This window comes from Clytia hemisphaerica, unplaced genomic scaffold (genome assembly GCF_902728285.1).
Source record: "Clytia hemisphaerica strain Z4C2 unplaced genomic scaffold, Clytia hemisphaerica genome assembly, whole genome shotgun sequence".
In the NCBI taxonomy this organism is placed as follows: Eukaryota; Metazoa; Cnidaria; class Hydrozoa; order Leptothecata; family Clytiidae; genus Clytia; species Clytia hemisphaerica.
Window position 1 is genome coordinate 428886 of NW_027103421.1, and position 72089 is coordinate 500974.

At 35.7% G+C, this 72089-nt stretch overlaps 5 protein-coding genes across 5 annotated transcripts in view; 2 read left to right on the forward strand and 3 right to left on the reverse strand.

Moving 5' to 3' along the window:
• The first annotated feature begins 2273 nt into the window (after positions 1-2273).
• On the forward strand, positions 2274-39150 carry LOC136797795 (uncharacterized). Its single transcript, XM_067054380.1, has 18 exons — positions 2274-2461; positions 3334-3405; positions 4288-4411; positions 4795-4871; positions 5839-5960; positions 7555-7711; positions 8522-8688; positions 14417-14490; positions 18879-19001; positions 20312-20421; positions 21620-21759; positions 22478-22590; positions 33164-33409; positions 33584-34100; positions 35025-35220; positions 35711-36211; positions 36890-37565; positions 38993-39150. The coding sequence occupies exons 1-18, from the start codon at positions 2345-2347 to the stop codon at positions 39148-39150; spliced, it is 3690 nt and encodes a 1229-aa protein (XP_066910481.1). The 5' UTR covers positions 2274-2344.
• A 1012-nt stretch (positions 39151-40162) lies between these two features.
• On the forward strand, positions 40163-44069 carry LOC136797775 (uncharacterized). Its single transcript, XM_067054362.1, has 4 exons — positions 40163-40295; positions 40837-41023; positions 42200-42353; positions 43961-44069. Exons 1-4 carry the CDS (start codon positions 40208-40210, stop codon positions 44051-44053), a joined length of 522 nt encoding a protein of 173 aa, XP_066910463.1. The 5' UTR covers positions 40163-40207; the 3' UTR covers positions 44054-44069.
• Positions 44070-52128: 8059 nt separating this feature from the next.
• Positions 52129-63185, reverse strand: LOC136797834 (general transcription factor 3C polypeptide 3-like). Its single transcript, XM_067054416.1, has 7 exons — positions 63080-63185; positions 62705-62760; positions 57385-57763; positions 55397-55521; positions 54779-54866; positions 53312-53385; positions 52129-52246 (listed from the first exon to the last, which is right to left on the reverse strand). Exons 1-7 carry the CDS (start codon positions 63162-63164, stop codon positions 52130-52132), a joined length of 924 nt encoding a protein of 307 aa, XP_066910517.1. The 5' UTR covers positions 63165-63185; the 3' UTR covers position 52129.
• Positions 63186-63555: 370 nt separating this feature from the next.
• The window catches only part of LOC136797796 (general transcription factor 3C polypeptide 3-like), a 22260-nt gene continuing 13726 nt past the window's right edge, over positions 63556-72089 (reverse strand). Inside the window, exons 12-16 of the mRNA XM_067054381.1 lie at positions 71756-71910; positions 67121-67205; positions 64747-64808; positions 64100-64277; positions 63556-63662 (exon numbers count right to left, since the gene is read on the reverse strand). Of these exons, the coding sequence (XP_066910482.1) occupies positions 63556-63662; positions 64100-64277; positions 64747-64808; positions 67121-67205; positions 71756-71910 (587 nt within the window). The remainder of the gene's footprint in view (positions 63663-64099; positions 64278-64746; positions 64809-67120; positions 67206-71755; positions 71911-72089) is intronic.
• On the reverse strand, positions 68651-69375 carry LOC136797837 (clytin-like). Its single transcript, XM_067054418.1, has one exon. It carries the CDS (start codon positions 69358-69360, stop codon positions 68758-68760), a length of 603 nt encoding a protein of 200 aa, XP_066910519.1. The 5' UTR covers positions 69361-69375; the 3' UTR covers positions 68651-68757.

The window sequence follows — 72089 nt, forward strand, 5'->3', positions numbered from 1 at the left end:
TGAGTGGATTTTACTTTTGTTTTCAAGTGGTTTCATTTTCAATTTCAAGGCAACATCTGAGCAACGGGGTGCTCCCATAGTTACAAGGGTATGTGCAAAAAACAAAATATAGAAAATTTTCCAAATCCCCCATTTCGATTTTAATGCAAAGAAAAATGAAACTTTTCTTTGTTTCACTTTTTTGCACCAATTCTTCAAAATTAGAATATTCAAGATTTTTCTTCTTTTTCTTCTTTTTGATTTATTTCATTTGACGTCAAATTTTTTTCTGGCTGGTTGTGCTCGTCGAAATGCATCAAAATGGCGAAAACTAAAGAAATACCAAAAAAAACCGAAATTCAACAAAATAATGGATTCTGCACCCCTGACAACTGCTTCATGAATGAGATTGTGAAGGACAATGATGTGCTACAATGTAGAAGATGCGAAAGGTTTGTCCATTATGCATGCACGGAGCTACCTGCCTATCAGATACAGCTGTGTCTCCAATACAAAAGCCGGCGCTTCGAATGTGCCAAATGTGTTACAGTCACGCCAATTCTTCTGGAAAAGATCAAAACAAGTACAGAAAGAGTGCGTAAAGACAAGGCAACAAATACTGATAAGGTTAATAATGGAGAGCAACAAGGAGATAAATCTACAAACGCCCGATTGGACAGGCTGGAGAAGAAAATCGAGAAACTTTTAGATAAGGAAGAAGTCGCTAAAGATAAAAAACAAAGGACATACGCAGAAACTACCAAAGAAGAACTGAAGAAGCAAGAGGTAACTATGAAACAACAGACATATGCTAGCATTACAGAGTTAAAGAAACAAGAGGTAACGATCAAGAACTTCATCAAAGAAGAGAAAGAAGAAGTACGATGGCTGAACCTGACAAAGTGCAATATCATTGTTCACAACATTGATGAACTCAAACATGAAACCCTTGAAGAACAGCGAACAAGTGATAAAGATTACGTCGAAGAATTTGTGAGCAACCAAATGGGACTAAAGGTAAACATCGTCAGCGCAGAAAGAATAGGAGCTCGAAAGGACGAGATGTTCAGGACGAAACGTTGGCGACCCTTAAAAGTTGTGTTAAGGAATGAGGAAGAGAAACGTCAGATTCTAGCATCAGTCCACAAGCTAAAGAAAATTGTAACTGATTTACGAGTAACCGATGATTTTTCTAAAAAAGAACGCGAAACCATCAAAGAATGGCATAGGAACGCAAAAGAGAAGACAAAGTTACAAAAGGATGGCAGTCAAATAAAGGTTAGAGGAAGTCCTCGGACTAGACTCTATTTCAAGAAGATCTGCTGTGACTTACGCGTTACTGAAAATGAAATATTGTAAAGACGACTGATTTAGAGGCCAACTGTGCGCCTACAAAATGTTAAAATATGATTATTTCATAGAGGTCGATAGACCTGCGAAATATATTACTATAAATAAATAAATTCTATGATTTTTTATGGCACTTTGTTGACAATCTAACTCTCGCTTCAAATTCCCGCTTTCTTCAGTAAATTGAAAATGAGAAAAAACCTAAGCCTTAGGATCACGAAATGAAAAAAATATATGAAGGGTGAGATTTTACAGCCGTCTGTCCTGCAAGGCACTGAGAGACCAAGGGTGCCAAAAAGAAGTGGTGTTTGAAATGCGGCAACCTCATTGGTGGACATTTGATAAACAGCTGCAAAGGAGCACCGGGAAGCAATCCGTAGAAGAGACCACTTTCGTTTTTGTTGCAGATTTCGATATAAACTTCTCTCACATTACTTGTCAATGTGTTGTGTCAACTTGTCAACATTGTATTGTTGTAAAAGGATAGATTCAAAGAGGGAAGTCTAGCCTAGTTTCTAATCCTGATATAGGATATAAAGCTTAGACTGACAATATAGCCCTAACTCTTCATATATAATTTGAGGGAAAGACATATATTTGAACTTTGCGCCCAATGCTACAAGCTTGCACATAAGCTAAAGTCAGTTGATCGGTTACAACAATCTTTGATTCATGCACCTACTCACTCACACACCCACTCAACCAACACACCCACTTCACCCGTACAATTTAGAAGTCTCTGTTAAATAAATCATATATCATTGATTGAATCAACTTTGAAAAACTTTCCTTGGCACATCACAAACAAAATATATGTACGATATATTTTTTGCTTCTTATGCTGTGTTTTGAAGTTTAATGATAATAAATGGTTATCCTTATGTTAAAATTACTCTCACTCAATTTCTTATTTCTTTATTTCAACTGAAAATTGACAATAGAAAAAATAAATAGAAATATTAAAATCATAGATAATTGAAATCAAACACTAATTTCATTGAAATCAAGTGGCAAGATGACACCTGGAATAGATAACATACCTTCATTGAGCCCTTACTCAACTTTTGCTTCCAAATTTACTCAATCGTTTCAACAATTTGTGAAAGATATAGCAGATTCGAAGTCTAAAACGGTACATTGCTTTTTTTTTTGTTTATGTTTATGATAATATCTACAATCACCACCGTAATATTTGGCACAAAAGGGGAATTCGCTCAAACTTTTAAAACCACTAGTGAATTTAAGTGCTTTAAAGAAAGGTTGGAAAAAAAGAGTATTAGCAGGAGACTTTTAAGACTTTGGACCTTAGGATCTCAGGATCTAAATGCTCAATAAAGTTCCATCAAGGCTGAGGATATAGCCTGGAAGCCACTCTGCCCCTCCCAAATCGAAAAATCCAATGAGAACAAAGTGAAATATTGTCAATATATATCAAGGGTGATTGTAGCTATATTATTTCTTGTTTTTTTTATATTACTTAATTCTTTTTGGAATTATACTTATTTTTCAATGCACCTTTCCTGTAATTTGCAAAACAGATGCGGGCCCATTATTTTGCTGCTCTCCACCGTTTGGCCTCTGGAGGTAAACAAACCCGTTTTTGCCTGCATTTTCCTTAGGGAAAGTTGGTTTTTTGAGCTTTTCTTAAGTTCTGTCTATCAAAATCCCCTCATGATATTATACTACCCTGAAATTTTTTTTTCCAAAAGGAGATATCAAAAGTTAGAAGCTGTAAATCCACTTTCGCTAACCCCTTTTGGCCAAAAATGCGTTTGTTTACCTCCCAAACAATTTTATACACAATGGTGGAGCGCACATTTTCCTGGGCCATTTCTGAGAAGTTTGAATTACAGGAAAGGTGTATTCTCCCATTTAAATTCAAAAACTCCTGTTTCGAAATTCATAGTCCCCTATGAGTTTAGCCTCAATTCCTTTTCATTGAAATTTCATTAAAATAATATACTACAAAAAATTCCATCAGTTTTGTTTTCTTTTCTCTTTTAGGAGGAAGATCGTATCATAAGCTTAGAAGTGGAAAGATTGAAAATTGCCATTCTAAAGCCGGTCAATTCAGAGGTGAGTTTTGATTACAATCATTTGAATCAAACTCTTCAGTGATTGCCTTTCCATTATTAAAACTTGAGTATTTGGATGGATCACAGGCAAGAAACAACAAAAATTTATTTATTTATTGATAAATTTTCTCCCTACTCTATGGTAGAGCATCTTCAGATCTAACATAACTCATAAAAAAACCTATCATATAACATCTAGCATCTTCAGACATTTGATTAAAAATTATTTTTATTCCCTAGATAAAAAATTAATTAAGTTACTCTTATGAACAATAAAATCATTAATAAAGACAATAAAATGATTATAAAAGATTTTCCCATATGTTGGATAAAAGTTTAATTTCTTCTTTTTTATTTAGTAAATTAGTTTTGTGTTCCTTAATTGCAAGTGCCTCTTTGAATTTACTCATTTTGAAATTCCTTTCTCTAAAAAGTACTTTTACATCATCAAACTCTGCCTCGTGATTTTTGTTGTTTCTTGCCTGTGACCCATCCAAATACTCAAGTTTTAACATTTGAATCAGCTTTCTCTTTTATTGCTGTTGTGTTTATTGCATCTAAGTTACCTTACAATTTTCTTTGAACCTATTTACTCGCTAACTCTTAAATGACGATGCAAAATTCTTTATAAGAATAAAGTATACAAGAACATTAGGAACAAAGAATTCTTTTGGAAATTTGTACTTAAGTACTCTTTAAATACTGAAAATAAGAATATTTTTAAGAATATTTAAGGCTTAAGAACATCCGAGCGCTTCCACAATGTTTGATGTTCGTCGTAACAAATTCTTTAATTTTTGAATGAATTGTTTTGTTAGAAACTTAATCAAAATTCATCAACAATTCTTTCATAATCTTCAGAGCTTTGCTTTTTGTTTTGTAGAAACAACGAAAAGAACAATTTGTCAAGCTTATTTATTGTGATATGCTTGGTAAAGATGTATCTTTTGCAAACATGGAGACTGTAAAGAATGCTCAGCAACAAGATTTGATGTACAAAAGAGTCTGTAAGTTTGGAAATTCGGAACTGCCTGGAAACTACAATTCAAGGCACGTCAAGGCACATCAAAGAAAGGTTGATTATGATAAGAGCAAGAACTGGCCAGAAATGTACTCCCAAACAAAAGAAAACTACAATTTCCTTTCGTCTAGGAGTTACCTTTCTGGCCAGTTCTGGTTCTCTTATCATAATCAACTCTTACTTGACGTGACTTAAATCGAAGTTACATCTCCTTCAATGGTTTATCCCAAAGTTTAAGGTCTACCTGATAGAAATGAGGAGCTTTAGAATCTTTTTTATTTAGATTATTAAATAATCTGCTTCTTGTTTATTTTGGTGGTTTGGCATCTCATACATTAAAAGCATTTTTTTCAATCTTTTTATTTTTAGCATATACAGCTTTGGGATTGTTTTTGAATGAAGAGAATGAAACGGAACGTATGATGAACATGAGCTCCATACAAAGAGTACGTCACATTCTTTCAAAAAATAAAGAAAGTTTCAGACCATGTTCAGACGTTACGGTTCCGTTCCGTTCCGTTCCAAACAAGGTGTGAACGTCAAAATTCGAAACGTCAAAAAAGAAGACGTTACAAAGCAAAACAGATCGAAACGGTTACGCTCCACTTTTTTTATCGGAGCGGAACTGCTCCGTTTTCTTGTTCCGAAACAATATGAACATACTCAATCCGTAACGAAAATCAAACCGGAACGAAACAGAACAGAAACGTGTGAACATGGTCTCATTTATAATTCTTGCTATTCATGACGTAATCTTTTTATACGGACACACTGGACAAAAAACAATGAAACTGGTCGAAAACGCCCCGTGTTTTTCGTGTGTTTCTGTGTAAATGATTTTACGTCATGAATGTCAAGAATTCAACAGTTATCCATATTTATTCTCTGAGCAATAATCTATGGTCCAACCCTGATCTGCGACAATAAGTGTTTTCTGTTATCAATAATGGTCACATAATGACTATTCATCATATAATGGTCCTCAAAGTAAATAATATATGATGTTAACAGATATCTTTGCAGAACAAGATAGAAATATTACTAAAGGCTTGGGGACAGGAGAATTTTTTTTCGCGTTGGTGCAATGCAACATGCTCCATCCCACCAAATCCCACCAACCTGAAACGCTTTCTCGTGTCCCACCCCATTTTTCTTTCTACCAGTAAATATGAAATCGACAACACTTTTAATGACATTTGTGTGTCTCTCACTTTTGTCCCAGGGACAAAATCAGCGTATCTTTCGGGTATTTCCCTCACTTTTTGTCCAATGAAACATTAAAAGAAACCATGGGACACGAACTTTTTCTCTTGTGTTGGTGGGATGGAGCATGTTGCATTGCACCAACGCGAAATCGTGTCCCCAAGCCTTAAGTAATATTTCCATTTAGTATCTGTTTTACTTTTTATTTAGGATTTGCAAAGTTCTAATGTTTTGAATATCTGCTTTGGACTGTTTGCTGCATCCAAACTAGTTTACAGTGATATGATGCAAGCTGTTCTTCCATTACTGCAAAATCTTTTGAAAGATAAAAGGTAATTACTTTGGGACGATATTGAGTTTTTACAAGCTCTTATTTGATTTGATTGGTCGTTAACCCGTAATAAAACAATTTTGTTACTTTTTCTAAAGAACGCGTCATTTTTGGACCTACCTTTGTTCGTCCGTCCGTCCGTCCGTCTGTTACCAGCTTTTCTCGAGATTGGCTCATTAGTTTTTTCTGATTTTTGGCACAATGATGCAAAATAGTAATGCCCAAAATATGACGGAGCCCGATTTTCGAAAATATGCCGGAAAAACCGTTTTTTTGGCATTTTCTCGAGATTTCATCATTAGTTTTTTCAGATTTTTTGCACAAAGATGCGTATTAGCAATGCCCAAAACATGGCCGAGTCCAATTTTTGAGAAAAATTCTTTTCCGGCCGAAAATGCCGGAAATATGCCGGAAATCGCCGCTTTTGCAGATTTTCATCGGACTTTTTCCTTATAATTGGTTGTTTTTTCATTTAAAAATGAGCAATGCCCACCATCAAGCATGATTCAATTGTCAATAAAACTGATTTTTGAGACCAGAACTTTCTATTTATTTTTTCCCTTCAACCCTCCCCTCTCCAGGGGGGGGGGGGGTCGGTAAAATCTCAGACATATATATGAGTAGTAAAAGGATTTTTACGAATTTTTACATACCACCACCCAGACTCTTGGAAGAGGTATTTTACTACCCTGGTAGTAAAAGTTTTTGAGACAATTTGTCATAAAGACCACCTATTTTTGGTTGTTTTTCGGACTGATTTTACAAAAAGAGCTAAAAAATATTATTTCTGTGACACATTTTTCACTTTGTGCAAAAATTAATGTTTTGCCCTTAGAATTAAAGTCTTTTTTTATATTGACAAAAAATCTCGTTTTGTTTGCAGCAAACAACTTTCCAACAGAAAATTTTTCCAAGTTATAAAAATTTTCAGATTTTTTCAGAAAAGTTATTCAAAAAATTAAAAGAATCACAAAAATAGCTTAAAGTTTGCGAATTTTACCAGTTTTAACTACCCAGGTAGTAAAATTTTCAACATTTAACACATAGATACCACCCACTTTAGTATTTAACTACCCTGGGTAGTAAAAAGTTTTTTCGAATTTTCGTCACACCACCACCGTAGTAAACGTCATTATGTCTGAGACTTTACTACCTTATTGTTATTATTATTCATTAAATTCAAATCTTATTGATGTTAATAATAAATTATTATTAACATCAATAAGATTTGAATTTGGGCTTTCGAAATATTTTAAAAATGCATTCGTTGGACAATAAGATTAATATCCGGTCATTGCAATTCAAAGTGTCACATTAGCTTTAGACTTTTTCATACTTGTTTTTGTTGAAAAAATATAATGCAAAGTATCTACCGTAAGTTGAGTCTAAAGTCGACATCCCTCTTTTGATTTCGACACGTCTGGATCGCTGATTGAAACTATTTTATAATATAGCGATCAAAAAGGAAAAAAAAATCCTTTGTATAACGATGATCCCGGCCTTTTTATTATTCCTATCTCTAAAGAAGTGTATCTAAATTAGAAGAGGGGTGTCGACTTTAGACCAACTTACGGTACCTTCTTTTTCTTTTCTAGGGATGTAGTGCGCAAAAAAACTTTAATGGTTTTTTACAGATTTTGGAAATTGAATCCTGACGCGTTCGATTTTGTGTCGACGTTTAATCAATATCTGTTTGATACTGATCCGTCAGTTATGCAAAGTAGTTTGATCGCTTATTATGATCTCATTCAGGTAATTCCCTTTTTCTTGTTATGTGAAAAAATTTCTTGAAAACCTTGAAAAGGCATGATTGTGACAGTATAGTTTTGTCGTTGCTAAAGCTCCAAAAGATTTTCTCGCTCGCATCGCTCGCAATCATTTTTCTGGACCAAATGCTGGTAATAGCCTCTCTTGCACCTCGTCAAGAACGGTGATGTTCGTACTATTTAAATCAATTTAAGTTGTGAAAAACTTTGAAAATACCCAATAAATGGTCCAAAAAATCTTGAAAAATGACTATAAAATATTGCCAAAAAAAACCTTGAAAATGGTGAAAAAAATTCCGTAGACACCCTGCGGTGGTGTTGTAAACGCATACAAAATTAAGTTTTGTTTGTTTTTCATCTTTCAAACGGGTTTTTTAATAAAAGTAAGTGTATCGTTATTAACCCATCAAAATGCTCTATAATTCTATAACTTCAAACAATCAAATTAAAAAAAAAACTAACAAAAAAAGTCAATTTCGACTTTTGGTGAGTTAAAACACAGGTCGACATGGGTTCAAGCGCCCCGAGGTCGCCAAACCTACCGGTAGAAGACCCGAAAAGATGGATAAGTAATCTTATCTATTCTTCAGATATTTCAACCCTATTATTATTATAGGCTCAAAAGGGCGAGAAACAGGTTATTTCAAAGAGAAAAGCCTCGTTGGAAAGTCGGTCCCTTCAGTTAACAATGCCTCATAAACCTTACTACATAACCCAAACAATTTTTTGTTCCCCTTGCATGTTCCAGTTACGGAGACTGCCGAACTAAATTTTCGATTTTTACTTATTGTTTTAGTGTGATCCTTTCAAATACAAGAAATTGACATCAACCTTTGTCAACATTTTGAAACAAATCTTGGATCATCGCTTACCAGAGGAGTTTAATTACAAAGGGTATGCCGCACCCTGGATGCAGATTCTACTACTCAAAATATTAGCTCTACTTGGCACTGATGATTTAGGGTGAGTTATTGGGTTAGTTATTTTGCATGCGACAACATAATTACATTTTTGTGATGTAATTATGACGTCATCACAAAAATTACTGGGAAAAATAACTCGGAAAAAATAACTCGGGAAAAAAAATAACTCGGGAAAAAAATTCGGGAATTCCAGGCCCCAAGTTATTGGCTAATTATTGGGTAGTTTTCCATCATGCATTTCGCGGCTTAGCTCAGATAGAAATGCACCACTGGAGAGTCTTCCACCCTTTTAAAAATTTTAAAGACTTTCCAGTGGTGCATATAATGAAAAGCTCTAAAATTTTGCACACTAATATATGTATTATATTGAATTTAGGAACTTTTGGACGAGAGAGGCTAAAAACATGATAAGCAAAAAAGTTCGAATATGATCAACTTTCTGATCTTTTAATAAAAAATTCAAGAAACAAACAACTCAAGGACTAGCCTGTTAGACAAAAAACGCTTTTTTATCACGAAAGATAAAGAAAAATTTTGGTTTGTGGGAAGGCACTGGCTACTCAAGGAGCGTAAGGGATCCTATTTCAGTTTTTTCAAAACTGCATTACTTTAATGGGATAAAATTTCGCGGGGATTAAATTTCGCGGTTGAGCCTATCCGCGAAATTCAAAAATTTGGGGACTTAATTTCGCGGCTGCCACTATTGTGTGGCAATATTTTCACGATTTTTTATCTTTATACTGTCAAATCGTGCATATTGGTTGTTGAAATATACATTATTTGCGCTTTTTTGATGCAAGTAACCATTCAAAAAGTATTTATTTGACATATTTTGAGTTTTGATTTGAAATATTTTCCCAAATTTCCATTGGAATTTAATTTAGCGGATTTTCGCGGATGACACCCAAATCCGCGAAATCCGCGAAATTTAATCCCCGCGAAAGTTTATCTCACTAAAGTAACTTTACCATACAAACATATCATTTGTTATGCTCAAACGAAGTGTTTTACGGTGTGATCATGGATCTGCGCTGTCCACAGATATCTCATATAAAACACTAGATAGAGTTTTTCCTATCCTATTTGAAGCAAAATAATTCGCTTTCTTGGATGAAATGATGTCACAATTTAGCTTGCGAGATCCTTGAATCTTGAAGTCGGGATCGGGAAGTGACTGTGACTGTGACCTACTGTGGCCTACTGGCGCATTATTTTGCTTTACCTGACGTTGTTTGGGAAATACAGAATAACTCTATCTAGTGTTTTATATAAGATATCCATGGCCCTGTCAGATGGTACAAAATGCCTTTAACTTATGGTGTTCTAGAACGCCATGGTTAAACTTGAATAGATTTAAGAAAAACCTTAAAAAATCGACCATTTTGATGACGTCATAGGTATAAAAACTTAATTTTTTTGTGGTCCTCGACTTCTTGCTGTAGAGTTCCGTTTCACACATTTTTTAAATATTACAGTATTTTGAGTCTTGAAAAAATTTACAGCGAGGCTTAGGAAGCTTAAAAAAAAACAGAAGAACAGGGTCATTTTTTTCAAGTATTATATCCTAAAACATTTCCCTTTTCACCAAATTGAATTTTTACCAAATACACGTTTTTTTTTATTAGAACCCAGTTTATAAGAACATTGAGGCTGAAATTCGTCAAAAATTAAGAATATCGTAAGAACGTGCCCAGCCTCAGTTTGGAAAAAAATGACAAGAATCTACAATTTTTCCTCTTTTTAAGCAGTTTTAACCGAACTTAGTCAAATATTGTCCAAAGCACATAGAAAATAAGCACATCCAGGCTCAGCCAAATTTTAGGTGTTCTAATAAAAAAAAACGTGTACAATTGAAAAAATGCCTACCTATCAGGGTTTTGGTAAAGTAGATTTTTGAGTTCTTCTAAAATACTGTGGACTCTTGATATTTCGAACTTCTATTATTTTGCATCATTCGAAGTTATTCTTAGTTCCCGTAAAAGTGTAACGCCTGGTAATCTCTACAATTCGAATCTCTCCGTAATTCGAGCATATTGGAATTCCCATTTGAGTTCACATTAAGCTTTTTTCATATGCACGTAAAATTTACTTTAGACCTTACGGAAAATCGTTCATAAGGCTGTCTTTTGGGAATTTCTTCGACATTATGGTAGAGTTTTTGTTGATTAAGAGCGTCTTACGTGACTTTTCCTTCCGTTCGAAACTTTTTGAACGTAAGCAAACTCTACTTAGGTCTTAAGTAAAATTTTACGTACATGTGAAAAAAGCTTAAAGCTTTGACTGTATTACGAAGAAGGATTTTTTACTATTTTATTGGTTACTCTTGTGGCTGTGAAAAGGTTTTATTAATGACTGGTCGAAATATTAAGAACTTAAAAGTAACAAACTAGAAATCCAAACAGAAAATAGACAGCGAAAAATGTAAAGTCGAGTTCTCAAGTTCTTGTAAAAACGACAGTAAAAATGATTTTGCTTCCACTAGCACAACACATAAAAATGCTCTCTTACTCTCTCTGTGTCGAACTAGTTTACAAACAAAATAGTTACAAAATATGAACTCAATCTAATTTCCCATGAGGGGCAATTATCTAGACGCAAGGGAATGTGACGCAATGCAAAACAAAGAAGCCTCATGAGACGCAATGAAATGAAAAGACACTTAACCAAAGAACTTATATACACCGGGATTACAAATTAAACATAATTAAAACTAAATGTTCAAGTTCATTAAAGATGGCTTTTCTGCCATCAACAACTCTTTTATTTTTTGTTTTCTGCACATGTTTACAAAATTGAATTATAAAAACTGAGTTTAATTGGGTCGTGGTAGAAACAATACAATTGTGATAAAAATGCTGCGTAAATGTTAAATCTTCGTTACAGTTGAAAAAGCACTGCCAATAACCACATGTGCAACATAATTACCACCTGTCATTCGCTCTCCAGAAACTTTCTTGACAATTGGTTTTTTAATCATTGATGTTCCGGCACCAATCAAAGCGGCGCCACCAAAAACTGCCCCTAAACCACCTGTCAATGCTGTAAGCGCGATACCACCTGCTATGGCACCAGCACCTCCAAGAATTGAAAATCCTGCTTTAGCAAACGTCTTGCCTTCAGATTCTTGGCAAGTACACGTGCAACGATTAGGGGCATCACATTGGTATCTGTAGTCGTAATCCTCATTACATTTTCCATCTATGCATGAATCGCATTTCCCCATCTTTGTTTATATTTTTAATCTTTGCTTGACTTTTCTATATGATAAAATACTATAGTCAATGTAGTTCTTATTGCTTTTTATAGTCTCCCCACTTATCGTTTTGAAAATATATATTTTCAATCACACCCTAACTTCACCAGTAATTAAATATTTCTCGATCCCCCGACAGTACAGGGCTTGTTATGAAATCGGTTTTCACTAAAAAAATCACCCTAAATAAGCAGATATTTGAATCCAAGAATTGAAAATTTTTTCTATTGCCTCTTCCAGTAGGACAAAACATGTTTTGTTCCTCCGCTTACTGCCCACAATACCATAAATAAAGTATTAATTAACTTATAAAAGGATATCAGTTTCTTTGCCATAAAAGGCGAAAAAAGTCTGATCTCATTCAAGAGATATTTAGTACTAGAAATAAGGGCTCTTGAAATGTGTATATGTTTACTTTTTAACCCCTGAGATACTAGTATAGTAAACACTAGTAACTTTCTTTTCCCAGAAAATTAAGGTTCCCACTGCTTTTCCTCGCTCTAATTAGCTGACAGTTAGTGAAGCATTGCTTCTAAAGGTAGGAGAAAAGCGAGGGGGGGTTGGAATAAAAATGTCAAAAAGGAGGCTGATACAGCAGAATCAGGGCAAAAGAGGGAACTTTCAAAAAAAAATTTCCCAAAAATCAATAAGCGGGGGGGTTGGAATAAGAATGTCCTGGGTGGAAAATTTTCGAAAAATTAATTAGCGGCCCCCCCCCCCCCCCCCCGGCTTTAGGCACCCGAGAGTAGATTCTAAAAAGTGAGTCGGTGGGTCGTTCTAAAAAGTGAGTCGGTCTGTCTATAAAGTGAGTCGGTCGGTTTAAAAAGTGAGTCGGTCGGTTTAAAAAGTGAGTCGGTCGGTTTAAAAAGTGAGTCGGCCGGTCTAATAAGTGAGTCGGTCGGTCTAAAAAGTGAGTCGGTCAGTCTAAAAAGTGAGTCGGTCGGTCTAAAAAGTGAGTCGGTCGGTCTAATAAGTGATTCGGTCGGTCTAAAAAGAGAGTCGGTCGGTCTAAAAAGAGAGTCGGTCGGTCTAAAAAGAGAGTCGGTCGGTCTAAAAAGTGAGTCGGTCGGTCTAAAAAGTGAGTCGGTCAAAAAAGTCTAAAAAAGTGAGTCGGTCGCGTTCTACAAAATTGAGGCGGTCGGTTACAACGTCGGCGGTCTACAAAGTCTACAAAGTGAGGCGGTCGATCGGTCTACAAAGTGAGGCGGTTTAATTTTTCAAATATACCTAGCATGATCAAAGTTGATAAAATGTCCTAAGAGAAGAGATTGCATCTCTCATGCCAAACCAAACGAATCATCAAAAAAAGAAGCAACAAAAGAATCATTCAACTGTGAGTTTGTTTACTCACCTGCGTTGGGTTTCGGTCGCTAAAAAATCCCCCTTCCATTTCCAACATGGGTTTCGACCGGTAAAATGGGTTTCGGCCGTTAGGTTGGGCTTCGACCGCTAAGCTGGGTTTCGACCGCTGAAGTTGGGTTTAGACCGCTGACGGAAAAAAATACGCGTCGGCGGCTGGTTTTCAAATAAAACTTGGAGTTACACCTCAAATCATATCCCGGTGTTCTTAACCTGATAACAGTTGTTCATAACGCGCACGGTAAACCTCTGAAGGCGCTTGAAAATTATACATCTGAGGAAAATAGTCCTCTCGCGGAAAATTCTACACCAAGAATCTTGTTGTGCGCCAGAAAATTAAAAACTGATACTGCGCCCTATTCATAAACACAGTCACGCAACTTTGTTGTTATTCCTATTAGTCCTTTTAGACAAACGCGGCCCTTACGATTTCGAGATTGCATATTCGTCAGATTGTTATGTTTTCACCCATTCTTTAGAGCTTCAGCGTGGTGGGCAGAAAAAAATCCCAATCTGATCTCAGGCTAGGTGTTCTAGGATGGCATTTCCAAATTTCATTTCTTTCTATACCCCTACCTCTCTTTTCATCCACACCAATTTATATTTTTATTTTCTCCTTTTTGGACCTACCACGGAGGTCCTTTAAATTAACTGATGTTCGTTCGTTCGTTCGTCTGTTACCAGCTTTCCTCGGGATTGGCTCATTAGTTTTTCTTATTCTTTGCATAGTAATACAAATTGACAATACTCAAAAAGTGACGGAACCCAATTTTTTTTAAGAAAATTTTTGGGCAAAGTGCCTGAAAATGGAGTTTTTTGGACTTTTTGTGAAATTGCTTCATTATTTTTTTCTGATTTTTTTTGCATAAAGACGGAGGACAAGATTTTGTTATCTTTTTCGTTTAAACGTAAAAACTTTTAAGCTTCCCCGACCAAAAAGCCAAAGAGATCTTTTTTGAAATTTCAAAATTTTCATCTGTCGTAAAACGTAAAATACTTTTAAAAAACGTAAAACGTAAAAACTTTTTAAAGCTTCCCTGACCAAAAAGCCAAAGAGGTCTTTTTTGAAATTTCAAAATTTTTATCAGCCGTCCTTACTTCCAAAGGAGGACCAAAATCAGCGTCGATTGCTAATAAAAATTTTTGTTTGTTTCAGAGAAAGCAAAAAGATGTACGAGATCTTAAGGCAATGTCTTGAAACCACTAACACAGATCAAACTATCGGCTGTAGTAAGTCTTATTCAATCTTTTTGATTCAAAATAAGGGATTTTATTGGCGAATCTTATAACGGGAAAAATTCTCCAGAATGAGCAAATTCGTGAAGTTTTTGTTTTCGCAAATCGAGGTTTTCAAGTTATTTCGCGGTAATAACTTTTCGCGAATGGCAAAGTTTTCGTTGATTTTTTTCTCCATATTCTCGCTATTTTTCATTGAACAGAGAGCCAAACTAATCTATCAACTTGAGAAGTATTCAAAAATGCATCATTAATCATTTTTATAGCACTTTAAGCTGTTAAGGAGATGACTTCCTGCAATACAATCATCGTCAAAATACTTTAGAATTTAGTTTCACTTCCACTTTATTTCATTGGATATTTCGATTTAGTGGCTTCTAGGCTATGTCCCAGCCTTATTTGAACAATTTTAAATCCTGAGATCCTAACTTTTGTTAAGTTATAAGTCTCATGTTACAACTCAGGAGTTCAAACTTTACTCCCCAACCGTAAGTAAGCACTTTATAAAAATCACTTGCGGTTTTAAAATGTGGAGGGAGTTTCGCCTTTAGTGCCAAATATTTTGACGCTGATTGTAGCTATGGTACACTTTTGAGGAAAATCTTTTACTTCAAGGCTGGTTTCCACTCTCGTGCGACATGAGCCAAAACTTTTTGACTTTTTTGTAAGCTCATTGGTCGGTTGAAAAATGAAGCAATTCCATTGGTCGAAATTGACGTAACGGATGAAAAAAGTTGAACTTCCTTCGCGCGAAACTTTTTTATGATGTAATCTTTTCTTCAGGCAATAAAAAACTGGCGCCCATTTCGCGCGAAAGTGGAGACCGGCCTTCATTCATAAAAACAAACTTCAATAAAGCCTATTCTCCTAAAGGATGTACGTGTCAACCCTCCAATGTTATCCGATATTCCGATGGCGGATCGGCGGCTGCCCACGCTAAAGCTCTAAAGGGAGTGGGCCAATTTCCCATCGGAGAGGAATGATAGTCGGCCTTTGATCCTTTAATGTGTCGCACCCCAGTCGGGTTCAACAGCCCTTGCCCGTAAACCTAAAAATATTTCGCTTGGACCCGCCAATACCCGAAAACGAGGGCTGGGTTACCAGATCTCCTGCTGCAAAATTCTTGACGCGGTCTCGCAAAATTCCGTAATGTAAACCTTCCAGATGTTGAAAATTTTCCCGACCTTCAGAGCTTTAGCTTGTCGGATGAAAATTTCACCATCTGGATGCCAGATAACCTCCAATGGGCCATTCCATTTTATATCCGTACAGGTGAGTGGACGAACATTTCAAGAAGGTAATCCGAGAAAAAATTCCAGGGGGTGTTTTTTCATTTTTCCCCGGGGGGGGGGGGGGGGGGTTTAAAAAAGTTATTCTGAAAGTTCCAGGGATAAAGGATCTATTTTAGTTCGTCCACCCTCACCTTAAAGTATGAAAGAAATTCTTTCCAAGGGTATTTTTGCAAATTTTGCCACTTTCCAGGGTATATCCACACATTATCAATAATTTTATTTCAACTTGAAAAGGTTCGTCCACCCCCCCCCCCCCTCTGTATGGTTTTTACCCTTTAACTGCCGATGTCGGTATATGCCGACATGGGCACTTTCGATTTCTTTGCCGATGTCGGGATTTGCCGACATGAGCACTTTCCATTTCTTTGCCGCAAAATTTAACACTTCAACAAAGATTTTGTATTAGATGGTTTGAAATGAAAAAAAATGAATAGTTAAAACTTTTTGATGTTGAAAAATAACTATTCTACACTGTTCAACTCAAAATTATAGTTCTTGGCGAATACTTCATATATCCTTCAAAAAATGAAGTGAAAATCGCTACCTTTTGCCCATGTCGGCATACGCCACATTCGGCAAATAGGTCGAGTTGTGAAAAAATGCCCTGGCAAATAGGTCGAGGTGTGAAAAAAAAGATCGGCACTTCAAGACTTAATGGAACAGCCCAATATAACCACAAATATGGTACCACGCTTAGTAACTCCCAATGGGCACAAACGTCTTTTGGACGTCTAATGTACGTTTCTAGGACGTCCAAAGGTCTTAAAACCGTTCATTGAATGTCCATAAGACGTTGCGTTCTGTACCAGAGGAAATGTCACGTATAACGTAGCGTAATTTTGAAATGAATTTTGAAATTTCCGTAGATATTGGCTACGTCTATAGACAACCCTAAAGGGCTACATACACTACACAATATATTGTCAGACAATATATTGATGATATATTGCTGAGTGCCGGCAATATATTGAAAAGATGTCCGCAATATATTGTCAGCTTGATTTGCAATTTTCCAACAATATAGGGGACTGTTTACAGAAAGAAAATTCTTTTTTATAATAGAGCACCTGTTATTTACTTCGTAAATTACGGTCCGAAAACGATATTGCCAAATATTGTTCGTCAATATATTGTGTAGTCTGAGTAGCCCGTAAAGGGCTACACACACTACACAATATATTGTGTTGAACGTTGAAAAAGAATGCGGCTATTATATTTTGATTTTTTTTCACTACATAAAATATTGTCAGGTAATAAATATATGGATAATATATTGATAACATATTAGAGAGTGCCGACAATATATTGGAAATGTGTCTGGGATATTATTATCAGCTCGATTTACAATATTCCAACAACAGAGGGTAACCGCAAAAAAAAAAAACTGAAAATATTTTATGTGAATAAAAGCATCATAGTCTTTAAATTTGTCATTTTCAAGTTATGGAAACTTATTTTAAATCTATAGTCTATATGGGGAATTTTCTTCTTCGATTTGACTGAAGAAAAATAATTCGGACTAGTATTTTTTTTAGATAGATTTTCTTTTCTTTTTAAACATCTTGGAAGTATTTATGAGGTAAAATTTGTATATAATGTGTAGAGTCTTCTCTAATCCGAGTTTTCGCGAGTTCTATTTTCTGATTACAACGGCTTTTCAGCGTAGCGAAGTCCGCGTGGATTTCACGCAAATGCCGGATTGGAAATAAAATTTACCGCCAGATTTTCAAAACTGTGCCACTCGAAAATAAAGGAAATCGCTTGATTCAATCTGTCATCAAAAATACGGCGAACATTTTAAAGGCTTTGCTTTTTCTTGCCTGAGATTTTTTGAGAAAGATTCGCTTCTAGCTCTTCGGGCTTATATTTCATTGGTTTTCGTCGCAAGGCTTCTGGGCTAGATAATAAGTAATGATAATAGATGTTGTGCTTTGGCTAGGTAGAAATTCCTACCCAGGCCACGTGATATTGCAATAGAATTTAAGCGCTTGACCAATAAGAAGCTTCACGGGTTTTCGAAATTTTGAAAACAATAGCAGCAATATTTTTGGTATTTAAATTGCGATATTCACTATTTTTTGCTTAGAAAAGCTTGAAGCACAACATTTAGCCCGTGGGGGCTTAATTAATCTATGGTAGTGCTCTCCGATCGGAGCTGAGTATGAAACTTTAGTTTTTCGACCAGGTTAGTGTAATTCTACCGGGTGTGCCACAAAAAAGTTTCTCTCTTTGAAACTAATTTTCTCAAAATCTAAAATTTTTAAAAGAACCACTCCTATTTCATTGGAAAGAAGAAAGATAGACTTAGATTTTGATGGGTCATTTATTTAATTCGATTCATTAGATCAAAAGTTATGCTCAATTGAATAAAAAAGTTACTTTCAGAAAGTGCTCGAAAACGTCAAAAATCGACCTATCAAATTTTTTACTTTAAATTTGGCAATTGCAATAGCCTTTACATAATTAAGAGCATTTTTCCGTAACAAAACACATAAATTTTGAAACGAAACGAAAGGGTCGAAAGGGTTTAAAATCCTCATCAACATTAATCTAATTTGGTTTTACTGGGAATTTTTTCTTAGATTTTTGGTTCTAGACTGGATAAAGTCTATGTAAGGCTGGATCTACCTCGAAACCCATATTTGATGTATTTTTATGAATTTTACCAGATTATTTGGCCTTTTTTGACGAATTTCCTTCCTTTCATTGAAATTCAACCTTATTTTAAATAACTTCAACCTCCTTTAAATAACAAAAGGTCATTTAGACAGCTAATTATCATTTTTAATGACTGAAACGAAAATACTGATATATCATATAACTATGCTTCTGTTTAATTTGATAGGTCGATTTTTAACGTTTTTGAGCATTTTCTGAAAGTAACTTTTTTATTCAATTGAGTATGACTTTTGATCTAATGAATCGAATTCAATAAATGACACACCAAAATTTAAGTTTATCTTTCTTCTTTCCAATGAAATAGAAATGGTTATTTTAAAACTTTTAGATTTCGAGAAAATTAGTTTTAAAGAGAGAAACTTTTTTGTGGCGCACCCGGTATATTACTTTGATTTCTTTTTATCTCTCTAGGCGTAGTTTATGAATGCTTGCTTACAATATCCACCATTTACACGGATAAAAGTTTGATGGAACGCGCCACCAACAAAGCCAGTGTTTTCATCACATCAGAAGATTACAACATGAAATATCTTGGTATGTTTATAAGTAACCCGGGGGGGGGGCACTCGATTGAAAAACGACCATACATGCGGCCCAAAATTAGGCCTTTGAAATCGGACCCTTACAGTGAAGTTTTTTACCATTTTCAGGCGAAATATGGTCAGGTTTTCGAAAGGTCACACCTTTGGAGTGCAATTTTGCTCAACTTTGCTGATTTCGACTCTTACACTACATTTTGGGAAGCTCGGAAAATACACCCTTAAAGGCCGCACGTATGGTAGATCATCTACCTTGAGTGCCCACCCCCCCCGGATAAGTAACATATGGGTATGCGTGTTTCAAAGCACTTTTAGACTAACCTTCCTTTTCTTCGATGGATTTTGAAGCACGATAAAAATCTTGTCTTTAAGATCTTTCACAAGCTGGCACACAACGTTGTTTCAACGTTTATTTAACGCTCACAACGCTCATATAACGTTAGATGAACGTTAACCCTATATTCATACTAGGCTTTTAGGGGCGGTTGAGACATTGAATAATTTTTTTATGAATAGAAAGTACAGTGGAACCTCTAATTAGCGGACACCATTGGGGAAAGGGGTTAGTGTCCGCTAATTAGAAGTGTCCGCCTTTTAGAAACTTTTGATCTCGGAGCTCCAATTTTGAAAATACAAAATTGGGGTCTAAAGTACTTATCTGCAGACACTAGGCCATAGAAGAACAAGAGAAAGGTTATTAAAACGGTTATTATTGACTAGCAAGAGGTTAAATCGAGGTGGTGGGTACGGACATGAAGTACCAGTGATTTATGATTTCTTTGGCCCCCCACCTAAATTCGTTGAATGGGTCAAGGGAAAACTGGAAATTTGTAGAAATAATTTGAAATAATAAGACTAATAAGTGCTTGAAATAAAAATATCTAAAAAACTTTTTTTCGATTTTGGACGTCTGTGACCCGTTTGATATTCAATGTCCGCTAATTGGAGAGCTAAAATAGGGGTTTTGGCCATTTCGTGCGAAAAAATTTGTCCGCTAATCAGAGGGTCCGCTAATTGAGTGTCCACCTTTTAGAAACTTTTTTATGAGGATTTGACTAGGAAACGGCCGGGGAAAATGAAATTGTCCGCTAATCAGAGGTGTCTGCCTTTTAGAGTGCCCGTTAATTAGAGGTTTTACTGTAGTTTTAAAATCTGCTGGGAGTTAATCACCTTGGTAATAATTTCAAAACCAGGCAAGTGATGTTCGTGACGTAATTTATGAAAACGTCTATTGTGCAAAGGAGAAGAGTCAAAGCAAACAAGTATCATAGCTATCAGACTAAGCTTTCAATCTTTTCCCTCTAGGCATCAAAGCATTGAGTGACTTTATAACAACAGATTTCGATTATGCGGCCAAACATCAGCAAGTCATTATCAATTGCTTACAAGACCATGACGACAGTCTCAAACGAAAGGTTTAACTTGATTTTAATGCATTTGCTTGTTTTTGATAGGTGAATAAAAAATTATTTCCGGCGAATTTTAGATTCTAGACTGGCGAGTTCTTAACAAGCCTAGTGTATTTAGTATCGAACTTGAGGCTGCGAACCGAATTTTTAGACCGGTGACAATACACCTTTTTACGATTAGCTGCTTCGTATAAAAAGTCACCAAAATTTCAAGTATACAACCCATCTCATTGGCTAAAAGCAAAAACATAAACAAAACAATGTGCTTTCAGTGCTCTTACTCTTACTTACATTTTTTTGTTTATGTTTTTGCTTTTAGCCAATAAGATGGTTTGTTTACTCGAACTTTTGGTGACTTTTGGTGACTTTTGGTGACTTTTCATACGAAACGGCTAACCGGAAAAACGTGTATTGTTATTTTTTTCTAGCCTTGGACCGGCAAAATTCGTCGCTTACCGGGCTTAAATAAGCCCCCTGTCAGTCATAATCTTGTAAATAGCACTATCCAAGAAGAATAAACGCTTTTTTCATAGCAACACACTTCATAAGACTATTCATAACGAAATTGGCTAAAAAATTAATAGTATGCCAAGAATATGACCATCATGGAACTAACCCTAAGAATGCCGTTTTAGAGCATTTTCAATTATAAATTGCCAATATTCTTCAGAAAGGCTCAACATTTTCACAAAAATGTCATTTTATGATTTAGACGTATGTATTACATGTTAAATCTAGGTTGAATTTTGGGTCCTGAGCTAGAAATGCTGTACTCTTAGGTTCCAAATAAATGCCCCCCCCCCCCCGCTTGTTAAATTTTCGAAAATTTTCCAACCCCCCCTCCCATGGACCTTATTAGGACCCCCCCCCCCCCCGTTATTAATTTTTAAGAATATTTTCAGCTGCCAAAGAGAAGGCCCGCTATTTTGCTCTAAATAGCCTGAATTTAGCCTATATTTACCTTATTTTGGGTTTTCAGAAGTACAGTTTCCAACCCCCCGGCAATTAGGTCCCCCCTGTATTAAAATCGAAAATTTTCCGACCCCCCCCCCCCCCTCGTTTGTTTGGAACCTAAGAGTAAGAATATCTCAGAACAATTTTCACTAAAAAGTTTAAGAGTATCCATGATGAAATGAAAAACATTCTTATAAAAAAGCATTTACTCTATATTAAATGATAAAGATCTTTGAACCCTTCTTCTTAGACTTTGGAGCTTTTGTATCGAATGGCAAATGTGTCAAATGTTGTAACTATTTGCGAAGAGATGATCAAATATCTACGTTCGACCATGGATGATTATATAAGATCAACCCTGGTCACACAAATTACAACTTTGGCTGACAAGTGAGTAAGCCCCATCCCCCGAAATTTGTACCAGCGTGAGAAAGAATATGGAGGTTTTTGGAAACCTTACATACATACACGTTTTTTTTATAAGAACATTCAAAATTTTTGAAGCCTTGGGATATTCTTAACTTTTTTGAGTTTTAAGCCTAAAAATGTTCTTAACATGTTCTTATTTTCACCATTTTTTGAGTATTTTTGTCCATTTTCCAAAGAAATTCAGTGTTTTAGAGTCTGTAAAGCCTTAAAACGTTCTTAGCTTGTTCTTAATATAATATTTCGGCCATCGAAGCCTTATGTTCTTATATAGTTTGTTCTAATAAAAAAGCGTGTATCCTTATATTCTTAAACTTTCCTTAATTTTCTTCCGATCTTATTGCTAATTTTCAAAAATCGTGAATTACATGTGCATGTATTTATACAGTAGAGTCTCCATAAATCGAACAAGCACTCAAAATTTATCGATTTACGGAAATTTCGAAATATTGAGACTGGGTCTATATAGCATTGTTGACTGAAGGGATCAGTAAGCTTGTACGAATTAAGGGGATATTCGAGTTTATTGGTTTCTTTACGGGTATCAATTCAAAAAGAACTTTGATCAAAGATATAGCTTGGTCCAGGGATATATAAAGGTCAGTGGATCGAACCCACGACCTTGCGCACCGTAGTCCACTGCTCTTCCTTTACACCACGCCTTGCTAAAATTTTCTTTTAGATTTGCACCTGACAACGAATGGTTCATAATGACGATGAACGAAGTATTTGAACTTGGTGGTCATTTAGTACAAGAAGATGTTGCTCACAATATCATGAGATTAATAGGCGAAGGTAAGAAACAATATGGTCAATATTAGTAACTACAGTTGACTCTCTCTAATTCGATCTTTAAGGGACCAGGAATTTTCTTCGAATTAGAGCAAAATTCGAATTACAGAGAGTATTTTATACTACTTTCTAGCAGAGGGGATAAATATTCGAGTTCAAATTACAGTTAAATGTAACAACAGTCAATTTTCATAGCTAAAGAGTTGACACCACTAACAAGGGGTTCTCTCGGCTACGCACATCTCCTCTGATATGTTTTGAAATTTATAATATGCACCATTACAATCTCTTCTGTCATTACATCACGGACCCAACAGCTGATTGGTTGTAAGTGACGTAATATCAGTCAGTACTTCACTTTCAACCAATCAGCTGTTGGATTCCGCGGAAAACATTGCAATGGTGCATGTCATGAATCCTCATTGTGTATAAAATTTTCGACCGAAAGCTATCCCAAATTTGGGGGTAACCTTTCTCGATTTTATTTCTTAAAAAGGTTTAAAAACAATGATTGTATCAACCTCATTGAAATGTTTAATTCAAATTTAATGAAATTATAAGATTCTTCATATAAAACTTACTAATCAGGCTAATCAAGTTTCAAAAACTCAGAATTACAAAGAAGAGGGTAACTCTCGAACGGGAATTTTGTACACGTTACGTATCCCTTATATCAAAACATATCAGAGAGGATTCGTGCAGCCCAGGGGTTTTCGGTTCATATCCCTGTTTTTTTCAGGATTTTAAGGTTTACTAAAGGGCTACTTAGACTACACAATATATTGACGAACAATATTCAACAATATGGTTTGCGGACCGTAATGTACGAAGTAAACAACTGGTAATCAATTATTAAAAGGAATTTTTCTTTCAGTAAACATCCCCCTATACTGTAGGAATATTGCAAATGGAGCTTACAATATATTGCAGACACCTTTTCAATATATTGCCTACACTCCAGCAATATATCATCAATATATTGCCTGACAATATATATTGTGTAGTGTATGTAGCCCTTAAGATTCGCTAATTGAATTAAAGAGTGCTTGATATATATTGGAAGGCGTTGCATACTCACGATTTTCGAAGGGAAATTCAAGAAAACGCTTCGTTAGACAGATTGTATTAAGTAGATTAATTTACAGTTCGCCCCCAGATAATTAATTAATAGCTCATAAATGTTATGTCATGGTCACCTAACTAAGTTTTTGATTTGATTATGTGATCTGACCTGCATCTTTAGCCAAAGCATTCAAAGCTGTGTTGCATTTTGACTAAAAACGAAAGCAAGAACGACTGGACTGATGTTTGATGTTTTTGATTTTTCTTTTTTCTTTTTGGACCTACCTCGGAGGTCCTATAACCCATGTCCGTCCGTTCGTCCGTCTGTCTGTTACCAGCTTTTCTCGAGATTGGCTCATTAGTTTTTTCTGATTTTTGGCACAAAGTTGCAAAATGGTAATGCCCAAAATGTGACGGAGTCCGATTTTCGAAAAATAAAATTTTCTGGCCGAAAATGCCGGAAATATGCCGGAAAAACTGTTTTTTTGGCATTTTCTCGAGTTTTTTTTGATTTTTTGCTCAAAGATGCGTATTAACAATGCCCAAAACATGGCCGAGTCTGATTTTTGAGAAAAATTTTGTTCCGGCCGAAAATGCTGGAAATATGCCGGAAATCGCCGTTTTTCTGGATTTTCATTGGATTTTTTTCTTATAATTGGTTGTTTTTTCATTCGAAAAACATTATTAATAGCAATGCCCACCATCAAGCATGTTTCAATTTTCAAAAAAATTGATTTTTGAAGCCGGAACTATTCAAAAATCGCCAGAACAACCTATTTTCGCCGGTAAGACAGTATTTCTTGAATTTCTCGAGCTGTACTTTATATTTTTTTATGAAATTTTATACACTGATGCAAAATGACAATACCTAAAATGTGACGGAGCCCGATTTTCGAAAAACATTTTTTTCCGGCCGAAAATGCCGGAAAAACTGGTTTTTTGACATTTTCTCGAATTTTCATCCTTAGTTTTTTCTGATTTTTTTGCAGAAAGATGCGTATTCGCAATACTCAAAACATGACCGAGTTTGTTTTTTTGAGAAAAATTCTTTTCCGGCTGAAAATGCCGGAAATATGCCGGTAATCGCCGTTTTTGCAGATTTTCATTTGATTTTTTCCTTATTTCTTTGTTTTTTTTTCACACAAAAACATTATTAATAACAATGCCCACCATCAAGCATGTTTCAATTTTCAAAAAAATTGATTTTTGAAGCCGGAACTATTCAAAAATTACCGGAACAACCTATTTTCGCCGGAAAGACAGTATTTCTTGAATTTCTCGAGCTGTACTTTTATATTTTTTATGAAATTTTACACACTGATGCAAAATGACAATACCTAAAATGTGACGGAGTCCGATTTTCGAAAAACATTTCTTTCCGGCCGAAAATGCCGGAAAAACTGGTTTTTTGACATTTTCTCGAATTTTCATTCTTAGTTTTTTTCTGATTTTTTTGCAGAAAGATGCGTATTCGCAATACTCAAAACATGACTGTTTTTTTGAGAAAAATTCTTTGCCGGTAATCGCCGTTTTTGCAGATTTTCATTTGATTTTTTCCTTATTTCTTTGTTTTTTTTTCACACAAAAACATTATTAATAACAATGCCCACCATCAAGCATGATTCAGTTGTCAATAAAACCGATTTTGCAACCGGAACTTTCTATTTCTATTTTCCCTACTCCCCTTCCCTCTTCCCCATCAACAATCAATGATAAAATTTATGTTTTATGCATTTTCGAAAAACGCTATATCGTCTGACTGATTGTTTTCATTTTTCTCCTTATTGCTATCTAGCTTTCATCATCAGGTAGGTCCATTCAGCATGTTGCTTGTTTTTTTTTATGCGATTGTTTCGTTTAGCCCATCACCGCGCTCAAAAGCTCATTTAATTGATTCCAAATCTAAATGCAAAAGATTCGGATCAGGTTGACATTATAGGGCCCATGGGCGCCAAGCGTATCTTTCACTCTCGCTGAATAGACTTGGCGCCCACGGGCCCTCTAATGTCAACCTGATCCAAAGATTGCCCTTTAGAATAAAAACGTGTTATGTGCGGAGTAATGAGAATCTGCTCGAAGATTAACTTGACACATACAGTGTGTTACTTGTTAAAACAAGTTTACTAAGAGGTATTTTTGTCTCAAAATTCAGGAAGGTCCACCAAAATTCGACGAGTTAAAGAATTCTGACCAATTCGTATAAAGTTGTGTTGTGTAAGCCCATTTTTCGTCTGAGAGTATAAACTTTACTTTGGCACCACTACCGGGTGTCCCAGAAAAAGTCCCCTTATTTGAAGTGAGTTTTCTCGCCTTCTTTGAATTGTTAAAGAATCAATCCATTTGCATTGAAAAGAGGAAGGATTAACTTAAATTATGAGGGGTCATTTTTTAAATTTGGTCAACTAAATATAAAGCTATGGCCTTAATGCTAAAACATTACTTTTCAAAAAGTTAAAAAAAAAGCGAAAAACGAAAAACTACTGCAATGTAGACTGGGGTGTCCTTTCATATACTACTATTATGCAGTAATATAGGTTTATATGATAATGCGAATACTCTTGAATCCAACAGTACCAGACAATTTCAAAAAATACAAGAAAAAACATAACCCGAAGGTACATTTTATAACTCATTAACGTTTTTAATTATCATTTTACTGCTGTACAGATTTTTAGAATAAAAGTAGATTTTTGAAATGTATTTAGTTTATGGTTGAAAATGATGAGATAGAGTCATCGAAATATTCCGCATTATGAATACTTTCTTGTTGTTTTTTATTTAAAAACTAAGAAGGATGCTGATCTTCGGGTTATGTTTTTTCTTGCGAATACTCTTATTACGGGATAGTGTTAATTTTTTTAATCCATCAGTTTCCTACTTTCTACTACGTGTAATACAGTAACATATTTGTTATATGATAATGCGATAACTGTTACGGGATAGTGTTAATTTTTTTAATCCATCAGCTTTCCTACTTTCTACTACGTGTAATACAGTAACATATGTGTTATGTGATAATGCGATAACTGTTACGGGATAATGTTAATTTTTTTAATCCATCAGTTTTCCTACTTTCTACTACGTGTAATACAGTAACAAATTTGTTATGTGATAATGCGATAACTGTTACGGGATAATGTTAATTTTTTTTTAATCCATCAGCTTTCCTACTTTCTACTACGTGTAATACAGTAACATATTTGTTATATGATAATGCGATAACTGTTACGGGATAATGTTACTTCGGTTATAATGTCCATTAGTTTGCTGCTCTTCCGTAAATTTTGCTGTCTAGTATGCCAGACTAACTGTATTAAAGGTTTTAGTTTTACCGTGTTCCTGTTTCATATCGGACACATGTTTTATATCAGGCCCGTGTCTCCTATTGTTATATTGTGTTCGATGCCGTTCTGAAAAAACAAAAAGATGTTTTTCTTTCCTCTTTTTTAACCAATATTGCTCCACAACCGTGTCCATTCAATGTGAAAAATCTTGGTAATTTAAAATTGATGATTAAGCAAAGGATATCAACTTAGTTTTAAGAAAACCTTTAAAAACATGTTTTTTTATAACTGGCTTTCTCGTTGGCTTTCTTGTTCGTTGAAGATGGGGTGTATTCTGCGTTGTCGAAAATCAAACAACCGTTTGATCCAAGTTCGGAATTCCTTGATAAATTTGTAATATAGAAACACATTGATAGCGTTGTTGATATATAATAAGTTGTTTGAAATGAGAAATAGAATTTTAACGGCCAAACTGTTTATTGTTAATCTATTACGAGCTGATTTCTTCTCATTACCTATTAGTAGTGTAGCGTAGACTATGGAGATGAAAATTTTCGGAACAGTCACACAGATTAACATAAAGATAGTTAACCATCTTAGAGTTTGGACTGCACTTTCATTTCGCCTGCGTTGTTGGTTTTGTTGACGTGTGAGATTCGCATTTTCTGTTGCCTGGCGTTGTAAGCATCTCTTTATTTTGTAGTAAAACCATATGTTACCAATGATAGGAGCGATCACCAGACCAATCACAACAATTACATATGATATTGAATTCACAATCAATTCTACATTTCTGTCTTTAATAAATAAATCTGTTGGTAGAACCGCAAAGACGGCCATAGCGTAAAAAGCTGCAATCATCAGATTGATCTTTTTATTAGTGTTATCATCTTGTTGTAAAGGTCTGGTGATTTTCGAATATCGATCATAAGCCATCACTAGTAATATCCCACCGGAAGCTGACATGCTCAAAAATGTAATAAAATAGACAACATTAAAAAGCCATTTTAAGCTATCAGGCATTTGTTCGTTGAAGACATTGAAATTGCAATATTGATATACGTCCCATATTTCACCAAAAAGACATGCGAGAAGATCCGCAACTGCTAATTGTACAATACATAAGTGGTGAGAAGAGATATCTCTAAAGCCTTCTTTAGTGAAGAATTTCAGAATCAGCAAATTCCCAGGAACGCCACAAAAGGCGTTAAGTGTTGAACATACCATGTTGACTGTTACTCTATCCGTAATATCCGCCATTATTGGAATTATCGAAGAAGTTTGTTTACAAATTGCGAGAGAAATGAATTACATACCAGATCGAATTTCTGCGCCATACAAGTTTTAAAGACCACAGACTGAGCTTTTAGTCTGTATATCATCACTACGCACCAGGCTATTCTTAGTTCTTATAGTTCATAACTATCTTGCTAATATTGGTTGAGATATCCATTAGAAATATGATGTGGTTTTGTCTGACTGCGTTTATGGTATACACGAAAAAAGTTGTTTTTCCTTGACAAGATATCTTGGTAATGATTGATTGACACCACTAAACTTTATTATTATACCTTAAAAAAAGCCTCAATAACAGATATCTAATATAGAGTGCTAGAATGAGCTATTCGTTTTCCTTTTAGAGTAAGTGCCTTGAAGGAAAACAATACTTTATCTTAAACTGTGGGTAGTTTTTGTCGTGAATTTCTCCCCACTCAGTGATTTCATAGATTTTTGCTAAACTTACGAAATTTTCATCGAAAAGTGAAAAGACGTGTGTTTTAACAGTTTTGGTCTAGTCAAAAAAACTGTTACAATTTAGGTTCGTAATGTGTTTTTTTTTTCTTTAACCGTTTAAGTGCCGGCCCCGTTTTCATTTTCCCTTTTTTTTAAAGATACATATCTTTAACAACTTCAATCTTTAAACCGTAAGGAGTAAAAAGCTCACTGGATAGCTTAAAATCTGCCTTTTCTGGGAAGGGTTGGGTGAGAAACGGCCGAGGGGAGATGTTAGCTTAGGGGTTTTAAGTTAGTCAGATTTTGTTTTGACAGAATGTGTGTCTCAGTACGCAGCGGTGAAACGCCCATTCAATTCGGTAGAAGATAGAAGATAATAAAAAAATGTGTTGTTTATCAAAATATTATGGTCAAACCCCGTTACGATCCGGAAAAAGTCATGCTACAGTGTATGGCCCCTAAAATTTAGGTTGAATCTAAAATCTTTTTAGAGATCACACCTATTAAAAATAATTAATTAACTTTTTGTAGTGTTCAAAACAGTACAGTACTTCTATTTTCTTTCCCAAAATTTGTTTTTAAAAACTCTTATTGCAACAATATTTTTTAATCGCTCAAAGTTAGATCACCTTTTTTCAATGGCCCCTAAAATGTAGGTTTGAATTTTTGGCGATCTTTCAAAAACTACTAATGGTATCGAGTTGATTTTTACCATTGTTTCAAAGCGTGATTTGGAGGATTATGAGCTTTAAATTGTTTACTTATATTTTCACAGTATGTTCATGGTTGTTAAAATGCAGGTTTGTGGCCCCTAAAATGTACGTTTCGTTAAATCCGCATTATGTATTACAGTGAAGTAAACAACAGAAAAACCTGTTTACATATTCTCGTTATCCGATGAATTTACTGGCTGACTGGCATGAAATTTATCGTTTTACGTTGACAAATTTGAGAGTTTTTTAAACGCAAAGCCAAGATGGAAAATTTCGAAAATGCAGAAATAGAAATTTTTTAGCGGCTGACGTCATTTGGAAACAATTCTTGTCGGATTTAGTGAATCCTGCTGAATCCTGTCAAAATGTTGTAATTAAAACTTTACTTCTTAGAAAGATATCAGACTTTGAAAGAATTTTTCACCTATTTTCTTTATCTTGTAAAATATGAAGTACTCAAAACAGCTTAGGTAAAAATGTTCGTTTAAAGTGTAACTGCAGGCTACAATACTTTGCTAAGCACCAACCTACATTTTAGGGGCCACAGCATTTTAGGGGCCATACACTGTACATGAAATTTGTTCAATTCCTTACTTTTTAGATCGAAACTTAAACGTAAAAGACCATTTTAATTTTCTAATTTAAAAAACGCAGTATTTTGTTTTAATCAGGAAATTTTTGCGCTCCCAACTCAATTGGTTTTAGAAATCTTGATAGATTAATATAACCAATTATTATAAAGGTTGAAAATTTCTGACCAATGACTTTTCGAAATTGGCAATAACGTGTCAAAAGACAAAAGAATATCAGGCCCGGCGGAACAACCGTAAAAGTGCGGAGGCTGAAGGCTCAAAATGAGATGCAATTCGCTAGAAATTTGAGAAAAAAAATCTCATTTGCTCAAAAGTGGGGATGCTGAAGTCTCCCCAGTCTCCACGTTTCCGCCGAGCCTGAATATTACAGACTGAAATTTTGGATAAAGATGCCTCATCTAGAGTGTTATAAATATGTAAGATGTCTGTGGCCCAACAAAAATAATGGTGTTAATGGTTTTTTTTCGATCCAAATCATCGGAAATTAAATATTCCTTTTATAAATGAATTTTATAACTTACTATAAAATTAAGTCAGTAATAAGTTTTCATTTTAAAGACAAAACTTTTTTTTTATAATAGAGAAACTTATGAAATAATCGAAAATCCCTAATCCAAAATAAACTTAAGTGAAAAATATTGATTTATAAATGGTCTTGTTAAAAATAGGCGTGTGAAAATCAAGAATCACCAAAACATGAAATCTTGGGATTGCTTTGCGATCATATTTGAGAGTTTTCTTTTTCTTTGTCAGGAACCCTTCTTATGTTCAAAATAGGGCAAAACCTCGAAAATGAATCTTGCGAAATGCGCTTTTTCCAATTTTTTTTTTCGACTGCGAAAACACGCTTTTTTTTTATAAGAATACACTTTATAAGAATGTCCATGATGAAAATGGCAAAAAAATTAAGAATAATGCTAAGAATATCACCACCATGAAATTTTGCTACTCAAGCTAAGAATGCCTTTTTTATAGTATTTTCAATTATAAATTGTCAATTACCCCTGAGTAAGGCTCTCTCCTTTTACAAAAATGTACTAAATGTTAAATCTAGTCTGAATTAGGATCCTTACCTAAAAATGTTGTAAGAATATTTTAGGATGATTTTCCCATGATGAAATGGATTTACACCATTCTTATATAAAAAAGCGTGAATTAGTTCCAACTAAAATTAGTTCCCTATTCAACTAATAAGGTAGGAATTTTGTCTACTTGTATATTTTTTATAGAATATCAGAAGGCTATATTTTTACTTAAAAATAACGAAAACAAAATAACAATTTGATTCAAACTGAAGACAGTGGAGTTTCCACAACTGGAACATGCACGTGGAATAAAACTCTCGGGTGCCTAATAAACGTACGTTTATTTTTTTCGTGTCAAATTTCCCGCATGTACGCACCTTATTAGGACTTGTACGTTTATTTATTTTAAGGAATTTTCTCGCCTGTACGTTTATCCCCTCCTGTACGTTTATTTATTTTGACCCGATATCGCCCGATTCATATTGGAAAAAATTTGTTATTTTTTGTTCAAGTAAGACGTGTAGAAAGGCCGTTAATTACAATAGAACGTATTGTGGGAGATTTCGAATGTTATACGAGTAAATTCGAACGTTTTGCTATAAATTCGAGTGTTTGATTTGAAAAAATTGGAAAATTGGTAGATTTTTCCCTGTACGTTTATTTTAGCCTGTACGTTTATTTATTTTAGCTCTGATTTTTCGCCTGTACGTTTATTTCAGCCTGTACGTTTATTAATTCAAATGTTATCCTCCCCCTGTACGTTTATTTTGGTCTGTACGTTTATTAGGCACCCGAGAGTAGCCTGATCGAGTTATGGAAATACACGTTTGCTTTTTTTTTATAAGAACATTCAAAAATTTTTGAAGCCTTCAAATGTTTTTAACTTTTCGGGTTTCAAGCCTAAAAATGTTCTTAACATGTTCTTATTTTCAGCATTTTTTTAGTATTTTTGTCCATTTTCCTAAGAAAACAGGTGTTTTAGAGCCCACAAAAGCCTTAAAATGTTCTTAACTTGTTATTAATATTTTGGCAACCGAAGCCTTATGTTCTTATATAGTTTGTTCTTATAAAAAACGTATATCGAGATATAGAGTAAGGTTAACTGAAGAGACAAGAAAAATTGTTCGAGTTAAAGAGGGGTTTGATTTATAGAGGGTCGAATTAAAGAGACTCTACAGTATGATTTTGATACCCCGGGGAGGAGACAATGAAAGTAAAGGACCTACTGTAAGTGTGGCCCTTAGGGTCGAATCAGCAAAGGTGAGAAAATTGCACTCTAAGGGTGTAGAATTTGGAAAATCTGACCCTATTTTGCCTGAAAATGGTCAAAAAATTTCAACCAGATGCACCGTAAGGGTCTGATTTCAAAGGCCTATATTTTGGGCCGCACGTATGGTTGTTTTGAAATCGAGAGCCCCCCCCCCCACCACCCCTGTTTTGATATGAATTTTTTAGAACATTTTAAGAATTTTCTGAATGATAGAATTTAAGAGCCTTTTGGCTTTGACTAGATTTATTGGTTAGGTGTGAATTGAATTGAACAACGGAAATTCATATCAAAGAATAAACTTTTTTTTTAAATAAAAGTAGTGCTAAGATTTTTTGAATTCTTTTTTTTTGTTGGATTCAGAGGGATTCAGAATAGATGAATTCTCAAAAGCTAGCCCATTTTTTATTTGAGATTGCGAAATTGCCTTAAATCGTCGATTTTTAGCTAAAAGTATAATTTGCACTTATCTGTTCAATAAATGAAAACTTTTGTAGCTTCTAAAAGCCGAAACCCCCTCTTTTGATAGCTTTTTGTGGGTTTTCATATTCAATTCATTATTTCTTTGATGAATGTACGAGAAAAAATAATTCAAATATTGAGCCATTTAGGTTTGAAAAAAGTTGAGCATTAATCATCTATTCTATTATCCCTTAACAAGTACGCCGAAAAAAAGCGGCCGCAGCATGAAGGTAGAGCATCTAGCTACGGTGCGCAAGATGCATCTCTGCTTGATGCTCAGCATTTAAAGAGACGGATCAAGGGTAAGTGGAAAAATTCAGGGAAAGGAGTGGCGCCCTCCCCTACCTTCGGGTAGACAGCTAGAGAAAAGGTATCCTTCGGATCGCTCTCGAATGCGGTCGCAGACTTACTTTATTATTCTTTATTTCCTTTATAGGTATTGATGACGTCAATTCATCAGGGGACGACAATGACAGTGATGACGTCATCAGCGAGGCTACACGTGATTTGCGTGATCACGCTCTTATATCTTACGTCACGTTGATGGATAAACCGTGTTTGCCAGATCTGTTGGTCAAATTGGTGTCATGGGTTGTCGGTGAATATATAGAAGAAGATATGGGATATGATTTGAAGTCGATCGTGGAGAAGATGACAAATATGATTTACCGACCGTACCAATGTAAGAAACGTTTTGTTGAACCTCCGGTACGGTCTACATAACGTGTAACAGACTATCTATCGAGATTTAGGGAGTGTAAACCCTTTGTGCGCGCTGTTTTTTTTTGGAAAGTTGAAAATTTTCTTAAATTTTATTTTGAAACTCAAGACTTTAAACATTTTTTTTTCACTTAAGGTAGCGAAACTCAAGCCTGGATCATTACTGGTATCACAAAAATCCTCGCACGAAGTTCACAGCCTAGTTCACTATTTGTCGATATCGATATTTCAAAGCTTGGATCAGAGGCTAGACGCCGCTACTCAGAATTGAAATCTATTTTGAAGCTTTGCAACCCGGTTATGTTGAGTGATGTCCTGCCTTATGATGGTAGCTGTGAGGATATCGAACCAGACGAGACGCTAGGCTTTCTCGATGGTTTTGTACAGCAAGCATTATTGAACGGCGCCCAACCATATTCAAGTGAATTAAGTCAAGCTAGTATTAGACAAGAGGATACTGAACAAGTTCACGTGAAACGTACAGATCTTATTTACGTATACGATGCACCCACAATACCTTCAAAATCTGCCCCCGTGTCATCAGAGAAAAAGAGCGGAGAAGATAGTCTAGAGGATGTGTCTCAATATCAAAAGCATGACCAGTCAGCCATTCTCCATCCTTCTTTGACGCCTCAACAAGGTCAAGTACCAATGTAAGTTTCTACAAATTTTTCGTTATGTTTGAAGTAAGTACATGTTTTTTTTTTAAGCATAACGCTTATAAGCATACGAAGGCTCAGATTTGCAGAATTCCTAAACATAGCATAAGCATATATGTCAGCCTGGAATATTTTTCAAAAGGTTTGGTAGAGGTCAAGTAAAAATAGACATTCCACGGCTAGCTACATTCCACTGCTCCCAAAATTTTTACTAAATTTCTGAAATTTCACTAAAAACTTGGCTTGGGTTGAATCATAAGCATGATTCATAAAAGCATAAGCTCTGTCTGGATGCTTTAAGAACTTAAGCATACACGAGCCTGACCAAGAGGCATTCACTTGCTTATAAAAAAAACATGTAGCCTTTCTCAGTAGGGGCCTTCATGATACTTACTCATGGGAACCGAGTAGATAGAATTTAGTTATACCGTTGACGCTCTCTAATTGTAATTCGATTTTCAACGGGAATTGGATTTTCATTGAATAAGGGAGCGTCGTTTATGATATGTTGACGGGGACTTTATAAATTTCATCGAATAAGGGAGCCTATCGAATAGGAGAACGTCGAATTAGAGAGCGTCAATTGTACTTGGTGGGTACGCATTTGGTAATTTCCCCTGGAAAATATAGGAAAAAGGTTTGATTAATGTTCCATTCAATATGCGGCAAGAAAATATTATCGTTCCTTTTCCTTAGAAAATACAAGGAATCGTTTTAAATATTTCTCATAAAAGTCAAAAATACACTTATTCTCTCAAAAATGACAGCGAGCGAAGCGAGCTTAATTATCCTGACGAAGAGTCGTCTTGGGCGTCGCTAGAACAGTTAGTTGGTCTATAATTTCCTTTTTTTTCGGGGAGGGGGGGTTATTCAGAGGTTAAATTTCAATCTGTTTGTAACTTAATTTCTGTTTTATAGAACCAATCTATCAAGCAACAAGCCTGGGAAATGGCAGAAAGACCGAGGACTAGTTACCAGGTCTTCAGAGTCTGATATGACGTCATCAGTTGGCTCACCGACACCCAGTTTTCGTGATGGTAGTTCAACCCATGAAACAAGGCTGGATGGTGGTCGATCTAGGAATAATAGCAGCTCCTCTTCTAAAACTTCAGAGGTATAAAAATTGTTAAATACTGATCGTCTTCGTTATATTTATGACCTAAATACTTTTATACGAAACCACCACTAGTTTTGTATTTAAACGATAAAACTAGTGCCAAACGCCCGAGCTATTTTGGGTGCTTCCGTATAAAACATTACGTCATGAATACCATGAATTGGTGGTATCTCTGATATTATATTGTGTATATACACGCTTTTTTTTTAATAAGAATATTGTACTTAGGCTGAGGGTGAGCATTCCCCGCTGGCACTCAACGTTGTTTTAACGTTCAAATAACGTTATTTGGACGTTATGAATGTCAAATGGACGTTATTTTGACGTTGTGTGCCGGCCGGGTTATTCTTATTTTTCTATTGTTCTAAACAATAGGCCTATTGTTCTAACTCTGAAATCTCACCCTGATATTCTTATAGAAGTTATTCTTAAAAAAAAGCTCTTTTGATTGCTACCAATAAAACATTCTTACATATTCTCCTTTCAGGATAAATCAAGTGGCACCAGATCCTCCGGAAAACCTGACAAGAAAGAACAGCTGGCGAAAAGTCTTTTCGGTGGTGGTAGCCAATCAACGAAAACGCCCTCTTCTAAACGCCCTACGTCTGGGCGGGGTGGAAAACGAACATCTTCTTCACGCTCTAACAAAAACAGAACGGATGCATCACTTTTAGGAGATTTCCCATCTCAAGGAGATAACACTCCTCAACTCTTGGGAGATAATGATGTATCACAGTCTAATAATGAGAACGACCTGTTATCGCAGTCTTTAGGAGATAACTTCGCTATTGGGAGTGCTCTCTTATCCCAACCTTTGGGAGATATGAATAGCCTGATCTCACCTACAACGAGCCCCACTCCTCCTAATGATTTACTCGATGGATTATCTCTATCACCAATGAATATAACGCAACCATTATCTCCACAATTTAACTCAAACAAAGACGCGGGAGTTGTGGATTTGATGGGTGACATGATGAATTTGGAGGTAAACTTTCTTCCTCTAGCACCCTACTTCTAAGCCCAAATTCATAACCTGTTTTTATGTACTTCTACACGCTTTTTTTTTAAATACACTTTATAAGAATGTCCATTATTAAAATGGCCAAAAAATTAAGAATATGGTAAGAATATCACCATCATGGAATTTAGCAACTGAACCTAAGAATGCCATTTTTTAAGCATTTTCACCTGTAAATTGCCAATAATACCCCAGTAGCGCTCAATATTCTACAGGTGTGTATTACAAAGATTTTCGCCAAAAAGTTAAGAATATCCTAGCCTGTTAGACGAAAACCGCAAAACCGCAATAAAACAAAGAAAAAATTTGGTTTGTGGGAAGGTACTGGCTAAGAATATCCATGATGAAATGAAAAAACACCATTCTTATAAAAAAAAAGCGGGTATTTGACGATTCACTTTTCAAACCGGTTTGAGTTTTTTTGCTGGCACGCAACGTTGTTTCAACCGTCATCTAACGTTATATGGACGTTTTGAACATTAGAAGAACGTTAAAACAACGTTGCGTGTCAGCTGGGTTTTTACATTTCGTCTGTGGTGCTGAACAAACAAATTTCTTTGTCTAACTACTTGATATGTTTTTATTCGAAATAAATCTGATTTTTTTTTTCGGTTTTGACTGTCTTTTTATCACCTTTTTCAGCAGTCGAATTCCACACAACACACGCAAGAATCACTTCTTCTACCATCATCCAACTTATCACCAACGAATCCCCAAGAAAGCACCCTTCTACCACCCTCTTCACCGCCTCTTAAAACACTAACGCCCATAGAGTCAACCCAAGTACCTGACCATTTAAAAAACGTTCGTTCCACGACTGTTAAAGAGTTAGCATCGGATATGTGTTTACGTATCTCGAATCAATTCGTATTCCAAGACGACAAGCTTGCCGTTGCTCTACACGTAACGAACAAAACCGTCAACCCGCTCAAAAATCTCCGAATCGTGATTACGCCACCATCTTGTTTACGCGGGACGGACTCGGAACTTAATTTCCAAATGACGGATACCGACCTTGAACCGAATTCGAATTTTTGTCACGTGATCAATCTTACGCACCAATCACCTTCACCCAAAATGGCGCTCAACGGTCAAGTATCGTATAAGGATTTCACGAATACTGAAAAGAAGGTTTTCATCAATCTAAACATTCCGTGGTCAGCTATACTAAGAAAATTAGACCTACAAATGGCTGCTTTTGAGGAAGGCTGGCGTAACAAGAGTTTACACGACCTTAAACAAAATATACGCGTTAGTATGACTTTGGAACGATTGATGTCATTGTTCGAGCAATGGAATATCAATTTGATCAAAGAAATTGGTAAGATCCCATTGGGCTCTTCCGAAAAAGTTTGGGGGGGGGTGAAAACTTACCTCCCGTATATTGTGACCTTTAACCCCCTGGAGAGACATTCGGTAAAATTACCCCCAAACAGAGCAAGTTTACCCCTCGGATAAGGCAAATTTTACTTTGAATTTTTCCCTACTCCACAGACAATACATCCTCCACCCCACATTTTCTGGAAGAGACCATTCTAAAATCCAAATTGTATCATGCATAGCTTTTCAATACATTGTGAGCCGGTACTCACCAAGCCAATTTATTGTAATACAATATCTTTTGTACAATCATGGTCATAATATTTGAGAAAAAAGGGAAATTCCCACGAAATCTTATAGCCACAGTCGATTTGGAAGTGTTCTAACTTAGGTTGGAAGGGTAGAGTTATAACTCTTTAGGACCTTAGGATCTGAGGATCTAAAAGTTCAAAAATGGTCCAATAAGGCTCTAGTCTGGAGACCATACTCTGTACAAAAATATTTCTATCCTGTTAAAATCCCAACAACTTCACTGAAATACAGAGTATGGAATTATTGACTCGATTCAAATCACTTCAAATCACAAAAGAAAAAACCGTTATTTTTTCAAAACAATTCAAAAGCTCGCGCCACTTCTTGAAACAATAGAGATGTTTGACGTCATACTTTTGTTTATCAAATCATAACAATAAGATATTAGCCAATCAAATTCTGCGATTAATTCTTGCATCTTGTATAATTCCCGGCTACTACTGTCTATACTTTGATATTTTTTTGAAACCACATAGACAGAGAAGTCGGGTCTCCCAGCTAATAAGGCTCATAATTTAAGCTGGAAGTCTATAACCCCGAGCCAAATTGAAATATCCGTTTCAATTTAAGAGATGGCCCAAAATCGACTTTCTCGCCCGAACTCCGAATTTCGAAAAACGAGGAAATAAGCTTAATTCTCAATAGATTGCGACCATGATTGTAGTGTATTTGGCCATTAAGAAAACTGATTTACGTGGGAACTGATGTTAACGTTTTTGGTGTCTAAAGTTACACTCTAGAGAAATTGTGATCTGAAGTTGAGGAAATGAGATGGACCAAATTTTTAGGGAAGTTGGATAAATACTCTCGGGTACCTAATAGCCCCCCCCCCCCCCCCCCCCCCCGCTTTTTAAATTTTTGGAAAATGTTTTTGAAAGTCATAACGTCCATATAACGTCATTTGAACGTCAAAACAACGTTGTGTGCCAGTTGGGAATTCTGTTGTATTAGCCTCCTTTTCAAAAATTTTCCACCCAGGACATTTTTATTCCAACCCCCCCCCCCCCCCCCCCATTTTAGGTACACGAGAGTATGCTTTTACACTTTTTTGGGGGGAAATTTACTTTTCTTCACTTAGTCCTCTTAATATTGTTTCGTTTTTGCTTTTTCTTGTAGCTGGAGAAATTATTGCGTCATCGACCGTTCTAAAGAAAGAGACTGTGTTGTTCCATTTCAACATCAAACAACATGGTAGCGTAGAAGTGAGAATTAAATCAAGCAGTGAAAGACTTAATGATTGCATTTACAAATTTATTCATTCTGAAATTTCATAATCATTCATTATCTTCCAAGGGTGCTAGCACTAGATTGACGAACTACTGAAAGCATGATTCAAATGTTGAAAGGACTGAAGGACTTCAAGGATAAAAAGCCTCAAGAACGGTTTGCATTTGCGTATTTAAACATTCGGAAATTCTGAAATCTTTCTTTTTATATATTTTAATCGATTTAAACGTAAACTACTGAAACTGATTACAAATTAATGATCAATTAGATTAATATTACCTCAATTAGATCAATTTCGGGAGCCTGATAATTCGAAAATGGCAACAATTTAAATTTGAGAAAACGCCAAATTTATTTATCCAATCAAAGTAGAATCTCAAATCCTGGCTATTGACTTATTTGACCCAAGCAATGATTATTGAATTTTATAATTTTGCCAATTGACTGAAATACTAGGTATAGTGATTATGAATTAATTTTATTTTATAGAATTTTTATGAATTTGAAAGTGTTTTATTTCTATCAATTTTCTATTGTGATTTAAGACCAATGCTAGAAAACAATCAAAATGATATTAAAGTAATTATTAAATTTATGCGCTTAATACAATTTTCAAATATGAAACGCCTTTCTATTTCAATGCTTCTTCCAGACTTTTGTTTATAAAAAAGAAACTGTTGCTTACAACTTACTATTACATATTTGCTTCAGCTTTTTAAACACCTTAAAAACATGACACGATTTTCAACTTGTGTAGCAAGCATGCTTCACTGAAAGTTTTTTAAAGTAAGTTTTCAATTGGATAATGTAAAAATATGAAATGTTGATAAAAAATAGTTTTTCTTCTTTGAAATGAAAGGCCTTCTTGGTTTAAACAGTAGTGAAAACAATTGCATAGAATTTGCCCGTTAATTGACCGAATCGAATTTTAATACGAACGGAAATTTTCTTAAAAGATCTTTATAAACATTTCTAAATTCATATTTGTTTTGAGTTTGAAGCGATTTTCAAATTTTGAAAATAAAAAAAAAGATTTTGAGTTACGTTGAAGCATTTTTTTGCTAAAATTTAGGGCATAAAAAAAGTTGTTTTTCGAAAAATAGAATGATGGTTACTTTTAGAATGAATTTCGTTTTGATTTTGTTGGCAACTTTTTTCATTTCTTCGCAGGGTATGGAAATGAAGAACTGCGGTAAGTATTTTCACAACCCTGTGTCACAGACACCCTGTAACCGCCCCAATGAAAAATTTCGACCACGTTGGAAAAATATCCTCCAATTTTAGCCCCTCTAGGAAGTCATTAGACCCTGATTTCATCCCCATTTGAAAATTAAGGGGATAAATTGCACTTTAAAACCATCCCCATTGGATTTTTCGAGTTTAGAAATTTTCATCCCCACCCCATTATTAGTATAAGAAAAATTTCCACCGGGGCTGTGATACAAGGGTGTCTTAACTTTTCTTTGATATTTTTCTTACAAAGAGATATAGTTCTGGTTATCAGACGACTTCTAGCACCTTGCTTGACCCTTGCTTTCATTAAAATTTACCTCCGAATCTTGGGCTGTGAACTGCGAAAAATCTTTTTCTGCGAAATGTTTTTCCCTTTACCCTAGTCATTCATGAGCTTTGTTCCTAAATATTTCTTTTTTGACATTTTTAAGCTATGTTAGGAATATGTTACTGTATCTATAATTCCTTATTGAAAATATCTATCAAATTTTTGTATTTAGACGCTAAAGCTCCAATCCAGTTTTCAGTCACTCAATTCCCAAGTAAACTACCTCTCAAAAACAATGCAACTTTCCACGTATCTGCTGGTATTCAAATCAAAAATTATGTTCTTCCAAAGAAAATCAAAATTAAAGTTGATGTCTCAAAACATATGTTGTTCTGGGTGAAATTACCTTGTATTGGGTGGTAAGTTTAAGTTCAAAAAGCTGTTTGGGGAATTTTGAAATTATTTTTCTTATGCATATGCAATTTTTTAATAAGCAACTCCAATTTTCGGGTCAGCCCTGTGGTTACTTAGCATTCTAGCTCATTTTCTAAAAAATTTGCCTTAACCACTCCTGATATGATACCATATTTATGCTTATTGGGTCAAAGGATATCGTTTGCCATGTTCAGATCATCTAAAAAAGCTTTTACTTTACGAGTCATTTGTTCCTGGATTTGAAACCATTGGATTGCAGTGTAACTTTGTAATGTCAGAAATTTCATCGTCGATGGAAATTTTTATGACATATTGTTTTGAAGTCCCCCCTCTGAGAGAGGGAACACCATCAACCAACAGGGTATTCTCTGGCGTCAATCAGTAACGTAAATAAAGCATGGGACACATGGGGACGCGAGGTTGCCCTCGAACCTTAGCAGCCCGGCTGCTTATAAACGTGCTCCCCGAGATAAGAAAGAGTGGAAAGCATTTTAAAACAAAGGTCAGGTATTGATGTGGACTATGTTAAAGTCTAAGACAAATCATTATCTAAGAAATAAACCTAAAGCCGAAGAAAATTCGCAAACGGGCTTTTTGCCGAAAAGAGTTTACAGCCGGTAGAGTCTTCTTCAAAACTCTGCGGTGGTTTTTTTTCCATATACCGCCGTAACGCCATATTTCCCCGTCTTTACTATCACTGCAACGGGCGATAACATCGTCTAGTATTGAGGGAACAAATTTTTTACTGAAGTCAAAATTAGCGAAAGGCACATGGTATTTCGAATCATCCAGGGAAGGGAACCAACTTTTTCCGGGTAAATGCCGTTTATTTTCCTTAATAAAATTGTGGAGTATAAATCTGAAAAGAAAGGCATTTTGAGGTTAAAAGTACTGTTTATTAGCAAATTGAAATTGCGATAATTTTTGATCAATTTCAATTTTGTTAAATTTGGTGATTTGAGAAATTTGAAACACTAAAATGACGACTAGAATACTAAAAAGTTGCGACTGTGGCACATAATATTCTTTTGTTTAATATGGCGGGAAAGTTACTTGGAAAATGGTCGATTTTTTTATTTGATTTGCTGAATCTTGTCAAATTTCTTAGCTAAAATTAGTCGTCCATTAAAATAACTTTGATTTTTTTGCATTACTTTCAGCGATCAATTACTGTCCTGTGACAAGTTACCACAACTTTGTATGGTGAAAGACTTTTGCACTGATTGCTCTTTGAACGTCAAAAATGTGAAGATTCAAATGCCAGCCGATATTGAACAAAAAATACCAGGATTTCTTCCCAATTTTGCGATTGACGTAAGTAAAACTTTTTTACATATTTTTTTTATACGCAAGTGTATGCCCCTTGGTCCAGGCTCGTGTATGCTTCAGTTCTCAAAGCAATTTGATTATTAGCCCTCTAGAGCCATTTGCGCCCTCCGCTTCGCGTCGGGCCCAAATGACACTATCGGGCGAATAATCAAACTACGCGGGCAGAAAATAACAACAACGACCTCAAACTGAACGCTATTGTTATATTATCAGCAATAGAGAAAAAAAGGCTGTGACTTTCATGTACTCTCGGTCTCGGGTACCTAACAGCCGTCCCCCGCTAATTATTTTTTCGAAAATTTTCCACCCAGGACATTCTTATTCCAATCCCCCTCGCTTATTAATTTTTTGAAAAATATTTTTGAAAGTTCCCTCTTTTGTCCTAATTCTGCTGTACTACATAGCCTCCTTTTCAAAAGTTTTCCACCCAGGAATTTTTATCGCACAACCCTCCCCCCTGCTTATTAAGTTTTGAGTTTTTTCCAACCGAATGCGAATTAAATAGGTTTTGTGCTCGTTAAAAAGATAGTTCCGAGTGGAATATTATCGAAATAGAAAAACTTCTGAAAAGTCAATAAATGAAGATGAAAATCAGCGCTCAGCCAATCAGAAGCTTCGCAGATTTTCGAAAACAATAGTAACACTATTTTTTTACGATATTCTTTTTTTTTTGGCTTGGAAAAGCTTAAAGCGCTCCATGTAGACCTTCGTTCTTTACAGAATTAAGCGTATTAAAAATTACTTGAGCCTACAAAAAATGTTTTTTCCTGATTTTGGCTATTTTTGGCTTTTCAGTATTTCCCTAAATTTTTAAAGCACCCCTCAAGCATTTCTCAGCCTTATTAAGCTTTCGACCTAAGCATCTCTGAGCCTGTTTTCGGATTTTTGTAAGCTTATAATAAAAAAAATATGTATTCGCTGAAATATGGTATACGAAACAAAATTTGTGGTCACTTAAAGCAAATGGACAAATGAACTTTAAGGTTGTCCTTGGTTATACAACATAATGGCGAACTTGGTACTTATTTCTACAATTAATCATGGGGAGACCCTTGATAACTAAATTTTATTGGTTTTCAAATGTCAAAAATAACAATAATCAGTGCTATAACATACTGGCAATTTTGGCTATTTTACCATTTTTCGAAAATTGAAGTCCGAGAAAGAATGTCAATTTCGCTTCGGGCCTTCAACTTGATTTCATCGATTATTTCGATCTGGAAGGGATTTATTGGTTCGTTGGTTTCTATGGCTATATTTCAAGCCCTACTGGACCATTTTTTAACTTTTGGATCCTCAAATTCTAAGGTCCTAAGTCTTAAATCTAGCGTTAAAACTCAGAGTTATAACTCTACCCTTCCAACCTAATTTAGAGCGCTTCCAAATTGTGTAGATATTGATAAATTGGATGAGTAGAAAAAAAATGAACCTCTTTGCAAAATTTCATCACTACACAATATTTTGTCCCGGTTTTGGCGGATTATGGCCTAATTCTGCCTGACTAATAGTCAAACGCCTGATTTTGATAAAAAACGGTGTAAATTTTATCAAAATATTTTAAATTTTATCAAAATATTTTCTTTTTCTTTTAGGGTAAATACTGGTTGAAACTACGAGTTGTCAATGCTGATAATGAGAAAGAAACGATCGCATGTGCTGAAATTATTACAAAATTAGACGCTTAATATAATAAAAAAAAATGGAAAGCAATTGAAAATTGTCCTTTTAGTCATTAGCGAGGTTAAACAAGAAGCTTATCTACGGCGTACGGAATCTATGACGTGAGATTTGGCATATTTCACATAATAAACCCAGGCTCCAAATTACAACGTACAGGTCAAACTTTACGAGATAGAGCTTAGCCTTGAGATTTGGGCACTAGCTTGCGAAAAACTCACGTCGTAGATTCTGTACGTTGTAGATAGTTTCTTGCTTAACCTCGCTATTATCCCTCACAATTCTACGTTTCTCCATTTTTGTTCATAGATTTCTTGATGGCATCTCCTCAATTTTATAAGGAGAATGGTCGATGTAGAATGGCCCTTCCGGAAACCGGATTGTGTTTGATTGTATAAGGATGACTCGATGAGCTCAAGGATATGTATGAGGATGATTTCTTTTGAAAACCTTTGACAGTACAGGTAGAAAAGAAACGGGTCGAAAGTTCTTTGCAAGCGTAGGATTTCTCACCTTTTAAGGATAGGGCAGATACGTGCTATTTCCACTTGTCCGGAAAGATACCGGTTTTCTTAATTGAGTTGTTGATAATGTGAGCAAGAGGCGATGTGATGCTGACCGGTTTGAGGTGTTTGATAGGTATTCCAAGGTAGCCGCTTGAGCAGTTGTTACGGAGACTCAAGAAGATCTTTAAGAATTCTTCGTATGTCGTAGATCGGAATTGAACTTTTTCTGCATCATCAGCAGCATTGAGTTCGGCGATTAGCTCCTCGGCGTTGAATGCAGTGTTATCTTCGTTGCATAGTGATATGAGCGTAGTGTATTGTTTAATACGTGATGATTGTGGTTTCAATATTCTAGGAATTGTCTGCCATACTTCTTTCGAGTTTTTCGATGACAGTGATTTTCGACGTTTTGTTTTTAACGATTTGTTTTTGACTGTTTCTGACCTTTCGGTATTCATCTGATTTGGTGACTTTTCTTTTTCGAAGGTCTTCTAAAGTCTATTCACGATAAGTGTGCACTCTTTTTTCTTTTACCTATAACTTTTGAAGGAATTCTTCAATCTTTATAAATTTGGTATCATTGGAAAGATATTAGTGAGTGGAACAGTTTAAAATAAAAAAATCTTTAAAAACATTCTAAAAATGAAGATGAAAATGAAGAAGTAAAAAATGAAGATCTTGTAGAAAAGTGCTATAACTATCATTTTCACTCAAGTGAATCCTTGATCATCGAACGTCATCACTGTGAAAATAATTCTCAAAAATAATCATTCAATCAAAAGATATCAAACAAAGTTATAAGCTGATTGACGTCTAAAAACGCTGTTTTCTGCAGTTTTTTGCTGTTTTTGGGGTCAATCACTTATTAACTTTGTATCATAACTTTATATTGAATAAATATTTTAATGAAATTTCTTCACAGTGATGATCTCCTAAGATCAAAGAATCTCTCCAGTAAAAATTAAAGTTATAGCACTTTTCTACAAGATCTTCCTTTTTTTCTTCTTCATTTTCATCTTCATTTTTAGAATGTTTTAAAATATTTTTTTGTTTCAAATTGTTCCACTCACTAATATCTTTCCAATGATACCAAATTTATAAAGATTGAAGAATTCCTTCAAAAGTTATAGGTAAAAGAAAAAAGAGTGCACACTTATCGTGAATAGACTTTAAAATGGTTTCTAGATCGGACAATATCAGGATCTTGCCACCACGTGACGGGGGGGGGGGGGGGCGTGTAAGCTTAACTATTTTCTATGGAGCATTCACCTGAAAAAATCGTTAAATCACACTTGTGTGAAAACTAATTTCTTAGGGTGGGGCTCGGTTCGTTTTTCACACAGGTGTGAAATCGTAAATACAGTGGAACCTCTAATATTAGCGGACACTATCGGGGAAAGGGGTTAGTGTCTGCTAATTAGAAGTGTCCGCCTTTTAGAAACTTTTGATCTCGGAGCTCCAATTTTGAAATTAGGCCATCCCAGGGTGTCAAAAATACAAAACTGGGGTCTAAAGTACTTATCTGTAGACACTAGACCATAGAAGAACAAGAGAAAGTTTATTAAAACGCAACAATTTAGTTTTTAACAAATAAAAGAAAATCTAGAAATATAACACCAAAATTGAAAATACAATTCGTTGAATGGGTCAAGGGAAAACTGGAAATTTGTAGAAATAATTTGAATAATAAGACTAATAAGTGCTTGAAAGTGCTTGAAATAAAAATATCTATAAAAATTTTTTTTTCGATTTTGGACGTCTGTGACCCGTTTGATATTCAATGTCCGCTAATTGGAGAGCTAAAATGGGGGTTTTGGCCATTTCGTGCGAAAAAATTTGTCCGCTAATCAGAGGGTCCGCTAATTGAGTGTCCGCCTTTTATAAACTTTTTTATGAGGATTTGACTAGGAAACGGCCGGGGAAAATGAAATTGTCCGCTAATCAGAGGTGTCCGCCTTTTAGAGTGTCCGTTAATTAGAGGTTTTACTGTAACACCCTTTTTGTTTACACCATTTTGAATTGAGTGTTTCTTAGATAGAAGCTTAGTCGATGGAAGCAGCCAAAAAAGGTAATCGGAGTTTTCATTTTTACCTTTTACTTCAATCAACAGACGTGTTCGATCGAGGTGTTGTATTTTCAATGTCGAGTCTCCTTTCATAGGCAAGCTCTTCTCGGATGCAAAAAGCTATCCCTCCTTCCTCCCTTTACGTTGAGGCCATTTTTGGGTATGAAAACATAATTGCCTAGACTATGCTATAGTCTAAGACGAGTTTCATCTAAGAGGAACAAACGTGAAGACGGGAGTTTTTTTCGGGGGTAGCTGTTGTCGTAGCCGTAAACACAGACTTTATATCCACCGCGCAACATGTCACGTTTTATAATATACAAGGTATATTATAAGTCAATAGCAAGACATAGTCGAACGAACTTGACAGAAGTAATGTTAATTTTTATTTTTAAACATGTTTCGATATATTAATATCATCATCAGTAATTATTTAGTGTTCTAAAAATAAATAAAAATTAGGTTATTAAAAGTGCAAGTAAAATGATAAAATGAGACGAAGTATAAGGACAAAATCAAAATAATCAAACTATCAAATTAACAAGGTATATTATATCATATTGTTAACCGGTTACTTTTTCGAAGCGGGCTACATGGCTTTTTGCGCAATGCAATTGGTTCTTTTCGCATGACGACGGGCATGTCCAGAGTTGCCCGTCGTTAGGAAAATTCATTGTGACGTCACTGTTTCAAAGGAAAATGAACAATGCGTTGACATCATTTCTCTTATTTTTTATTTCTGACGTCAGAAATTATAATAATTTTTTATCTCTTTTCGCTGTTTTTTCTGCTTTATTCCGCTATTTTTCCTGGATAAAGCGCTAAAAATCAATCAAAGTTGAAGGAAACGGTTAACAAATACAATAATGACCGGTTTTTTTCGGGCTCTACTGAAAATATTGCCCTCGGTCAACGCAACAACCTCGCAAGCTTGGTAGTTACTTGACCTTGGGCAATATTTCTCAGTACAGCCCTCACTAACCGGTCATTATTGTATTAATAATATATATATAGTGAAGATATGTAATATCTGTCATTTTAGAAAAAGAAAAGTATTGATATATAAATAACTCAAACTGATAAAAACGAAAAAAGTTAAGAATATTTTTGTTAATTGTGTGTATTTACGATTTTTTTGGTATTTTTTATTTTTTAATCATTCCGAAACAGAGGGTAATTTAGCAAAAAGTTAAAGGGAATTTAAATAGTGGTATGTGAAAGAAAAACCTAATCCAAATAAAGATAGAAGAAAAGTAATAGTGGAGAAACAATGAATTGCAAAAAACTTTTTTGATAAACACACTTCCGTAAGTTCATCAAAATACATACAAAATGGGGACAAATACAAAAGCAAACACATCAAATAAATTAAAAAAAAAAAAAAAAAAAAAAAAAAAAGATACATAAACAAAACAAAACCCGAAGTCCCAGACTTGTGACTGGCATAGTGACTTTCCACGTGGAGCGACCGTAGTACAGTGGTAGAGCATCCGGCTACGATTCGCAAGGTTGTGGGTTCAACCCCCAGCCGGGTCATACCAAAGATTCCCAAAATGGTACTTGATGCCTCTCTGCTTGATGCTCAGCAATTAAGAGAAGGATCAAGGGTAAGTGGAGAAATCCAGGGAGAAAGAGTGGCGCCCTCCCCTACCTTCGGGTAGATAGCTATCGAAAGAGGAGCCTTCGGGTCGCCTCCGACTGCGGTCGCAAACTTACTACTTACTACTTCCACGTGTTTAAGGGCCCACACTCAGTCGTCTTCGGAAAACATAGTAGAAAAAGGAACTGACCAGCAGCTTCCAAATAAATAACAGACAACAAACAGACACTACAACAAAATACAGTACAAAAGGGCAGAAAGACACACTGTACCAACTATCCCACGTACACTACAGGTGAAACAAACATTTGTAACAAACACAATCTTACATAAAAATAGAAAAAAATCACACAAAAACTGAAAGAATAGAATCGTAAGTTGGCCGAGAACCCGGTTCGGCGTGCCGCGACGGGAGGACTGCACAGGGCAAAGAAAAGTAGGAAATGAATACCTCCGATGCTATATATACGGACGATAGCATCGTCTAATAATTGTCTATCTTTACCGCGTTTTCTTGTTTCGTGTTTGTTATCCATGTTTTGGTAACAGCGATAATATCAAACTTACCGATCGATAAGTTAGTATTATTGGGTCCTATCCCAGCTGGCACACAACGTTGTTTCAACGTTCATCTAACGTTATATGGACGTTGTGAACGTTAGAAAAACGTTGAAACAACGTTGTGTGCCAGCTGGGATTGGTGACCAATGACCGTTTGATTTGAAAAACTCCTAAGAAAGTATCCGTCTTTTTAAGTTTCTTTCATTGTATTATCTTATGGAAGAATTTCGTCCGGGACATCTAAATCCAGAAAACTTTTTTTAAGACTCGAAGATGTGTATCATTTCATACCTCATTATTTTCTTTCATCATTTAAAGGAAAAGATGCGTTTAGAAGGAGAGGAATTACTCTCGATGTGTTTGTACGAGTTCCAATCCCAACAACCTTTGTGTTAATCTCTTTTGCACGTTGCGCTATTAAATTTGGTGCTTTCTTTGTTTACACTCATTGATTCTTTTTGAATAAGGGTTATTTATTAATTTGAATAAAATGTCTATTCAAGCTACTCATATAATTAATCCTTCCATCCTTTTAACTTTTTGTACAGCATATAGGTATTCTAAACCTTCATGCTTAACAAACGTTGCTATCCATTAAATTGTCTCTTGAACGTACACGCTTTTTTATAAGAAAAAGAATGGTGTAAATCCATTCCATCATAGATATTCTTAACTTTTTTGGGAGATTCATCCTAAAATATTCTTACAGCATTTATTAGGTTAGAACCCTAATTCAGACTAGATTTAACATTTAGTACATACGTCTCAAGCATAAAATGGCATTTTTGTGAAAGGAGTGAGCCTTACTTGGGGGTAATTAACAATTTATAATTGAAAATGCTCTAAAAATGGCATTCTTAGCTGAGTAGAAAAATTCCATGATGGTGATTTTCTTAGCATTATTCTTAATTTTTTTGCCATTTTCATCATAGACATTCTTATAAAGTGTATTCTTATAAAAAAAGCGTTATCCAGCTACGCTATTACATATCCCTGATCTTACTGAAAGATTGGGGAGAGATAGAGAGAAAGGACCCTAGCCTTTTTCTGTCTTCATCGGGCGTTCTTACAGTAAGTACATGTATTTTGATTATTTTAACTCGGAATAGAATTAAACATGCTATGGAATATAAATGAAAGTTCATTATTAGTAAATACATATTATTTAAAATATCAAAGTAATCAGTAATCCACATTAAAAGAGCAGCTAGTAAACAAACAATCGGAGAAGATTTTTTTATCATGGTTATGAAGTGATTGCAGTGTATAATGTCTACACACAGTGATTCAGAAGAGCAAATGGACACTAAAAATGCACTATTGCCCGAAAAAGCATCAGATGTTGAAAAGATGGACTCACGTAATGACAGCTGTAGTAACGGAGAGGAGAGGACATCGGCGGTTAACAAGAAGGACTCTCCAAAGAACAGCTGTAGTCCCGGAGATGAGATAACATCGGAAGTTGACAAGAATGACTCTCCAAAGGACAGCTGTAGTACCAAAGAGGAGATGACATCGGAAGTTTACAAGATTGACTCTCCAAAGGACATCTGTAGTACCAAAGATGAGATAACATCGGAAGTTGACAAGACTGACTCTCCAAAGGACAGCTGTAGTCCCGGAGATGAGATAACATCGGAAGTTGACAAGACTGACTCTCCAAAGGACAGCTGTAGTACCAAGGATGAGATAACATTGGAAGTTGACAAGACTGACTCTCCAAATGACAGCTGTAGTACCAAAAAGGAGAGAACTTATCATTCAGATGATGCAGAACCATGTTTGGATGGAGGAAACAGTGATGTTGAACCTTGCACATCTCAATCTAATAGTGCTGGATCGTCGACAACAACACCAGATGGTGAAACCGAATTGGTTCCAATATTTGAGGATTTGACATTGAACGATACTCCAAGACCTGACCCCTTGTATAGAGTAGTGCGACATGATGAAGACCCTAATATCGGGTTAATAGCAAAAGATCGGAAGGCTAAGAAAACAGTGATATCACATGTCAATTGTGGCAGTCGAAAATATTATGAATCGCAGTACATATCGTTAACTAAATCACCGGGAGTGGCTCAAAAATGGCATGCGACAAGTCCAGGGTCAAAGATAGGCGTTATTGATGTTGACGAGTTCCCACCTGGTACCGAAGTGACCGATCTCACTACAGAAGAAAACAGAGATCGGCACTTGAAAAATTCTAAAAGAATTAAGAATTACGCAAAAAAATCCCAAGAGGTTTTGTTGGTAAATGAATCGGAAAGCATTCCATTCACTTTATTAGAGGAATAATGCACATTGAAACATGAAACGTCCAATGTAGCAACTATGTGTTTGAAACTCGTAAATTCTCGTTAATGTCACAGTTTTTTATCACCTAGCAAAACTTTCTATCATGAAAATTTATACACTTATATACTATACGCATAGACACTTTGTACACTATATTACCGTAAGCTGGCTAAACTTTCTCATACCCGGCAAAATTTTTTTTCGCCAGTTCGTCCGGAATAAAAACATCGGAAGATCCAGAAAATGCGCCAGGAAAATTTCCCTGGGAATGAGAAAGCTTAACAATACTATTTAAATTTTATTTACTTTGTGTGATAGAACAACAGTAATAAAGAGAACGTATCATTTATGATTTATCAAAAAGTAGTGATATTTCCCTCATACAAAAAATCATATAAAAAATATCATACAGAACTGTACCCATGTACTCTTGGGTACTTAATAGCTGGGGGGGGGGGGGGGTTGGAATAAGCAGGGGGGTTGGAAAAATCTCAAAACCTAATAAGCGGGGGGGGGGGGGTGGGGGGTTGCAATAAAAATGTCCTGAGTGGAAAACTTTCGAAAACGAGGCTAATACAGCAGAATTAGGGCAAAAGAGGGAACTTTAAAAATAATTTTCCCAAAAATTAATAAGCGGGGGCACAGATATCTGTAAAGCCCGAAGGGCTAGATTTGCAGCTTTTATCAAAAAGTGAAGCTCATCTTTGGAAGGATTTCCTACCAGAGTCACGTGACTAAAATATGCAATTTCACCGGTTTGAGAGATGTGAAATAGCGTTTGCCGCCTACGTTTTTTGATCTCGCGCTCCGAAAACAATTAAAATCCTAGATCCTATCCATCGGCACGAAATTTAAAAAGTCAAATTTTTGCTTCACTTTTTTTGCTGGAGAAAGCTTAAAGTTGCAAATCTAGCCCTTCGGGCTTAGATATCTGTGAGCGGGGGGAGGGGGTTGAAATAAGAATGTTCTGGGTGGAAAATCTTCGAAAAATTAATTAGCGCCCCCCCCGCCTTTTCGGTACCCGAGAGTATCATGCATCCAATCGAAAAAATCTTTAAATCCAACAATATTTGTATAGAACATTCCTAGCTAAGTCTCTATTTCCGCTGTTTCGATAAATGTTCGATAAATTGTACGCAGCCTCTCGATGAAGATCGATAAATGGATTGTACTGAAAGAAGGGAGAAACAGAAGACTTGAATCGTTATAATCAACAAGGGGTGTTCGAGAATTTCTAATATTTTTAATTTTGTGTCTGGATACATCGAGATCCACTACTTTAGGCGTACACATTTTTGCGAGCAGAAACTTTCGCAATTTTCGTGAATTTTGCTCGCGAAAAATTCTCAAAAAAATTGGAAATCTATAAAACCTCGTACTCGTAATAAATATAAAATTGTCCGCATATTTTTATCTTTTAATGCCTTTTTTAAGTCGAAGAGCAACTGTCTTTATCGGATTTATCGAGAATTCTAATTTTATCCAACGATTCGAGTAAGTTTGTGCTCGAAAAAAATTTTCTTCCTCAAATTTGCTAAAGTAAATGTCGTAGATTTCACGAATTTTCGACCTCGCGAAAGTTTCTGCTCGCGAAAGTTTGAACGTCTAAAGTACATATTTTTACGAAGTTATATCTGTCACTTTTTATACAGGCCGATAGTGTTCGTATTGGTTTCGGAACGTTTTGGAGCATAAGAACGGATCAATTCCGTTCCGATGAAAATATTGGTGCGTAACTGTTTCGATCTGTTTTGCTTTAAAACGTCTTCTCTTTTGACGTTTCGAATTTTGACATTCACACTTGTTACTTTTCAGAACAATAAGGAACCGTAACGTCTGGTTCAAAAAGAAAAAAAAACTTGTCAAGAAAGTTAACTGTAAGAGACCCGGGGGGGAGTAGGGTTGCGAGCTGACGGGGGGTGCCGCCCGACTTTCGAACTTTAGACCCTTACCGGGACTAAAAAGGAGAAAACAAAAGAAAATTTTGGGATATTTACAACCCTTAGCGGGTCAAATTTGACCAATTTTGACCAAATTTCGATTTTTCAGGGGGTAAAAAGTTGAAATTTTCCTATTTTTCCGACCTTTAGTGGGACTGAAATTTGATTAACTGATTTTCCGACCCTTAGCAGGACTATGGAAGTCCAAAAAGGTACCCTTAAGGGCGGCACATACCGTACCCTCCATTTGCCTAAGTACCCCCCCCCCCCGGGTAAGAGACCTCGTTCGTTCGTACCTCATTCTTCTTTTCGTCATGTAAAGGGAAATCCAAAGCTTTGTTGTAATAATGTGTCGCGAAATGTATCAGCCCTGAAACGAAAAAAAAAGTAAATTAGCATTCGGGGCCATCCACATAGTAATGGGCTCTTCCAGAAAATGTCCGTCCATGGAGGGGGGGGGGATAAAGTGTCCGGGGGTAGTGAAAAATCTACAAAATTTGCCTTGTCCGAGGGTAAACCTGTCAATGGGATCAACTGATGTTGTCCGGGGGGTAAGACCTGCTGTCCGGAGGGTCAAAAGTCAAAATGTCCGGGATAAATTTCCAAAAAATGTTATATCCTCCAACGCCCCATATTCAATTTTTTTCTGGAAACCCCAATACTCAAAAATTTTCCAGATTTTTGCCACCCCTCATCCTTGTACGATGAGAACAATACAAATGCCTTCATTCAAACAATAGACATACGCTTTTGCCCAACCTCCTATCCTACATACGTACTATATGGATGTCCCCTTAATTAGATGGAGACCCCTAAATTGTTAATAACAAATTAAAGAAAGGGACAAAAAGTGCTTGTGAAATTTGTATGAAATCCGTTTGTCTTTGCGAAAAGTCTATCGATACTTAACCCCGTAGTCTGGAGTCGTTTATAGTCCGTCTAATACAATGATATGGGTGTTATATGATAGTATGATAACTGTTACGGGATAGTATCAGTTTGTATAATAAGTCGTTTAACATGCAATCTCGGCAACTAGCCCATGAAAGACACTCCTTTAATTTTGTGAGCGAGACATTAGGCTAGGTTACTAGACTAGACCTAAAGCTTGAAAATATCTATAGTACAGAAGAGTTAGTTTACACAATAGAAAGCTCCAGGCTTTTAGGCCTTACTCTTGGTCTATAGCACTGCTATAGGCGGCCACTAAAAACCACCGGGGATGGCTTATTAATAGGTTTAAACACAATAGACAACTTTCACAAAAGATGTTTATCAATAAAGATTTCAAACTAGGTCACAGCGTGGATCTAAACCACACTGAAACAACCGCCTTCCATCACGCATCACGCTCGCGAAAGAGTGCGCGCACATTATTAACGCCTACATGTCATCTCCAGTACATTTTAGATTATTCATTGAAAACAGATTACAATATAGTCATTTTTCATGTCTCGATTATTCAATTCCGAATAAAAGACATTCAGGCAAAAAAAAGAGAAACACCTGGGTAATCTAGTTAAAAAAACCGAAAGTAAATGGTAGACAAAGTAATGAGCCAAGGCAAAACGAGATTAGCGTACCACTATGAAAGAAACCGCCTCCGGCGGTCGATAAAAGAATGTTTAAAACACATCTGATTGGCTTAGGTTTCGAAACACTCTATTGTTTCATTAAAACCTCAGTGCGCATATCCCCGAAGAGAAGAAGTTTTACGCTCGAAACGAAGGAAGATATGACGTAGCCTGAGAAGAGTAGCATACCTGCTGAATGGAAAGCTCTTGCTAAGTTGTAACACGCTTCTTGATTTCCACCGCGTAAATGGAAGTATTGAAATGTGAAGATCAAACCCTAAATTAAAGATGATGGAATCGATAATATATACTCCTTCTGTCAACTATTTCTCTCAGTTTTTATTTTATGATTTTGGGTTCGACTGAACATTGGGTCCACTCGTCTCAATAAGGAATATAATATGCATACTCTGTTCTGCCGAAAAAGTCTACCGTACTACTTTATTTAACGCGTACAAAGGTTACTATGGCAATCATTCAGGATCTTGGATGAAGGCCGGTCAAATCTAATCACAAGTAAGAAACGTAGAAGATTCTATGAAAGAGTGTAATCTCAGAATAACATCCACATTTTTATAAAATTAGGAAGGAATCCATTAAAGTTACTTGTTAGAGAATTGAAAACTTATTAATGAGTGGGTAATTACTGTAACACACAGGTTAAATTTCAGAGAAAGTTGGTACTCACGGTTAACAAACTCCCCTGAGTGAATATAATTGGACGAAGGGACAAGCCCTTCGTATAAGTACATAGTAGTTCTCAATGAAAATATCAGATAGATGAACCCAAAGACTAGCCAAACTTACATGTAAAATACTGGTGTGACGTGTCTTATGGAACTTTTGACAGGAAAGATGTATGAAAGCTGTTCCAAGTAATAGACTGGTCAAAGGATATGTTGGCCATTCGCGAAAAGCTCTTGAAAATTCACCTAAAAAAAGATAAACATAGAAGAAAAATTGACTTAGACACATGTTTAACTACCCTCTTGGAATTTAGGCTGCCTCTAGGCTCGAGGCGTTGCTTGGCTGAAAAGTGTTTCAGGTGACCCCTACAATTTATCAAAAGGAGGGGGGCACAAGCTTGCATATATGAAAAAACATGTAACCTTTTTGTACGGGTAAAATTTAAACAGCAAATTTACTCTCTACGTCCTACATTTTCAAAAAATCGATACAGCTTAAGCTAGGTTAATGAGGATCTAGCCCCCTGGCTAAAATCAGGTAGCAGCGCCTGCTTCGCATTTTAGCCCACAATGGTCAAGGGGCTGGCGCAGTGTTCTAGCTACCGGGTGCACCACAAGTTTCTCTCTTTAAAACTAATTTTCTCGAAATCTAAAAAATTTTAAAAGAACCATTCCTATTTCATTGGAAAGAAGAAAGATAGACTTAAATTTTGATGGGTCACTTATTAAATTCGATTCATTAGATCAAAAGTTATGCTCAATTGAATAAAGAAGTTACTTTCGGAAAGTGCTCAAAAACGTTAAAATTGGCAATTTTAAATTTTGCAATTGCAATAGCCTTTGAACATTAAGAACATTTTTCAGTAACTAAACACGTAAATTTTGAAACTGAAGGGTCGAAAGGGTTTAAAATCTTCATCAAAATCAATTTAATTTTACCGAAATTTTCCTCAGGTTTTTTGTTCTAGACTGGATAAAGTTTATGTAAGGCTGGATCTACCTCGAAACCCATATTTGATGTATTTTTATGAATTTTACCAGAATTTTACCGGGCACCATCGGGGAAAGGGGTTAGTGTCCGCTAATTAGAAGTATCCGCCTTTTAGAAACTTTTAATCTCGGAGCTCCAATTTTGAAATAAGGCCATCTCAGGGTGTCGAAAATACAAAATTGGGGTCTAAAGTACTTATTTGCAGACACTAGGCCATAGAAGAACAAAAGAAAGGTTAAATCGAGGTGGTGGGTACGGACTTGAAGTACCAGTGATTTATGATTTCTTTGGCCCACCTAAATTCGTTGAATGGGTCAAGGGAAAACTGGAAATTTGTAGAAATAATTTGAATAATAAGACTAATAAGGCGAGACCAATTTAATTTGTCGTTCTACGGGCCCGACCGACCCTGTTTTTTCCAAAATTGAAAAAATAATAATATTGAATTTGAAAAGCTGGACGATGGACTTTATAAGTTTTTTGCTAGATACTTCTGACTGAACAAGTTGAAAATTTTAAATTCATTCAAGAACTTAGATGAATTTAGAATATCACAATGGAAACGACACAAAAGTCACTCATTGATGAAAGGGAAAAAGTCTACTGCTTCAAAACGTCACAAAATTTTTATCTTTATCTTCCGACTCCAGATTTTAAGGAATTTGTTTTTGTTACAGCGGCCGACCGATCCACAGTTTTCTTCCCGTAGAACAACAAATTAAATTGGTCTCGCCTAAGTGCTTGAAATAAAAATATCTAAAAAAAATTTTTTCGATTTTGGACGTCTGTGACCCGTTTGATATTCAATGTCCGCTAATTGGAGAGCTAAAATAGGGGTTTTAGCCATTTCGTGCGAAAAAATTTGTCTGCTAATCAGAGGGTCTGCTAATTGAGTGTCCGCCTTTTAGAAACTTTTTTATGAGGATTTGACTAGGAAACGGCCGGGGAAAATGAAATTGTCCGCTAATCAGAGGTGTCCGCCTTTTAGAGTGTCCGTTAATTAGAGGTTTTACTGTACACAATGGTACTTTGACAGCTATTTTCAATACCAGAATAACATATCGCCAAAACAAAAATATATACAAATAAATCAAGATAATTTGCTTTAAGCTCCTTACCAATAGCATATTTATAAGTTCCAGATAAATGTGAGTTAATTCCGTTTTGTATAATCAACGGAACATGATTCGGTCTTTTGAAAAGTAAACGAAGCGAAAACCGATGATGTCTTTTGTCCAGCATTTTATTAACAATTTGCGTGAATAAGTTCCAAATAGAGTTTTTATTAATATTCTCGTTTCGCTCGTGCATCATGATCACGCGGAACATATCGAACGCTTTCGAATAATCGCCAGCCAGAAAATAAGTAGTTGTTAACAGGTAATCCAAGTCTAATCGATACTTCCGACTTTCACTGTATGGTTTGTAGAGTAGTGCTTTTTCTAAGAGGGTTGTTGCTTTTTGGAATTCCTTGATTTTGACGGACACATTTAAGATCTGGAAATGTAATTTAAAGGATATGTTAGATAAAGAAAACAAAACGGGAACAAGAACAAACTTTCGCGGAATTAAATTTCGCGGTTTCTTTTAATAAATCCGCAAAATTTATTCCGCGAAAGACAAATATTTTCAGAATTTAAAAGATTACCTCTAAAATTGGTCTTTTTAGGGCAAAAAATTCTCTCTCAACCGCGAAATTAAATTCCGCGAAACTTCCGAATTTCGAGCTGTGAGCCGCGAAATTAGATTCCACAAAAATTTCTTCCCGCGAAAATTTCTTCCTTTAAGGTATGTATTATTCAGAAAAGTAAGGTTAATCTCGAGTTTAGGGACAAGCTGGAGTTTTTACAAGCTCTTATTTGATTTAGTTGGTCGTTAAGATGTAATAAAAGAATCTTATTACTTTTTCTAAAGAACGCGTCATCTTTATCACTTTAAATGACCAATTAGTGAAGTATCTTGTAAAAACTCCAAGGCATCTCCGAGTTTAATGTATTGTGCTTTGTTCCAGGGATGGGATTATGAATTTTAATTCTTGACGGCTAATACCGTGTCAAGTTTGACGCACAGATCCGACAATTTACCCCGTCACTTTTTAAGCCGACACCATCGGAGGGGGGGGGGGTTCGAATAACTTTTTGACTACCTTTCAGACTGGAGTTGTTTATAATGCGTGTAATATATAGGCGTTATTACTCCCGAAGGGAGCCTATGTTGCTTCACGAGGCCGTGCTGGGGATCGAGCTGGCGAAAAATTGTTCAAGAAAAAAAACGGGACGATGTAACCTAGTGACCGCATCTACTAAAAGATTGCCGAGTGGTGAGCTTTTAAGCTAGCTCGACCGCGCGAACAAATATTTTGCGTTTTTGGCGCTCCAAAGTCATAGCTTGGAATAAAACAACAAAAAGCAACGAAGCAGGGACCAGTTGGTTTCAGAAAGTAGAAGGTATAATCCCATATACTGTTCTGCAACTTTGATAGTAAGTATATAATACTATTTTATCAAAAGTAATGTTTCAGATAGGAAAAGTAATGTTTCAGATAGGATGTATGATTGAAAATTATTTTAAAGAATTTCTTTTTGCTTTGTATCCTTGTTGTATCAGGCATCAGTTTAATACTTTACTGTTACTTTTGGGTAATTATTATCAGAAATTGGAAAAAACTTTGCATACCATCATTAACGAACCTTCTGTTTATCTCCAGGCGATGTCAATTGAATTCAATTGATCCAAATTTTCGCAATAGAACTATCAAATTTTATCAAACAGAATCAAACTATTATAGGTGTTTGGTTACTGAACCTGATCAAAGACGACCCTGTCGAACGAAAGAAATATTTCTATCCACAGACAAACAAATTGCGCTGCCAGATAAGTGAACCACGCGGCTGGATAAGTGAACGTGTTGTCACGAGTTAACGCACGGTCGACTAAGTTTGCATGAAAGCGGACAGAATAGGGATGGTGAAATTGAAGCCCATGTGTGATCGCCCAATTTTTTAAGTACGTCTCGCAGACCATGCGTTCAGTCCGGGGTAAGTCTCAAAAAGTAATGTTAAAATCCTCGGACACGCAACAAGAATATCCCTGGAGTCCAGGGAATCGGCAGGGTCGTTCGATCTGTCGAACATAATTCAACTTTACCAGAATCTTTTAGTTTGGCTTGTGACTGTTCGAATTTGGTTGCGGTAATCTAACACCTATCGTTTGATAATGTTAGATTAGATTGGTACCCGTGAAAAAGGGTAATTTGCATCATTTGAGGGAAACTTTACATTCCCTCCAAACTGCAGACCTTTCTTGGTCTGCACTTTGTCTAAGATAAAATGTAAATTAAGTGTTTTTGACTTTTGAATTTTTACAATTTTATTACCAGAAAGCTCTACTATTTGGAGGCGATACCAGTTTCCATCCAGTGATACCTTTTTCACGGTAATCAAACAGTCTGATTGACATCACCTGGATATTTATTACAAATTATCTATTGACAGTTTCTTCTTTATTCCTATTTCAGCTTTATGGTTTTGCCTTCCAGCCTTTGTTCATTCACAATGACAAATACCATATTAACCATTAAAGTAGTTTTACACGTTGGATGTATATACCGTCAACTGCTTTAAAGCCAGATTGACATTATATGTTTTTACGAGGTCTGAATCGCTGATAGCAGTTGTTCAACCAATCATCAAACTTCATTTTAATATAACATTTTAATGACAAGAGAGTTTTGACTTCAAAATGTTGAACAAGAATTGATCCCCGAATATTGCCCACAATGCTTTTCACGGAAAAAGTTCACGGTGAAATTTTTTCCGCACAAAGCATTGTGGACAATATTCAGGGATCAAATCTGAGTTTTCAAGTTAAGCCGATATCGTCTATTGTCTGGGTTTTTAATGGAGCTGTGCAATGTTTGTGCAATGGGACACCAAAACAGCAACCATTTTAACCGAACCTCCACAGAATCATCGTTTTTGTACTGTCCAAGAAACATGGAAATCTGTTTGTTGTTGAAGAGGATATGACGATAGAGAGAAAAATCTAACCAGAAAGCAAGTATGTCCCATATTATCTCAAGAAATCCCATTTTAGAGCAGTTGATGGTACACAAACTTGACATTAACACTCCTTTTATTGGAGAAATTCCTGAAGGATATTTCATGTTATGTTCCTGTTGTTTGGTTGTATTTTGAATCATTTTGGTTTTGGAATGCTTCTGTACCCACTGTATTCTTTACAAAACAATATTACATTTACGATATAGACAACAACTTAGCTGAAAATTTTATCATTGTCAAAATATAGTCTTGGAAATTATAAATTCATGTTTTGATATGTTTGTTATTTTTGGACCTACCCCGGTGGAGGTCCTATAAATTAACCTTTGTCCGTTCGTTCGTTCGTTCGTTCGTTTGTTATTAGCTTTCCTCATGATTGGCTCGTTAGTTTTTTCTGATTTTTTGCACAAAGATGCATAACTATAAACCCTCGAATGTGACGGAGCCCGATTTTCAAAAAAAATATTTTTTGGGAAAATTATGGCCAAAAAACGGCTAAAAAACGGGTTTTTTGAACTTTGTGAAAAATTAGGTCGTTAATTTTTTCTGTTTTTTTGCATGAAAGTAGGATACCATCGTAGGTAAAAGATGGCTTAAGCAGATTTTTGCAAAAAAATTTTGTTGGCTAAAAAAAAGCATGTTTATCTATAAGAATCACTATTAATAAGCATACATCAATGTTCTTAGTCAAATTACTCAATTTTTTTATGAGATAGATGTTTTTTTTGCTCAGGAGGGCTTACTTTTAAAGAATATGTGTGTTTCGACATGAAATTTTGGTTGCTTGGCGTGTTTTTATAGAAAAACTGGCCAAATTCGATATTTTTTTATAAGCACATTATCAATTACTTAGGTATTAGCTTTTCTCGAGATTGGCTCTTTTATTCTTTACGAATTTTTGCACAAAGATGCATAACTATAAGCCCTCGAATGTGACGGAGCCCGATTTTCAAAAAAAAACTTTTTTGGGCAAATTGGGGCCAAAAAACGGCTAAAAATTGTGTTTTTTGGACTTTGTGAAAAATTGGATCATTAATTTTTTCTGATTTTTTGAAGGAAAGTAAGGTATCATCATAGGTGAAAGATGGTTCAAGCAGATTTTTGCAAAAGAATTTTGTTGGCTAAAAAAACGCATGTTTATCTATAATAAGAATCACTATTAATAATCATACATCAATGTTCTCAGCCAAATTACTCAATTTTTTGGAGATGTTTTTTTGCTCATTAGGGCTTACTTTTAAAGAATATGTGTTTAGATATGAAATTTTGGTTGCTTGGCTTGTTTTTATAGAAAAACTGGCCAAACTCTATATTTCTTTATAAGCACACTATCAATTACTTAGGTATTAGCTTTTCTCGAGATTGGCTCTTTTATTCTTTATGATTTTTTGCACAAAGATGCATAACTATAAACCCTCGAATGTGGCGGAGCTTGATTTTTGGAAAAAGAATTTTGGGGTAAATTTCAGCTAAAAAAACGGCTAAAAAAAGGGTTTTTTGGACTTGTTATTTTCTGACTTTTTGCATGAAAGTAGGTAAAAGATTGCTCAAGCAGAATTTTGTAAAAAAAGAATTTTTCAGCTCAAAAAACGCATATTTATTTATAAGAATCACTATTAATAAGCATACATCAATGTTCTTAAAATTACTGAATTTTTTGATGAGATATGTTTTTTTGTTCTCGAAGTCTTAAATATGAAAGAATATTTCAAGAGCATGAAATTTTGGTTTCTAAACGTGTTTTTTTATAAGAAACAAACGACTAATTTTAATAGTTCGTCACTATTTGTGTTCTGAATGATTGTTTAATGGTCACGATTATGTAGATATCAATTATATATGTGTTAAATGCATAACCAGGTAGGTCCATAAAAGTATCACTTGTTATTTTTGTTATTGTTGTTTCAAAGCAAATGATTTTGAGAAGAAAGTCATTCTAAATATTTCCTGAAGATTATTCCAAGACCCTGCCTATAAAACATGAAAAGCTTTGTAATTCAAGCTTTATAAGGTATCTATTAAAGGGGGCATGTTTAGTGCAAGCTATGGCTGAGAAAAATTGAATACTTTGCAATATCACTGTATTTCTGACAAAAATAAACACAGCATTTCGCCTTTTCTGAATTTCAATCAATCACTGTCATCGGGAGCATCATAGCGAAAGCTACTTGCTAGTATGATAATACAATTATTGTTTGTATAAACTAAAATTGTTCCCTCCATTGCTTTTTGCTTTATTTCTACTATGTCTGAATTAGTCGTCTAATTTCGTCTAATTAGACTAAATACCTTTGAGAAAATTCGAGTAGCTCGACTTTGCAACTACACAAACCACAGAAAAAATCCGAGTTGGACGTAAAAGCAAAATAAGACTTACTTTTAATAGCATTTCCCACATATGGACTTTGCTGACAGTCTGTTTCTTCTGGTGTCCTAGAAAAATAAGGAAAGTACAGGTTTTTATATAAGCATGACGTTTATAAGCATACTGAGGCATTGGCTTGGTGAAAAATAAGCATATCATAAACATATCAGTAAGCTTTGTTCATTGGTTTCGAGTTATCTACTTGGGAAGATTCATTTTTAATAATCAATTTTGCAATCCTTTTGTTTAAGCCCCAGGGGGGGGGGGACCCAATGGTAGAATCTTCAAAGTTTCCCTCCCCATTCTGCTCCAGGTCATCTTTACGATGACTCTGCTTTTGAAATCCGATATCATAATTCCCTAAAATTATTTTATGGTAAAACTTACCGAAGCTAGACATGAGATAATTATGCATCAATATGTATCCATGGAAAATGAATTCTTTTAGTTGATGGTTGGAATACATGCCCATACATTTGTCATACCATGATTGATACTCCTAGAAAAGGAAAGTGCCAAAAAATTAGCCATCACAGTTTACTTACAAGGAGAAACCTTCATACTCTTAAGCGTTTGATGAACGTGGGAGAGGGGGGGGGTTTCCGGATGAAGGGGACTTGCAAATTTCAAATTTTTTTTAAATGGGGAGCGGGTCAGAAATTTTACTTCTGAATAATCAGGAATAATTCCTAGACTAAATTTTCAAATTACAAAAGAGAAATTATTCCAAAACTCGAACACCATCTTTAATAGAATAGGTTTTCTAGGTAACAATGCTTTATAACCATGTCTCCTTAGCTCGAAACGTTCATGATAACTCGAGGAGATTCTACGTTCCCCGTGCGTGTTCAAGTTGTGGAGATTCATTGTAGAAAAAGGCAGATGCGACTCACTTCAACTTTGAGACGGTTTGATTCACTCAAACACTCCACCTCATCCCCGTCCTCATCCAACCGTGTGCCGTCGTACTCTGAGAAACAACATAGAAATTGAAGATTAACTTTTAATTCGTGATATTCATGAGGTAGTGTATTCGTTGATTAAAACATTTGGCAGCCATTATTAGATCATGTTCGCTCTAGGAAAATATTTTTTAAATGTCAATACAGAAGAGGCAACACTTCAAAATGAACAAAAACCTCTTTTAATCGACTTCTTTAACAATCTCCACAAAAGAAATTGAAGATTTGGTTGAGGTTCCTAAATGGATTTTACCGAATCGGTCTAACAACCCAGTGGATTCAACAACTTCATCTAATAAAGTCTTACAAGGCCTTTCACGTTTTGTTGAAGGCAAGCATTACGGTTTGTAAATTATACATCGTTGTATTTTTAAAATGATCAGATAGGAAAGAAATGGAAACTTGAAAAGTCACTGAATAATTGAACTTGCAATAATGGAAATACCTGAAAGTACAGTTAATGCTTCTTCGTCACGACCGACGATCTTGAGCGCACTGGCGAGCGCAAGACGAATGGAGACTTGAAGAGGTGCCAGATGAAGAACTTGGTAGTATGCGTCTATGCATTGGTTCATCTCATCAAGATGCTCGTAGACCTCAGCCAATTTCAACCATACTGCAGCCTGTGAAACAAAAAACCAAAACTGATCTGTTGACAAGACTGAAATTTACCCTTCCAATAGATTTATCCAAAAACTAACAAAAACAAACCAAAGAGAAGATTTACGACAAAATCAAAGGTAAAAACCAAATGATGAAAATAGTTTAAAACTGATGCTCGAATACTGCCACTATCCGAGCCTAGTCTATCCCGCTTAGTACCCATCTAACCAATGCCACACACCCGAAGGCAAAAAAGGATGCTATCTAGAGTTTACTCTATGTCGGAAGACTTCTAGTAGTTTCAGGGTGGAACTAGTCCTGAGCTAGACGACCTTAGGCTAATAGTAACGCAATTTCAAAAGGATAGAGTAGAAAATCTGGATCTGCTTAAAAGTCAGATAGGAAAGTTCAGGCTGACAATGGCCTGTTAAAATTCTGGCTTTCTTGAAAATTCAGGGGGAGGGGTAAATTCGTTTTTTATATACTAACTTGATTATATTTTTCAGAGGCAATGACTTCCACAATATATTTCAAGGCTTCACGGTAATTACCTGATAAAGAAATAAATAAACAAAGTATGATAAAAAAGTCACGTGGCAGTATGAATGAATTTCATAAGAACTAAAATGAAACATTAAAGATTTTGTTTTAAAGGTTTCATTTCTACATAAGTGTTCCGTTTCATATCATTTGTTATATTATGCTGATATTAGCAAAAAAACATTTTTCTTGTCCTCTTTCTGACCAAACTTGGTCCACATCCGTGTTAATCCAATGTTAAAAAGCTTGTGAATTGAAATTGATGAGTAAGCAAACGATATCACTCTTATTTATAAACAAAACCTTTAAATAAGCTGATATCGTTTTTTTTTAATTTACTATCTTTTTCACATTGAATTGACAAGGATGTGGAGCAAGATTAGTCAGAACGAGAGGAAAAAGCAACGATTATCAAGAATAAGAATCATGAATTTACTAAGAATATCACCATCATAGAATTTGGCAATTAAATTAAAGCTAAGGCTACACTGAGCAATTTTTTCCGGCGCTTGCAACACAATCTAGATTGCGTTGCAAGCGCCCGAAAAAGTATGAGTGTAACCAAGTCCAAATTCTCTGCAGTCTTTTCTGCAACGCAATAAAAAGGCAAAAGAATATTGCAAAAAAAATAGCAGGAGGTAAAACACTCGAAGAGCACCTTGGTGTATGGAATGGGATTTTAATAAAATATTATTTTTTTGGCTGTTTTTAGAGTATTTTTAACTGTACATCGCTAATTATCCCCCGGTAGAGCTCAAAACCTTCACAACAATGCAAATGTTTTGCTTCAGTCGTAAGAATACCGCAAGGAATATTTGATGGTGTAAGAAACGAAATCCTATCTTGGTCATGTGACATTACAATAGAATTTCAGCGCTTGACCAATCAGAAGATTCCCGGATACTTTTCCCAATAAAGTTAAGCAAAAAAAATCAAGCAACATGCTGAACGGACCTACCTGGTGATCAAAATCAGATAAAAATAGGACAAATAGCAAGAGAGTAAGAAAGTGTAACGAGCCAGCTTGAATATAGGCACTTTTCTGCCCAAATTTGCTCAAAAAATTATTTTTTCGAAAATCAAGCTCCATCAGAAATTAAATATTACCATTTTATAGCACTATGCAAAATATAAGAAAAAAACACCAAGCCAATCTCGAGAAATGCTCATTTTCCCTAAATATGACAAAAGGGAGTTTCCCCAAAGAAGAAAATCCGATTTTTACAGCCAAAAAATTATTTCCGGAAAAAACAGCTTGAGTTACGTTTTAGAAATACTTGGCTTTTATCTTTGTCCAAAAAAATTTGAAAAAACTAATAAAGCAATTTCACACACAAAGTCCAGAAAACCCCATTTTTAGGCACATTTTGGCCCAAATTTGCCGCAAAAAATTATTTTTTGAAAATCGGACTTCATCAGATTTCAAATATTACCATATTACATCAAAGTACAAAAAATCAGAAAAAAATATCGATCCAATCGCCAGAAACGCTCTTTTTCCCTAAAAATGACATAAGGGAATTTCCCCAAATAAGAAAAACCGTATTTGACGACGAAAAAAATTTTCCGAGAAAAATTACTTCATCCACATTTTAGGGTACCTTGCACTCTATCTTTCTGCCAAAAATCAGGAAAAACTAATGAAGCAATTTTGCACCAAGTCCAAAAAACCTTATTTTTAGGTAGTTTTTGGCCCAAATTTGCGAAAATCCGTATTTGACGACGAAAAAAAATTTTCCGAGAAAAATTACTTCAGCCACATTTTAGGGTACCTTGCACTCTATCTTTCTGCCAAAAATCAGGAAAAACTAATGAAGCAATTTTGCACCAAGTCCAAAAAACCTTATTTTTAGGTAGTTTTTGGCCCAAATTTGCCCCCCCCCCCAAATTTTTTTTCAAAAATCGGGCTCCGTCACTTTTCAGGCATTGCTATTTTGTATCATTGTGCAAAAAATTTAAAAAAACTAATGAGCCAATCCCGAGAAAAGCTTGTAACAGACGAACGGACAACGGTCAAATTAAAGGACCTCCTGGTAGGTCCAAAAATTCCACTTTTTATATAAAAAAAAGGGTTTGTGTAATACCTTATCGGCCAAAACTTAGTCGGCCCTAAGTGACTAAATTTTGGCTTGGTGACTAAAATTAGGGCCGACTAAAAATTTGGGCCGACTAAAAATTTGGGTCGACTAAAATTTGGGCCGAATAAAAATTTAGAAATAGCCAAAACTTAGTTATTAGTCGGCCCTTAGTGACTAAATTTTGACGTTGTGACTAAATTAGGGCCGACTAAGTTTTGGCCGATAAGGTATTCAATTGTATTTACCTATATCGTAGTAAGCTTCACCAAGGTCCAGTACCAAATCTCCAACGTCATCAATACTCTCTGAGAACAATGGATATACGATATCCTAAAAAAGTAGTGAGATACCTCTAACACACATAACACCCCTGTCTCACAGCCCCGGTTGAATAGAAAGTCCCGGCTTAAAAATCATTGACAATTAAATCATGCTTGATGGTGGGCATTTTTATCATTAATATTTTTGAGTGAAAAAACAAAGAAATATTAGGAAATATTCCAATGAAAATCTGCAAAAACGGCGATTTCCGGAATATTTCTGACATTTTCGGCCGGAAAAAAATTTCAAAAATCAGATTCGGCCATGTTTTGGGCATTGCTAATATGCATCTTCGTTGCTAAAAGTCTGAAAACTTATGATGAAATCTCGAGAAAATACCAAAAAACCGGTTTTCCAGCATATTTCCGGTATTTTCGGCCGGAAAAGTACGTTTATTGAGAATCGGGCTATTTCGCATTGTAGGTGTTGCCATTTTGCATCAGTGTGCAAAATTTCATGAAATAATATAAAGTACAGCAGCTCAAACAATTCAAGAAAAACCGTTTTCCCGGCGATTCTCGGGTGTTCCGGTGATTTTAAGAAAGTCCCGGCTTCAATAATCAGTTTTATTGACAATTAAATCATGCTTGACTGTGGGCATTGTTATCAATTATATTTTTCTGTGGAAAAACAAGGAAATATTAGGGAAAAAGTCTAGTGAAAATCTGCAAGAACGGTGTCGGAATATTTCCGACATTTTCGGCCGGGAAAGATTTGTTCTCAAAAATCGCACTCTGCCATGTTTTGGGCATTGCTTTGTGCAAAAAATCAGAACAAACTAATGATGAAATCTCGAGAAAATGCCAAAAACAGGCTTTACCGAAATTTTCCCGGGAATTTTTTTTTTTGCGAAAATCGGGCTCCGTTACTTTTTGGGATTTACCATTTTGCATCACTGTGCAAAAAATCAGAAAAAAATAATGAGCCAATCTCGAGAAAAGCTGGTAACAGACGAACAAACGGACGAACGAACATCGGTTAATTTAAAGCACCTACGAAGCCAGGTCCAAAAAATATGGTTAGTAAAGCAAGGGTTATAGAATTGGGTCTTTAGCAGGAAAGTAAAGTGAATTCCCGGGGGGGGGGGGGGGGCACTGGGTTTGCGGACTGACGGTATGTGCGGGCCAAAAATTGGCTTTTAAAATTGCACCCTTACAGTGCAGCAAAAATCAGTGAAAATCATACCCTTAGAGTGCATTTTCCCCCAAATTTTCGATCCCTTTCGTGCAAAAAATGGTCAAAATTCTAGCATTTTTGGTCAAAATATCTAGATTTTTCAAGAATTTTCTGAAATTTCTACCCTTACAGTGCATCTCTAGTTTTTCCGACCCTTACAGTGCATTTTAAACATATTGGAAAAGGTATCTTTAGGACCCGCACATACCCGTCGGTCCTTTTGCCCAGCTGCCCCCCCCCGGGAGTGAATTGTAGAAAGGAAAAAAAGCTTTTGGCTGTATGGCGTGTGACTGGATATATCTGATATAATGATTATGTAATGATCATAATAATAATATTATACAATTTTACATACATGTATGTATAGATGTAATACAAAATTTTTTTAGGGAACAAAGTTTCCGTAGAGACCATCAGCTTGTGGATCCAAGGTGTACCAGAATCCCAAATGTTGTCTGGTCATCTCATCAACATCAAGTTTGCCACTGTTGTCCAAATCACAATGTTTGAAGGTCTGCTCGGCGTCTGCGTCTGATGCACAGATTCCAGAGACTCTTCCATAAGCCTTCCATTCGTCCAAACTGATTGTACCGCTTCCATCTTTATCAAAAATGTCGAACACAACATCTCCCCATCGGCGAATCAAGGTGGTCTTGTTTTGAGACCACAATTTCAAATCGTTGGTAGCAAGTCGTTTCCATCCTTCAAGGAATTCTGGGAATTCCACTTCTTTACCATAATCCATACCAATGGCTTTGAAGAAAGCTTCAACAGCATCTTGATGGCGTTGGGTTTGTTCTGTTGATGCGTTCAATTTGGCGCAAATATCATCCGAAGCTTTGGAGACAATTTCATCCAAAGTGATTTTTCCGTTACCGTTGATGTCCAAAAAGTTGAACATAAATCTATGACGGTTGATCCATTTTGGATTATCAAAATCAGGTTTAAGTTTGACGGCGTATTTGGATCCAGTTTCTTGTTGAGCCATGGTTGTCAAAGATTTCTGAAAGCTTTCAGATAGTATTGATCTTTTAGCTATTGCACTTGGTTGTGTTCAGCTGAGAGATGATTTTCAAAGTTTCAGTCCAGCCATTTTATACTAGCCGGTTCCGTAAATTAATTTACCGAACAGACCACGTGCATTACTGGTCCTTTAATCTGTTAATCAGGGTTACGATTAAATAATTTCACGCGATAGGTCCTCAAATTCAAACTGTTGAATGAGAGTCGTTGAACCCTGAAGGTCACAGGGCAGTTCTTTACTTACTTATCTGTCAAAAGGTGTGTATGAAAGTGTCAAATATCAATCGATAGATATTTGACATTTAAATGAGCTGTCAAGTTTTGTTTTGATTATAGCGTTCATTTTTAATTTTACAAGCGATACTTTTATGAACCTACCATTTAACACATATATAATTGATATCTGGCGTGACTGTTACCAAAACAATCATTCAGAAGACAAAAAGTGAGAATATATTAAAATTCGTCGTTTGTTTCTTATAAAAACACGGTTGAGACCAAAATTTCAAGCTCAAACACAAATATTCTTTCATATTCAATACTTTGTGAGCAAAAAAACATCTATCTCATCAAAAAATTGAGTAATTTTGCTAAGAAAATTGATGTATGCTTATTAATAGTGATTCTCACGATAAAGATTCGTTTCTTAAGGCGAAATTTTTTTTGTAAAAATCTGCTTCAACCATCTTTTACCGATGATGGTACCCTACTTTCATGTAAAAAATCAGAAAAAAACAATGATGATCCAATATTTCACAAAGTCCAAAAAACCCTAAATTTACCAAAGAATTTTCTTCTGAAAATCGAGCTCCGTCACATTCAAGGGTATATAGTTATGTATTTGAATTAGCCAAGCTTGAGAAAAGCTGACTTATCTGAATTATCATCCGACACGCTCTGGAAGGTTTAGATTACGCAATTTTGCAAGACCGCGTCAAGGATTTTGCAGCAGGAGGTTCGGTAACTATTAGGCGGGGGGTCGGGCTCAAAATTGTCGAATTGATAAAGCATCCAGGATGATCATCCGGCCGTCGCACTAAACATCCGGCAGTTAAGCCGGAATGAGCATCCGGTCGTCGAACCGATTATCCAGCCGCCGGAGCGAACAGGCGGAGCGAGCAAGGGGACTGATTGACATTTTGTCACGAAATCTGGTCTATAAATTAAAATAAATCAATTTCGTGTCTAGTTACACAAACGATGCGTGGTTCGGAAAAGCTGGCATTTTACACTTTGAGACTAATAAATAATTTTTGAGAGACTAGCGCTAATAAATAGTTTTTAACTATACAAGATTGGTAAGTCTTCTTGATGACATCTTTCAGGTCATTCTGGATCATTTTGAAACTTTTGTTTATGTCGCATTGAGTTTATGTTAAAAGACACGAATACATGATTTAATTTACAGACCGGAATGATAGTTCGCCTGTTACTCTGACTGCCAGAAGCTCGCACCGACGGTCGGATGCTCGATGCGAAGGCCGGATGCTCGGTTCGACGGCCGGATGCTAGGTTCAACGGCCAGGTGATAGGTTCGACGGCCGGAGCTCATTCTGGTTAAACGGCCAGATGCTTACTACGACGGCCGGATGGTCATCCCGGATGCTTTATCGATTCGACGATTTTGAGCCCGACCCCCCTGATAGGTAACCCTCTTCAGGGATTGGCGGGCCCAACCGAAATATCTTTAGCTTTACGCGCAAGGGCAGTTGAACCCGACTGAGGATGCGACACATCAAAGGCCGACTATTATTCCTCTCCGATGGGAAGTTGGTTCGCTCCTTTAGAGTTTTAGCGGGGGTGGCCGCCAATCCGCCATCGGAATATCAGATAAGTAACTAACGCACGAACGCACGAACGAACAAGAGTTAATTTTTATAGGACCTCCACCACTGGGGAAGGTTCAAAAGTCGAGACCAACACTATAAGGGCTGCTCCTACTTAAATAAGCTCTTTGGGATATACACAAGAGACTACAAAAGTTTACTTTAGGCATACAAACTTTCGCGAGCAGAAACTTTTGCGATTTTTGCGAATTTTAGCCCTTTTCGCGAAATTAAATGTCTCTGAAAATTCTTGAGAGGGTAATTCGCGAAATTTTGTGCTCGCAAAAAAAATCTGAAAAGAAAATTAACTCAAATTTTCATCTTCGATGATAACATGGATAAAATTTAGTGTAGATCTTATGCAAAAGTCCATCAACTGTGGTTCGAATACATTTGAACGATCAAAAACTGGTTTTATGCACCGAAAACTTGAATTTTCTGCTAAAAGTATCCCTCATTCGCGAAAGTAAAGTTTAAGTAAAGTTTCTGTTCGCGAAAGTTTGTACGCCTAAAAGTATACATTTTAATACATACGTCAACAAAGTCTAACTGGTTGCTGTAAATCAAGCATTGCGCCAATTTAACACGCAAATCTAATGGTAGGTTGGACGGGCAATAATATTCGGACGTCTCCACAGTTGCGTTTTCATTGGCCGGCTCCAATGTTGCGTATGTTTTCTCTGGCGAAGCTATAAAGAAATATATATGTAATAGACCTTATCGGAGTTTTTTATTTTTCTAAAAAAGTGATTCATTGTGGGATTGTTTCGGGAGTATTACAATAGAAATTTCTTAAGAATTCCTCGAGGGAATTCTATTGTAATACTCCCGAAACAATCCCAAAATGCATTGCTTTTTTAGAAAAATA

Bases quoted from the DNA above. Each gene is read 5' to 3' on its own strand.
- LOC136797795 (XM_067054380.1), top strand. From the start codon at position 2,345: ATGACACCTGGAATAGATAACATACCTTCATTGAGCCCTTACTCAACT. The intron at 19,002-20,311 runs GTATGTTTATAA...TTTTCCCTCTAG, and splicing joins TTACAACATGAAATATCTTG to GCATCAAAGCATTGAGTGAC. The intron at 36,212-36,889 runs GTAAACTTTCTT...CTTTTTCAGCAG, and splicing joins GTGACATGATGAATTTGGAG to TCGAATTCCACACAACACAC.
- LOC136797775 (XM_067054362.1), top strand. From the start codon at position 40,208: ATGATGGTTACTTTTAGAATGAATTTCGTTTTGATTTTGTTGGCAACT. The intron at 40,296-40,836 runs GTAAGTATTTTC...TTTTGTATTTAG, and splicing joins TATGGAAATGAAGAACTGCG to ACGCTAAAGCTCCAATCCAG. The intron at 42,354-43,960 runs GTAAGTAAAACT...TTTTTCTTTTAG, and splicing joins TTCCCAATTTTGCGATTGAC to GGTAAATACTGGTTGAAACT.
- LOC136797834 (XM_067054416.1), bottom strand. From the start codon at position 63,164: ATGGGCATGTATTCCAACCATCAACTAAAAGAATTCATTTTCCATGGA. The intron at 57,764-62,704 runs GTAAGTCTTATT...TTACATTTCCAG, and splicing joins TGTGGGAAATGCTATTAAAA to ATCTTAAATGTGTCCGTCAA. The intron at 53,386-54,778 runs GTATGCTACTCT...TTTTCGTTTCAG, and splicing joins AAGAGCTTTCCATTCAGCAG to GGCTGATACATTTCGCGACA.
- LOC136797837 (XM_067054418.1), bottom strand. From the start codon at position 69,360: ATGGCTCAACAAGAAACTGGATCCAAATACGCCGTCAAACTTAAACCT.